The sequence below is a fragment of the Copadichromis virginalis genome, linkage group LG11, assembly GCF_057382275.1.
Source record: "Copadichromis virginalis isolate Kocher_CV1m ecotype Utaka linkage group LG11, C_Virginalis_male_GT1.1, whole genome shotgun sequence".
Lineage (NCBI taxonomy): Eukaryota > Metazoa > Chordata > Actinopteri > Cichliformes > Cichlidae > Copadichromis > Copadichromis virginalis.
The window spans coordinates 5,681,266-5,753,354 of record NC_140628.1 but is presented as its reverse complement, the minus strand read 5'-3'; the positions used below and the strand labels follow the sequence as shown (position 1 = coordinate 5,753,354).

The window sequence follows — 72,089 nt, the reverse complement described above, 5'->3', positions numbered from 1 at the left end:
TCATTCTTAAACCGTTTTGTTCAGAAGAGATGGGGGAATCTTCCAGTGTTAACAATTTATCATTAAAATGTGAATTTTTAGAGATATACGACATGGATGACTTGTTGACTTAGAAGCCACGAATTTCCCAATATGCAAATTTGAATGCCTGAGGCCACATATATGATTGGCTGCCTGGGAAGCCGTGCAGGCCCTGATTTGTGGATTTGAATTCCTCAGCCCTCAGATATGATTGGCTGGCTTAGAAGCCATGAAGGCCCCAATATGCAAATTTGAATGCCTCAGGACACATATATGATTGGCTGGGAAACCGTGCAGGCCCTGATTTGAAAATTTGAATGTCTAAGTCCTCACAGAGGATTGGCTGCCTGGGGACCTGGCAGAAATATATAGAAATACTATGATTAAGCATAAATACTACATTTAGTAGAAATACTATGTTTTAGCACAAATACTATAAAAAGCAGAAATACTATAATTTAGCAGAAATACTATATTAAGCACAAATCCTATAAAAAGCAGAAATAGCATGATTAAGCATAAACACTACATTTAGTAGAAATACTATGTTTGAGCAAAAATCCTATAAAAAGCAGAAATACTATATTAGGCACAAATCCCATAAAAAGCAGAAATAGTATGATTAAGCATAAATACTACATTTAGTAGAAATACTATGTTTTAGCACAAATAGTATAAAAAGCAGAAATACTGTAATTTAGCAGAAATACTATATTAAGCACAAATCCTATAAAAAGCAGAAATACTATATTAAGCACAAATTCTATAAAAAGCAGAAATACTGTATTAAGCACAAATTCTATAAAAAGCAGAAATACTATATTAAGCACAAATCCTATTAAAAGCAGAAATACTATATTAAGCACAAATTCTATAAAAAGCAGAAATACTATATTAAGCACAAATCCTATTAAAAGCAGAAATACTATATTAAGCACAAATCTTATGAAATAGCAGAAACAGTATGATTTAGCACAATAGTAATAAGTTAAACAGAAAAATTGGAAAAGCAAAATGGACAGCTGAAAAAATGCTGAACATGCTGAGGGTCCCTCAAATATACTTGTTAAATGAAAAAATCAGCAAAAAAATGCACAGGGAGAGAGAAGTAAGTTTCTAGGTCAGCCTGGGAGCTGCTGAATTTGAATCCACCAATCAGAGAGCCTGTGTACTTTTTCCCGCCAAAACAGGTGCATCTTTTTACACACGCAGCAGAGAGAGGCACAGGATTATTGCAGCCTATTTCTCATAGTGAGGACTCCCCTCAAACAAATGACCATAATTTCCAAACCGTAGGGGCTAGAGCGGTCATTCTTACACCGTTTTGTTCAGAAGAGATGGGGGAATCTTCCAGTGTTAACAATTTATCATTAAAATGTGAATTTTTAGAGATATACGACATGGATGACTTGTTGACTTAGAAGCCACGAATTCCCCCAATATGCAAATTTGAATGCCTGAGGCCACATATATGATTGGCTGCCTGGGAAGCCGTGCAGGCCCTGATTTGTGGATTTGAATTCCTCAGCCCTCAGATATGATTGGCTGGCTTAGAAGCCATGAAGGCCCCAATATGCAAATTTGAATGCCTCAGGACACATATATGATTGGCTGGGAAACCGTGCAGGCCCTGATTTGAAAATTTGAATGTCTAAGTCCTCACAGAGGATTGGCTGCCTGGGGACATGGCAGAAATATATAGAAATACTATGATTAAGCATAAATACTACATTTAGTAGAAATACTATGTTTTAGCACAAATACTATAAAAAGCAGAAATACTATAATTTAGCAGAAATACTATATTATTAAGCACAAATCCTATAAAAAGCAGAAATACTATATTAGGCACAAATCCTATAAAAAGCAGAAATAGTATGATTAAGCATAAATACTACATTTAGTAGAAATACTATGTTTTAGCACAAATAGTATAAAAAGCAGAAATATTATAATTTAGCACAAATATTATAATTTAGCACAAATAGTATAAAAAGCAGAAATACTACATTTAGTAGAAATACTATGTTTTAGCACAAATAGTATAAAAAGCAGAAATATTATAATTTAGCACAAATAGTATAAAAAGCAGAAATATTATAATTTAGCACAAATAGTATAAAAAGCAGAAATATTATAATTTAGCACAAATAGTATAAAAAGCAGAAATACTACATTTAGTAGAAATACTATGTTTTAGCACAAATAGTATAATAAAGCAGAAACACTATAAATTAGCAGAAATACTGTATTTAGCACAAGTACCGAAAAGTACCAGAAATACTATGATTTAGCAGAATAGCAATAACTTACAAAATTACAAATATGGAGGCATATTGAAACAGAAATGCAGAGAGGGACACACAAACACAGGCTCTAATCCAGTCAATCAGTCTAACTATATTCAATTTAAATCCTACAATGACATGCTGCCAAATAAGGGCAGGGTCCTCTCTCTCCCACTAAACACACACACACACACACACACACACACACACACACACACACACACACACAGACAGACACAGAGGGAGAGAGCTGCCGAATTTAAATCCACCAATCACAGTGGCTGTTTACGTTTTCCCGCCAAAAAAGGTGCATCTTTTTACACACGCAGCAGAGAGAGGCACAGGATTATTGCAGTCTATTTCTCATAGTGACGACTCCCCTCAAACAAATGACCATAATTTCCTAACCGTAGGGGCTAGAACGGTCATTCTTACACCGTTTTGTTCAGAAGACATGGGGGAATCTTCCAGTGTTTACAATTTATCGTTAAAATATGAATTATTAAAGATATTTGACTTCTAATGCACCATAACTGAGTAGAGCGAAGCAAAAACTGCCTTGACTTGCCCTCAAACAACGCTTTGTAACTTGAAATCTATTTGGAGTATCGATATCATTCTTTCACCGTAAGAGACAGCAGGCTTTGGTGAACAATCATGGAAATTTTCAGGTCTCTGTGGAAATCCAACAAAAAGTTATGACGAGAGAAAAAAGTGGTTCATTTCCAGACTTTGAAATCTGAAGAAATCTGAGCGAAGGACGAATTTCCTACCCTCAAACAAGTCCAACTCATTTCAGAACGGTAATAGTTGAGAAAGAAATTCTTGAATTGTGAGCGTCAGGAGTGTCTGAAGATATGCCGGGACAAGCCTCATGTCTTAACTTTGCTTCGTTAAGGAGATATGACGATTCGAATATGCCTCTCATTCCAGAAATGCAGCGGTGATTTTGAACAAACTCTCCATTGACTTTATATGGAGAGTTTTCTGACCTTGTGTTAGTCTGAGGAGATTTGCGAAAGTTCTATGAATACCACAACAATGATAGTGACATTTTCTGAAAGCCAGCAAAAATACCTACGTTTTGATGTATAATTTGTGGAAGTTGAGTGAAAATTGAGCAAGTAGCAAACAGTTGTTCGGACATGAAGAGAAGACTGCAAAACCTTCAGTGACACACTGGAAGCCAAGAGCATAGCAACCATAACAACGCATGTATTTTGTGAAAAATCACAATTTTGCAACTGAAAACTTTAAGAGGCATAAAAGTAAAACAGTAAAAGATTTGAAAAAGCTGAATCATACCTGAATAGCCCAATAATTTGTGAACATTTTAAAATTTGAATGGTTGTTCTAGGTGAAAGTATGAGGAAGTAGTTAAGTTTCAAAAACAAGCAAATTTTAGCAGAATTGCTGAAGTTTCCCATTCATTTCAATGGGACAAATTAAAGGAAAAAAGTGGAATATTTTAAAAAGTATAATAGTTAAAAATAGCAAAAGTCATAGCCGGAAAGAGCAAAAATAGCTGAATAGTTTAAAATTTGAACGGTGAAAATCGGCTGAAAATTGTGGAAGTAGTTCTACGGCGAAAAGTGTACGGAAGTCCTAAGAATAATAATAATAATAATAAAGAATAAAGAGAAACAGGAACTCAATAGTGTGGATGCTTAAAGCATCCACACAATAAAGAATAAAGAGAAACAGGAACTCAATAGTGTGGATGCTTAAAGCATCCACACAATAAAGAATAAAGAGAAACAGGAACTCAATAGTGTGGATGCTTAAAGCATCCACACAATAATAAAGAATAAAGAGAAACAGGAACTCAATAGTGTGGATGCTTAAAGCATCCACACAATAATAAATAATAATAATAAGAAACGGAGCAGATACAATAGGGCCTTCGCACTCTCGGTGCTCGGGCCCTAATTAAAGCTGCAAGCAGCGTTATGAGGGCCCTCGCACCCCCGGCGCGTCGAGCCACGCCCAACACCTAAAACCAGCACGTCCGATCTGATGTCACATTGATGGAATTCATGCATTTAACCACCAGCTAACATTTCAACTCATTCATTCATGATTAGTTAGTCGTTCCACTAGGTGGCGCTCTAACCATTATGTACAAATGGCATAACAAACACTTCCAAGCTCGAGTCTCATCACACCTGAGACGTTTGGGAGAGATTGGACATTGTGTTTTTGAGTGACAGCAGATTACTGCTTTTTGGCGAGTGATTCAAACTCTAAGTGCCGCCATAACCACCCCGTTTCCCTGGACGTAAAAAGCTTCGCAATTTAACATCACAAAGGTCTTTAGATTCCACAAACTGCAGATCGGTCCAATCTGATGAAATCCCTTGGAGGAGTTCGTCAAAGTACGGTGCCTGAAAAGATGGGAAAATGTTGCCAAAATTGCACATTAATTTTAAAATGGCTGACTTCCTGTTGGATTTTGGATATTGCTCCAAGAGACTTTTTTGTACATCTTGATATCTCCTATAAGCTTACCAGGTTTCAGACTCATACATAAAACACAGAGCTGGGGCTGTGGTTTTGAAATTTTGTAGGGGGCGCTGTGGAGCCATTTCGCGCTATTCAATAAAAATGATCACATGACAACAAAGCCTTCATCCATTTGGAGGGGTGTGCTAAATTTAAAGCCTCTATATACTTGCCAAGCCCCTCAAAAGCCACTTCATCTTTCATGGTGAACAGCGTTGCCACCAGGGTGCGCCGTTCAGTTTAAAGTCACAATTTTTGCACTGAAACATCACGAGGGACTGATGTTGATATTCACCGCTTTTGAGGTGGCCACGATGAACCTGTGAAAATCAGTACAACAAAGTGTAAGACATGACATTTCCTGTTCCCACTAGGTGGCGCTCTTCATATTCCTGACAATGGGCACATCAATCTGTTCAGGGCGGGTCTGACATCACGCCTGTAAAGTCTGGTACTGATCAGACTGGATTTCATTGAGTTATACTAATTTGTTTCTTCATGGCGAGACATCAAAGTTCGCCATGCTGCTGGGGTCACACCCTTTCGCGAAAAGTCACAGTTTTCACTGTACCCCAAGACCAACTCCTTAAGGCTTTCCTGGAGAAATTTGAGGCTGCAGATGTCACCCATCACAATACTGTACCCCAAAGTGTAAAACATGACATTTCCTGTTCCCACTAGGTGGCGCTGGCCCTTATGTCAAATATGGCAGTTGAAATATGTTCAGGGGTGGAGCCTTATCATATGTGTACTCTTTGGTCCAGATCGGAAAATGTATGACAGAATGAGAGGCAATAAGATTTTCATGGCGAGTCATCGAAATTCGCCATGGCGCCACGGCCTCATAGTATTGTGAAAACTCAAAAGCTCCGCAATTTAACATGGCACAAGGGTGTAGTTGACACTGTCCAAATTTGAAGCCTATACGCCCAAATTCCAAGGAGGAGTTCGAAAAAGTTCGAGGCATGGAAATGGCAAAATTAGAGCCAAAATGTCACTTTCACTTCTAAATGGCGGACTTCCTGTTGGGTTTGCATCAATGGGCCCACAGACTTTTTTGTTCGTCTTGGAATGATACACATGTGTGCCAAATTTCATACATGTAGCTCAAACTGTGTGGTCGTAGGGCTGCATTTAACAAGGTATAGGTGGCGCTCTAGAGCCATTTCCCAGTGCTCATAAGTAAAACCATTAAAATACAAAATTTTTCACCAAACCTGGCATGTGTGCGAAATTTCATGAGTTTTTGAGCATGTTTAGGCCCTCAAAAAGGCCCTTGTTTGGGGTGAATAATAATAATAATTAAAGCTGCAAGCAGCGTTATGAGGGCCCTCGCACCCCCGGCACGTCGAGCCACTGCCAACACCTCAAACCGGCACGTCCGATGTGATGTCACATTGATGGATTTCATGCTTTTAATCACCAGCTAACATTTCATCTTATTCAACCAGGATTATAGTCATGCCACTAGGTGGCGCTCTAACCATTATTGACAAATAGCATAACAAACATTTCCAAGCTCGAGTCTCATCACACCTGCGACCTTTGGGAGAGATTGGACATTGTGTTTTTTAGTGACAGCAGATTACTGCTTTTTGCGAGTGATTGAAACTCTACGTGCCGCCATGACCACCCCGTTTCCCTGAACGGAAAAAGCTTCGCAATTTAACATCACAAAGGTCTTTAGATTCTACACACTGAAGAATGCTTCAATATGATGAAATCCCTTGGAGGAGTTCGTCAAAGTATGAGGCCTGAAAAGGGGGGAAAATGTCATCAAAATTACACATTAATTTTAAAATGGCTGACTTCCTGTTGGATTTGGGATATTGCTCCAAGAGACTTTTTTGTACATCTTGATATCTTACACAAGCTTACCAAGTGTCAGACTCATAGATGAAACACAGAGCAGGGGCTGATGTTTTGAAATATTGTAGGGGGCGCTGTGGAGCCATTTCGCGCTATTCAATGAAAATGATCACATGCCAACAAAGCGTTCATCCATTTGGAGGTGTGTGCCAAATTTCAAGCCTCTATAAACTTTCCAAGCCCCTCAAAAGCCACTTCATCTTTCATGGTGAACCGCGTTACCACCAGGGTGCGCCGTTCAGTTTAAAGTCACAATTTTTGCACTGAAGCATCACGAGGGACTGATGTTGATATTCACCGCTTTTGAGGTGGCCACGATGAACCTGTGAAAATCAGTACAACAAAATTAAAGCCATGACATTTCCTGTTGCCACTAGGTGGCGCTGTCCGTATTTCCGACAATGGGCACATCAATCTGTTCAGGGCGGGTCTGACATCATGCCTGTAAAGTCTGGTACTGATCAGACTGGATTTCATTGAGTTATACTAATTTGTTTCTTCATGGCGTGACATCAAAGTTCGCCATGCTGCTGGGGTCACACCCTTTCGTGAAAAGTCACAGTTTTCACTGTAACCCAAGACCAACTCCTTAAGGCTTTCCTGGAGAAATTTGAGGCTGCAGATGTCACCCATCACTATACTGTACCCCAAAGTGTAAAACATGACATTTCCTGTTCCCACTAGGTGGCGCTGTCCCTGGTGTCAAATATGGCAGTTGAAATATGTTCAGGGGTGGAGCCTTATCATATGTGTTCACTTTGGTCAAGGTCAGAAAATGTATGACAAAATGAGAGGCAATAAGATTTTCATGGCGAGTCATCGAAATTCGCCATGGCGCCACGGCCTCATAGTATTGTGAAAACTCAAAAGCTCCGCAATTTAACATGGCACAAGGGTGTAGTTGACACTGACCAAATATGAAGGTTATGAAATCAAACCCCAAGGAGGAGTTCGCAAAAGTTCGAGGCATGGAAATGGCAAAATTAGAGCCAAAATGTCACCTTCTCTTCCAAATGGCGGACTTCCTGTTGGGTTTGCGTCAATGGGCCCACAGACTTTTTTGTTCGTCTTGGCATGATACATATGTGTGCCAAATTTCATACATGTAGGTCATACTCATACCGGGGGCTCGCGTTTTTCATTTTTCTAGGTGGCGCTACTGAGCTAATTTTCCCTGGTCATGTCTGAGAACATTAAAATACGTAAATTTTCACCAGACCTGACGCGTGTGCAAAATTTCATGAGTTTTAGAGCATGTTTAGGTCCTCAAAAGGCCGATTCATTTGCCGAAATAATAATAATAATAATAAGAAACAGAGCAATTACAATAGGGCCTTCGCACTCTCAGTGCTCGGGCCCTAATAATAATAATAATAATAAGAAACGGAGCAGATACAATAGGGCCTTCGCACTCTCAGTGCTCGGGCCCTAATAAACAGAGCAATTACAATAGGGCCTTCGCACTGTCAGTGCTCGGGCCCTAATAAGAAACGGAGCAGATACAATAGGGCCTTCGCACAGTCAGTGCTCGGGCCCTAATAATAAGAAACGGAGCAGATACAATAGGGCCTTCGCACTCTCAGTGCTCGGGCCCTAATAATAATAATAATAAGAAACGGAGCAGATACAATAGGGCCTTCGCACTCTCGGTGCTCGGGCCCTAATAATAATAATAATTAAAGCTGCAAGCAGCGTTATGAGGGCCCTCGCACCCTGGCGTGTCGAGCCACGCCCAACACCTAAAACCAGCACGTTCGATGTGATGTCACATTGATGGAATTCATGCATTTAACCACCAGCTAACATTTCATTTGGTTCAACCATGAGTATAGTCGTCCCACTAGGTGGCGCTCTAACCATTATGTACAAATGGCATAACAAACATTTCCGAGCTCGAGTCTCATCCCGCCTATGAGCTTTGGGAGAGATTGGACATTGTGTTTTTGAGTGACAGCAGATTACTGCTTTTTGGCGAGTGATTGAAACTCTACGTGCCGCCATGACCACCCCGTTTCCCTGAACGTAAAAAGCTTCGCAATTTAACATCACAAAGGTCTTTAGATTCCACACACTGGAGAATGGTTCAATATGATGAAATCCCTTGGAGGAGTTCGTCAAAGTATGAAGCCTGAAAAGAGGGGAAAATGTCGCCAAAATTACACATTAATTTTAAAATGGCTGACTTCCTGTTGGATTTGGGATATTGCTCCAAGAGACTTTTTTGTACATCTTGATATCTCCTATAAGCCTACCAGGTTTCAGATTCATACATAAAACACAGAGCTGGGGCTGTGGTTTTGAAATTTTGTAGGGGGCGCTGTGGAGCCATTTCGCGCTATTCAATGAAAATGATCACATGACAACAAAGCCTTCATCCGTTTGGAGGTGTGTGCTAAATTTAAGGCCTCTATATACTTTCCAAGCCCCTCAAAAGCCACTTCATCTTTCATGGTGGACCGCGTTGCCACCAGGGTGCGCCGTTCAGTTTAAAGTCACAATTTTTGCACTGAAACATCACGAGGGACTGATGGTGATATTCACCGCTTTTGAGGTGGCCACGATGAACCTGTGAAAATCAGTACAACAAAGTGTAAGACATGACATTTCCTGTTGCCACTAGGTGGCGCTCTTCATATTCCTGACAATGGGCACATCAATCTGTTCAGGGCGGGTCTGACATCACGCCTGTAAAGTCTGGTACTGATCAGACTGGATTTCATTGAGTTATACTAATTTGTTTCTTCATGGCGAGACATCAAAGTTCGCCATGCTGCTGGGGTCACACCCTTTCGCGAAAACTCACAGTTTTCACTGTACCCCAAGACCAACTCCTTAAGGCTTTCCTGGAGAAATATGAGGCTGCAGATGTCACCCATCACAATACTGTACCCCAAAGTGTAAAACATGACATTTCCTGTTCCCACTAGGTGGCGCTGGCCCTTATGTCAAATATGGCAGTTGAAATATGTTCAGGGGTGGAGCCTTATCATATGTGTTCACTTTGGTCAAGGTCAGAAAATGTATGACAAAATGAGAGGCAATAAGATTTTCATGGCGAGTCATCGAAATTCGCCATGGCGCCACGGCCTCATAGTATTGTGAAAACTCAAAAGCTCCGCAATTTAACATGGCACAAGGGTGTAGTTGACACTGTCCAAATTTGAAGGTTATGAAATGAAACCCCAAGGAGGAGTTCGCAAAAGTTCGAGGCATGGAAATGGCAAAATTAGAGCCAAAATGTCACCTTCTCTTCCAAATGGCGGACTTCCTGTTGGGTTTGCGTCAATGGGCCCACAGACTTTTTTGTTCGTCTTGGCATGATACACATGTGTGCCAAATTTCATACATGTAGCTGAAACGATGTGGTCGTAGGGCTGCATTTAACAAGGCATAGGTGGCGCTGTAGAGCCATTTCCCAGTGCTCATATGTAAAACCATTAAAATACAAAATTTTTCACCAGACCTGGCATGTGTGCAAAATTTCATGAGTTTTTGAGCATGTTTAGGCCCTCAAAAAGGCCCTTGTTTTGCCTGAATAATAATAATAATAATTAAAGCTGCAAGCAGCGTTATGAGGGCCCTCGCACCCCCGGCGTGTCGAGCCACGCCCAACACCTAAAACCAGCACCTCCGATCTGATGTCACATTGATGGAATTCATGCATTTAACCACCAGCTAACATTTCAACTCATTCATTCATGATTAGTTAGTCGTTCCACTAGGTGGCGCTCTAACCATTATGTACAAATGGCATAACAAACATTTCCGAGCTCGAGTCTCATCACGCCTATGAGCTTTGGGAGAGACTGGACATTGTGTCTTTGAGTGACAGCAGATTACTGCTTTTTGGCGAGTGATTGAAACTCTACGTGCCGCCATGACCACCCCGTTTCCCTGAATGTAAAAAGCTTCGCAATTTAACATCACAAAGGTCTTTAGATTCCACACACAGGAGATTGCATCAATCTGATGAAATCCCTTGGAGGAGTTCGTCAAAGTATGGTGCCTGAAAAGATGGGAAAATGTTGCCAAAATTACACATTAACTTTAAAATGGCTGACTTCCTGTTGGATTTGGGATATTGCTCCAAGAGACTTTTTTGTACATCTTATGATCTTCCATAAGCTTACCAGGTTTCAGACTCATAGATAAAACACAGAGCAGGGGCTGATATTTTGGAATTTTGTAGGGGGCGCTGTGGAGCCATTTTGCGCTATTCAAGGAAAATGGTTACATAACAACAAAGCCTTCATCACATTGGAGGCGTGGGCCAAGTTTCAAGCCTCTATAAACTTTCCAAGCCCCTCAAAAGTAACTTCATCTTTCATGTTGAACAGCGTTGCCACCAGGGTGCGCCGTTCAGTTTAAAGTCACATTTTTTACACTGAAGCATTACGAGGGACTGTTGGTGATATTCACCGCTTTTGAGGTGGCCACGATGAACCTGTGAAAATCAGTACAACAAAATTAAAGCCATGACATTTCCTGTTGCCACTAGGTGGCGCTGTCCGTATTTCCGACAATGGGCACATCAATCTGTTCAGGGCGGGTGTGACATCATGCCTGTAAAGTCTGGTACTGATCAGACTGGATTTCATTGAGTTATACTAATTTGTTTCTTCATGGCGTGACATCAAAGTTCGCCATGCCGCTGGGGTCACACCCTTTTGCGAAAAGTCACAGTTTCACTGTAACCCAAGACCAACTCCTTAAGGCTTTCCTGGAGAAATTTGAGGCTGCAGATGTCACCCATCACAATACTGTACCCCAAAGTGTAAAACATGACATTTCCTGTTCCCACTAGGTGGCGCTGTCCTTGATGTCAAATATGGCAGTTGAAATATGTTCAGGGGTGGAGCCTTATCATATGTGTTCACTTTGGTCAAGGTCAGAAAATGTATGACAAAATGAGAGGCAATACGATTTTCATGGCGAGTGATCGAAATTCGCCATGGCGCCACGGCCTCATAGTATTGTGAAAACTCAAAAGCTCCGCAATTTAACATGGCACAAGGGTGTAGTTGACACTGTCCAAATTTGAAGCGTATAGGACCAAATGCCAAGGAGGAGTTCGTTAAAGTTCGAGGCATCGAAACGGTAAAATCAGAGCCAAAATGTCACATTCAATCCAAAATGGCGGACTTCCTGTTGGGTTTAGGACATTGCCATAATAGACTTTTTTGTTCGACTCTGAACGTTATATAGGTGTACCGACTTTCAAACCTTTAGGCCATACCCATACCGGGGGCTCGCGTTTTTCATTTTTCTAGGTGGTGCTACTGAGCTAATTTTCCCTGGCCAAGTCTGAGAACATTAAAATACGTAAATTTTCACCAGACCTGTCGCGTGTGCAAAATTTCATGAGTTTTCGAGCATGTTTAGGCCCTCAAACGGCCAATTCATTTGCCGAAATAATAATAATAATAATAATAATAAACAGAGCAATTACAATAGGGCCTTCGCACTGTCAGTGCTCGGGCCCTAATTAAAGCTGCAAGCAGCGTTATGAGGGCCCTCGCACCCCCGGCACGTCGAGCCACTGCCAACACCTCAAACCGGCACGTCCGATGTGATGTCACATTGATGGATTTCATGCTTTTAATCACCAGCTAACATTTCATCTTATTCAACCAGGATTATAGTCATGCCACTAGGTGGCGCTCTAACCATTATTGACAAATAGCATAACAAACATTTCCAAGCTCGAGTCTCATCACACCTGCGACCTTTGGGAGAGATTGGACATTGTGTTTTTTAGTGACAGCAGATTACTGCTTTTTGCGAGTGATTGAAACTCTACGTGCCGCCATGACCACCCCGTTTCCCTGAACGGAAAAAGCTTCGCAATTTAACATCACAAAGGTCTTTAGATTCTACACACTGAAGAATGCTTCAATATGATGAAATCCCTTGGAGGAGTTCGTCAAAGTATGAAGCCTGAAAAGAGGGGAAAATGTCATCAAAATTACACATTAATTTTAAAATGGCTGACTTCCTGTTGGATTTGGGATATTGCTCCAAGAGACTTTTTTGTACATCTTGATATCTTACACAAGCTTACCAAGTGTCAGACTCATAGATGAAACACAGAGCAGGGGCTGATGTTTTGAAATATTGTAGGGGGCGCTGTGGAGCCATTTTGCGCTATTCAAGGAAAATGGTTACATAACAACAATGCTTTCATCCATTTGAAGGTGTGTGCCAAATTTCAAGCCTCTATAAACTTTCCAAGCCCCTCAAAAGCCACTTCATCTTTCATGATGAACTGCGTTGCCACCAGGGTGCGCCGTTCAGTTTAAAGTCACAATTTTTGCACTGAAGCATCACGAGGGACTGATGGTGATATTCACCGCTTTTGAGGTGGCCACGATCAACCTGTGAAAATCAGTACAACAAAGTTAAAGCCATGACATTTCCTGTTGCCACTAGGTGGCGCTGTCCGTATTTCCGACAATGGGCACATCAATCTGTTCAGGGCGGGTCTGACATCATGCCTGTAAAGTCTGGTACTGATCAGACTGGATTTCATTGAGTTATACTAATTTGTTTCTTCATGGCGTGACATCAAAGTTCGCCATGCTGCTGGGGTCACACCCTTTTGCGAAAAGTCACAGTTTTCACTGTAACCCAAGACCAACTCCTTAAGGCTTTCCTGGAGAAATTTGAGGCTGCAGGTGTCACCCATCACTATACTGTACCCCAAAGTGTAAAACATGACATTTCCTGTTCCCACTAGGTGGCGCTGTCCCTGGTGTCAAATATGGCAGTTGAAATATGTTCAGGGGTGGAGCCTTATCATATGTGTTCACTTTGGTCAAGGTCAGAAAATGTATGACAAAATGAGAGGCAATAAGATTTTCATGGCGAGTCATCGAAATTCGCCATGGCGCCACGGCCTCATAGTATTGTGAAAACTCAAAAGCTCCGCAATTTAACATGGCCCAGGTGTGTAGTTGACACTGACCAAAGATGAAGCTTATACAACCAAATCCCAAGGAGGAGTTCGCAAAAGTTCGAGGCATGGAAATGGCAAAATTAGAGCCAAAATGTCACCTTCTCTTCCAAATGGCGGACTTCCTGTTGGGTTTGCATCAATGGGCCCACAGACTTTTTTGTTCGTCTGGGCATGATACACATGTGTGCCAAATTTCATACATGTAGCTGAAACGATGTGGTCGTAGGGCTGCATTTAACAAGGCATAGGTGGCGCTGTAGAGCCATTTCCCAGTGCTCATATGTAAAACCATTAAAATACAAAATTTTTCACCAGACCTGGCATGTGTGCAAAATTTCATGAGTTTTTGAGCATGTTTAGGCCCTCAAAAAGGCCCTTGTTTGGGGTGAATAATAATAATAATAATAATAATAATAATAATAATAATAATTAAAGCTGCAAGCAGCGTTATGAGGGCCCTCGCACCCCATCGCGTCGAGCCACGCCCAACACCTACAACCAGCATCTCCGATCTGATGTCACATTGATGGAATTCATGCATTTAACCACCAGCTAACATTTCATCTCATTCAATCATCATTATAGTCGTCCCACTAGGTGGCGCTCTAACCATTACTGACAAATGGCATAACAAACATTTCCTAGCTCGAGTCTCATCACGCCTGCGACCTTTGGGAGAGTTTGGACATTTTGATTTTGAGTGACAGCAGATTACTGCTTTTTGGCGAGTGATTGAAACTCCACGTGCCGCCATGACAACCCCGTTTCCCTGAACGTAAAAAGCTTCGCAATTTAACATCACAAAGGTCTTTAGATTCCACACACTGGAGATTGGTTCAATATGATGAAATCCCTTGGAGGAGTTCGTCAAAGAACGATGCCTGAAAAGAGGGGAAAATGTTGCCAAAATTGCACATTAATTTTAAAATGGCTGACTTCCTGTTGTATTTGGGATATTGCTCCAAGAGACCTTTTTGTACATCTTGATATCTCCTATAAGCTTACCAGGTTTCAGACTCATACATAAAACACAGAGCTGGGGCTGTGGTTTTGAAATTTTGTAGGGGGCGCTGTGGAGCCATTTTGGGATATTCAATGAAAATGATCACATAACAACAAAGCCTACATCCATTTGGAGGTGTGTGCCAAATTTCAAGCCTCTATAAACTTTCCAAGCCCCTCAAAAGCCACTTCATCTTTCATGTTGAACCGCGTTGCCACCAGGGTGCGCCGTTCAGTGTAAAGTCACAATTTTTGCACTGAAGCATCACGAGGGACTGATGGTGATATTCACCGCTTTTGAGGTGGCCACGATGAACCTGTGAAAATCAGTACAACAAAGTGTAAGACATGACATGTCCTGTTGCCACTAGGTGGCGCTGTCCGTATTCCCGACAATGGGCACATCAATCTGTTCAGGGCGGGTCTGACATCATGCCTGTAAAGTCTGGTACTGATCAGACTGGATTTCATTGAGTTATACTAATTTGTTTCTTCATGGCGAGACCTCAAAGTTCGCCATGCTGCTGGGGTCACACCCTTTCGCGAAAACTCACAGTTTTCACTGTACCCCAAGACCAACTCCTTAAGGCTTTCCTGGAGAAATATGAGGCTGCAGATGTCACCCATCACAATACTGTACCCCAAAGTGTAAAACATGACATTTCCTGTTCCCACTAGGTGGCGCTGGCCCTTATGTCAAATATGGCAGTTGAAATATGTTCAGGGGTGGAGCCTTATCATATGTGTTCACTTTGGTCAAGGTCAGAAAATGTATGACAAAATGAGAGGCAATAAGATTTTCATGGCGAGTCATCGAAATTCGCCATGGCGCCACGGCCTCATAGTATTGTGAAAACTCAAAAGCTCCGCAATTTAACATGGCACAAGGGTGTAGTTGACACTGTCCAAATTTGAAGCTTATACGCCCAAATCCCAAGGAGGAGTTCGCAAAAGTTCGAGGCATGGAAATGGCAAAATTAGAGCCAAAATGTCACCTTCTCTTCCAAATGGCGGACTTCCTGTTGGGTTTGCGTCAATGGGCCCACAGACTTTTTTGTTCGTCTTGGCATGATACACATGTGTGCCAAATTTCATACATGTAGCTCAAACGATGTGGTCGTAGGGCTGCATTTAACAAGGCATAGGTGGCGCTGTAGAGCCATTTCCCAGTGCTCATATGTAAAACCATTAAAATACAAAATTTTTCACCAGACCTGGCATGTGTGCAAAATTTCATGAGTTTTTGAGCATGTTTAGGCCCTCAAAAAGGCCCTTGTTTCGCCTGAATAATAATAATAATAATAATAATTAAAGCTGCAAGCAGCGTTATGAGGGCCCTCGCACCCCCGGCGCGTCGAGCCACGCCCAACACCTAAAACCAGCACATCCGATCTGATGTCACATTGATGGAATTCATGCATTTAACCACCAGCTAACATTTCAACTCATTCATTCATGATTAGTTAGTCGTTCCACTAGGTGGCGCTCTAACCATTATGTACAAATGGCATAACAAACACTTCCAAGCTCAAGTCTCATCACACCTGCGACCTTTGGGAGAGATTGGACATTGTGTTTTTGAGTGACAGCAGATTACTGCTTTTTGGCGAGTGATTCAAACTCTAAGTGCCGCCATAACCACCCCGTTTCCTTGAACGTAAAAAGCTTCGCAATTTAACATCACAAAGGTCTTTAGATTCCACACACTGGAGAATGGTTCAATATGATGAAATCCCTTGGAGGAGTTCGTCAAAGTATGAAGCCTGAAAAGAGGGGAAAATGTCGCCAAAATTGCACATTCATTTTAAAATGGCTGACTTCCTGTTGGATTTGGGATATTGCTCCAAGAGACTTTTTTGTACATCTTGATATTTTCCATAAGCTTACCAGGTTTCAGACTCATAGATGAAACACAGAGCAGGGGCTGTTGTTTTGAAATTTTGTAGGGGGCGCTGTGGAGCAATTTCGCGCTATTCAATGAAAATGATCACATGACAACAAAGCCTTCAACCATTTGGAGGTGTGGGCCAAATTTCAAGCCTCTATAAACTTGCAAGCCCCTCAAAAGCCACTTCATCTTTCATGTTGAACAGCGTTGCCACCAGGGTGCGCCGTTCAGTTTAAAGTCACAATTTTTGCACTGAAGCATCACGAGGGACTGATGTTGATATTCACCGCTTTTGAGGTGGCCACGATGAACCTGTGAAAATCAGTACAACAAAATTAAAGCCATGACATTTCCTGTTGCCACTAGGTGGCGCTGTACGTATTCCCGACAATGGGCACATCAATCTGTTCAGGGCGGGTCTGACATCATGCCTGTAAAGTCTGGTACTGAACAGACTGGATTTCATTGAGTTATACTAATTTGTTTCTTCATGGCGTGACATCAAAGTTCGCCATGCTGCTGGGGTCACACCCTTTTGCGAAAAGTCACAGTTTTCACTGTAACCCAAGACCAACTCCTTAAGGCTTTCCTGGAGAAATTTGAGGCTGCAGGTGTCACCCATCACTATACTGTACCCCAAAGTGTAAAACATGACATTTCCTGTTGCCACTAGGTGGCGCTGTCCCTGGTGTCAAATATGGCAGTTGAAATATGTTCAGGGGTGGAGCCTTATCATATGTGTTCACTTTGGTCAAGGTCAGAAAATGTATGACAAAATGAGAGGCAATAAGATTTTCATGGCGAGTCATCGAAATTCGCCATGGCGCCACGGCCTCATAGTATTGTGAAAACTCAAAAGCTCCGCAATTTAACATGGCCCAGGTGTGTAGTTGACACTGACCAAAGATGAAGCTTATACAACCAAATGCCAAGGAGGAGTTCGCAAAAGTTCGAGGCATGGAAATGGCAAAATTAGAGCCAAAATGTCACCTTCTCTTCCAAATGGCGGACTTCCTGTTGGGTTTGCATCAATGGGCCCACAGACTTTTTTGTTCGACTCGGCATGATACACATGTGTGCCAAATTTCATACATGTAGCTGAAACGATGTGGTCGTAGGGCTGCATTTAACAAGGCATAGGTGGCGCTGTAGAGCCATTTCCCAGTGCTCATATGTAAAACCATTAAAATACAAAATTTTTCACCAGACCTGGCATGTGTGCAAAATTTCATGAGTTTTTGAGCATGTTTAGGCCCTCAAAAAGGCCCTTGTTTGGGGTGAATAATAATAATAATAATTAAAGCTGCAAGCAGCGTTATGAGGGCCCTCGCACCCCCGGCGCGTCGAGCCACGCCCAACACCTAAAACCAGCACCTCCGATGTGATGTCACATTGATGGATTTCATGCTTTTAATCACCAGCTAACATTTCATCTTATTCGACCAGGATTATAGTCATGCCACTAGGTGGCGCTCTAACCATTATTGACAAATAGCATAACAAACATTTCCAAGCTCGAGTCTCATCACACCTGCGACCTTTGGGAGAGATTGGACATTGTGTTTTTTAGTGACAGCAGATTACTGCTTTTTGCGAGTGATTGAAACTCTACGTGCCGCCATGACCACCCCGTTTCCCTGAACGGAAAAAGCTTCGCAATTTAACATCACAAAGGTCTTTAGATTCTACACACTGAAGAATGCTTCAATATGATGAAATCCCTTGGAGGAGTTCGTCAAAGTATGAGGCCTGAAAAGGGGGGAAAATGTCATCAAAATTACACATTAATTTTAAAATGGCTGACTTCCTGTTGGATTTGGGATATTGCTCCAAGAGACTTTTTTGTACATCTTAATATCTTCCATGAGCTTACCAAGTTTCAGACTCATAGATAAAACACAGAGCAGGGGCTGATATTTTGAATCTTTGTAGGGGGCGCTGTGGAGCAATTTCGCGCTATTCAATGAAAATGATCACATGACAACAAAGCCTTCATACATTTGGGGGTGTGTGCCAAATTTCAAGCCTCTATAAACTTTCCAAGCCCCTCAAAAGCCACTTCATCTTTCATGTTGAACTGCGTTGCCACCAGGGTGCGCCGTTCAGTGTAAAGTCACAATTTTTGCACTGAAGCATCACGAGGGACTGATGGTGATATTCACCGCTTTTGAGGTGGCCACGATGAACCTGTGAAAATCAGTACAACAAAATTAAAGCCATGACATTTCCTGTGGCCACTAGGTGGCGCTGTCCGTATTTCCGACAATGGGCACGTCAATCTGTTCAGGGCGGGTCTGACATCATGCCTGTAAAGTCTGGTACTGATCAGACTGGATTTCATTGAGTTATACTAATTTCTTTCTTCATGGCGTGACATCAAAGTTCGCCATGCTGCTGGGGTCACACCCTTTTGCGAAAAGTCACAGTTTTCACGGTAACCCAAGACCAACTCCTTAAGGCTTTCCTGGAGAAATTTGAGGCTGCAGGTGTCACCCATCACTATACTGTACCCCAAAGTGTAAAACATGACATTTCCTGTTCCCACTAGGTGGCGCTGTCCCTGGTGTCAAATATGGCAGTTGAAATATGTTCAGGGGTGGAGCCTTATCATATGTGTTCACTTTGGTCAAGGTCAGAAAATGTATGACAAAATGAGAGGCAATAAGATTTTCATGGCGAGTCATCGAAATTCGCCATGGCGCCACGGCCTCATAGTATTGTGAAAACTCAAAAGCTCCGCAATTTAACATGGCACAAGGGTGTAGTTGACACTGTCCAAATTTGAAGGTTATGAAATGAAACCCCAAGGAGGAGTTCGCAAAAGTTCGAGGCATGGAAATGGCAAAATTAGAGCCAAAATGTCACCTTCTCTTCCAAATGGCGGACTTCCTGTTGGGTTTGCGTCAATGGGCCCCCAGACTTTTTTGTTCGTCTTGGCATGATACACATGTGTGCCAAATTTCATACATGTAGCTCAAACCATGTGGTCGTAGGGCTGCATTTAACAAGGCATAGGTGGCGCTGTAGAGCCATTTCCCAGTGCTCATATGTAAAACCATTAAAATACAAAATTTTTCACCAGACCTGGCATGTGTGCAAAATTTCATGAGTTTTTGAGCATGTTTAGGCCCTCAAAAAGGCCCTTGTTTCGCCTGAATAATAATAATAATAATAATAATAATAAGAAACGGAGCAGATACAATAGGGCCTTCGCACTCTCAGTGCTCGGGCCCTAATAATTAAAGCTGCAAGCAGCGTTATGAGGGCCCTCGCACCCCCGGCGCGTCGAGCCACGCCCAACACCTAAAACCAGCACCTCCAATCTGATGTCACATTGATGGAATTCATGCATTTAACCACCAGCTAACATTTCAACTCATTCATTCATGATTAGTTAGTCGTTCCACTAGGTGGCACTCTAACCATTATGTACAAATGGCATAACAAACATTTCCGAGCTCGAGTCTCATCACGCCTATGAGCTTTGGGAGAGATTGGACATTTTGATTTTGAGTGACAGCAGATTACTGCTTTTTGGCAAGTGATTGAAACTCCACGTGCCGCCATGACAACCCCGTTTCCCTGAACGTAAAAAGCTTCGCAATTTAACATCACAAAGGTCTTTAGATTCCACACACTGGAGATTGGTTCAATATGATGAAATCCCTTGGAGGAGTTCGTCAAAGAACGGTGCCTGGAAAGAGGGGAAAATGTTGCCAAAATTGCACATTAATTTTAAAATGGCTGACTTCCTGTTAGATTTGGGATATTGCTCCAAGAGACTTTTTTGTACATCTTGATATCTCCTATAAGCTTACCAGGTTTCAAACTCATACATAAAACACAGAGCTGGGGCTGATGTTTTGAAATTTTGTAGGGGGCGCTGTGGAGCCATTTTGCGCTATTCAATGAAAATGATCACATAACAACAAAGCGTTAAGCACAATGGAGGAGTGCGCCAAATTTCAAGCCTCTATAAACTTTCCAAGCCCCTCAAAAGCCACTTCATTTTTCATGGTGAACAGCGTTGCCACCAGGGTGCGCCGTTCAGTTTAAAGTCACAATTTTTGCACTAAAGCATCATCAAGGACTGATGGTGATATTCACCGCTTTTGAGGTGGCCACTATGAACCTGTGAAAATCAGTACAACAAAGTGTAAGACATGACATTTCCTCTTCCCACTAGGTGGCGCTCTTCATATTCCTGACAATGGGCACATCAATCTGTTCAGGGCGGGTCTGACATCATGCCTGTAAAGTCTGGTACTGATCAGACTGGATTTCATTGAGTTATACTAATTTCTTTCTTCATGGCGTGACATCAAAGTTCGCCATGCTGCTGGGGTCACACCCTTTCACGAAAAGTCACAGTTTTCACTGTAACCCAAGACCAACTCCTTAAGGCTTTCCTGGAGAAATTTGAGGCTGCAGATGTCACCCATCACAATACTGTACCCCAAAGTGTAAAACATGACATTTCCTGTTCCCACTAGGTGGCGCTGTCCTTGATGTCAAATATGGCAGTTGAAATATGTTCAGGGGTGGAGCCTTATCATATGTGTTCACTTTGGTCAAGGTCAGAAAATGTATGACAAAATGAGAGGCAATAAGATTTTCATGGCGAGTCATCGAAATTCGCCATGGCGCCACGGCCTCATAGTATTGTGAAAACTCAAAAGCTCCGCAATTTAACATGGCACAAGGGTGTAGTTGACACTGTCCAAATTTGAAGGTTATGAAATGAAACCCCAAGGAGGAGTTCGCAAAAGTTCGAGGCATGGAAATGGCAAAATTAGAGCCAAAATGTCACCTTCTCTTCCAAATGGCGGACTTCCTGTTGGGTTTGCGTCAATGGGCCCACAGACTTTTTTGTTCGTCTTGGCATGATACACATGTGTGCCAAATTTCATACATGTAGCTCAAACGATGTGGTCGTAGGGCTGCATTTAACAAGGCATAGGTGGCGCTGTAGAGCCATTTCCCAGTGCTCATATGTAAAACCATTAAAATACAAAATTTTTCACCAGACCTGGCATGTGTGCAAAATTTCATGAGTTTTTGAGCATGTTTAGGCCCTCAAAAAGGCCCTTGTTTGGGGTGAATAATAATAATAATAATAATTAAAGCTGCAAGCAGCGTTATGAGGGCCCTCGCACCCCCGGCGCGTCGAGCCACGCCCAACACCTAAAACCAGCACCTCCGATCTGATGTCACATTGATGGAATTCATGCATTTAACCACCAGCTAACATTTCAACTCATTCATTTATGATTAGTTAGTCGTCCCACTAGGTGGCGCTCTAACCATTATGTACAAATGGCATAACAAACACTTCCAAGCTCGAGTCTCATCACGCCTATGAGCTTTGGGAGAGATTGGACATTGTGTTTTTGAGTGACAGCAGATTAGTGCTTTTTGGCGAGTGACTGAAACTCTACGTGCCGCCATGACCACCCCGTTTCCCTGAATGTAAAAAGCTTCGCAATTTAACATCACAAAGGTCTTTAGATTCCACACACTGAAGAATAGTGCAATCTGATGAAATCCCTTGGAGGAGTACGTCAAAGCACGGTGCCTGAAAAGAGGGGAAAATGTTGCCAAAATTGCACATTAATTTTAAAATGGCTGACTTCCTGTTGGATTTGGGATATTGCTCCAAGAGACTTTTTTGTACATCTTAATATCTCCTATAAGCCTACCAGGTTTCAGATTCATACATAAAACACAGAGCAGGGGCTGTGGTTTTGAAATATTGTAGGGGGCGCTGTGGAGCCATTTTGGGATATTCAATGAAAATGATCACATGACAACAAAGCCTTCATCACATTGGAGGTGTGTGCCAAATTTCAAGCCTCTATAAACTTGCCAAGACCCTCAAAAGCCACTTCATCTTTCATGGTGAACAGCGTTGCCACCAGGGTGCGCCGTTCAGTTTAAAGTCACAATTTTTGCACTGAAGCATCACGAGGGACTGATGGTGATATTCACCGCTTTTGAGGTGGCCACGATGAACCTGTGAAAATCAGTACAACAAAATTAAAGCCATGACATTTCCTGTTGCCACTAGGTGGCGCTGTCCGTATTTCCGACAATGGGCACATCAATCTGTTCAGGGCGGGTCTGACATCATGCCTGTAAAGTCTGGTACTGATCAGACTGGATTTCATTGAGTTATACTAATTTGTTTCTTCATGGCGTGACATCAAAGTTCGCCATGCTGCTGGGGTCACACCCTTTCGCGAAAACTCACAGTTTTCACTGGAACCCAAGACCAACTCCTTAAGGCTTTCCTGGAGAAATTTGAGGCTGCAGATGTCACCCATCACTATACTGTACCCCAAAGTGTAAAACATGACATTTCCTGTTCCCACTAGGTGGCGCTGTCCTTGATGTCAAATATGGCAGTTGAAATATGTTCAGGGGTGGAGCCTTATCATATGTGTTCACTTTGGTCAAGGTCAGAAAATGTATGACAAAATGAGAGGCAATAAGATTTTCATGGCGAGTCATCGAAATTCGCCATGGCGCCACGGCCTCATAGTATTGTGAAAACTCAAAAGCTCCGCAATTTAACATGGCACAAGGGTGTAGTTGACACTGTCCAAATTTGAAGGTTATGAAATGAAACCCCAAGGAGGAGTTCGCAAAAGTTCGAGGCATGGAAATGGCAAAATTAGAGCCAAAATGTCACCTTCTCTTCCAAATGGCGGACTTCCTGTTGGGTTTGCGTCAATGGGCCCACAGACTTTTTTGTTCGTCTTGGCATGATACACATGTGTGCCAAATTTCATACATGTAGCTCAAACGATGTGGTCGTAGGGCTGCATTTAACAAGGCATAGGTGGCGCTGTAGAGCCATTTCCCAGTGCTCATATGTAAAACCATTAAAATACAAAATTTTTCACCAGACCTGGCATGTGTGCAAAATTTCATGAGTTTTTGAGCATGTTTAGGCCCTCAAAAAGGCCCTTGTTTGGGGTGAATAATAATAATAATAATAATAATAAGAAACGGAGCAGATACAATAGGGCCTTCGCACTCTCGGTGCTCGGGCCCTAATAATAATAATAATAATAATAATAATAATAATAATAATAAGAAACGGAGCAGATACAATAGGGCCTTCGCACTCTCGGTGCTCGGGCCCTAATAAGAAACGGAGCAGATACAATAGGGCCTTCGCACTCTCGGTGCTCGGGCCCTAATAATAATAAGAAACGGAGCAGATACAATAGGGCCTTCGCACTCTCAGTGCTCGGGCCCTAATAAGAAACGGAGCAGATACAATAGGGCCTTCGCACTCTCGGTGCTCGGGCCCTAATAATAATAATAAGAAACGGAGCAGATACAATAGGGCCTTCGCACTCTCAGTGCTCGGGCCCTAATAATAATAATAATAAACAGAGCAATTACAATAGGACCTTCGCACTGTCAGTGCTCGGGCCCTAATAATAATAATAATAATAATAAACAGAGCAATTACAATAGGGCCTTCGCACTATCAGTGCTCGGGCCCTAATAATAAACAGAGCAATTACAATTGGGCCTTCGCACTGTCAGTGCTCGGGCCCTAATAATAAGAAACAGAGCAGATACAATAGGGCCTTCGCACAGTCAGTGCTCGGGCCCTAATAATAATAATAATAATTAAAGCTGCAAGCAGCGTTATGAGGGCCCTCGCACCCCCGGCACGTCGAGCCACTGCCAACACCTCAAACCGGCACGTCCGATGTGATGTCACATTGATGGATTTCATGCTTTTAATCACCAGCTAACATTTCATCTTATTCAACCAGGATTATACTCATGCCACTAGGTGGCGCTCTAACCATTATTGACAAATAGCATAACAAACATTTCCAAGCTCGAGTCTCATCACACCTGCGACCTTTGGGAGAGATTGGACATTGTGTTTTTTAGTGACAGCAGATTACTGCTTTTTGCGAGTGATTGAAACTCTATGTGCCGCCATGACCACCCCGTTTCCCTGAACGGAAAAAGCTTCGCAATTTAACATCACAAAGGTCTTTAGATTCTACACACTGAAGAATGCTTCAATATGATGAAATCCCTTGGAGGAGTTCGTCAAAGTATGAGGCCTGAAAAGGGGGGAAAATGTCATCAAAATTACACATTAATTTTCAAATGGCTGACTTCCTGTTGGATTTGGGATATTGCTCCAAGAGACTTTTTTGTACATCTTGATATCTTACACAAGCTTACCAAGTGTCAGACTCATAGATAAAACACAGAGCAGGGGCTGATGTTTTGAAATATTGTAGGGGGCGCTGTGGAGCCATTTTGCGCTATTCAAGGAAAATGGTTACATGACAACAAAGCCTTCATCCATTTGGAGGTGTGTGCCAAATTTCAAGCCTCTATAAACTTTCCAAGCCCCTCAAAAGCCACTTCATCTTTCATGATGAACCGCGTTGCCACCAGGGTGCGCCGTTCAGTTTAAACTCACAATTTTTGCACTGAAGCATCACGAGGGACTGATGGTGATATTCACCGCTTTTGAGGTGGCCACGATCAACCTGTGAAAATCAGTACAACAAAGTTAAAGCCATGACATTTCCTGTTGCCACTAGGTGGCGCTGTCCGTATTTCCGACAATGGGCACATCAATCTGTTCAGGGCGGGTCTGACATCATGCCTGTAAAGTCTGGTACTGATCAGACTGGATTTCATTGAGTTATACTAATTTGTTTCTTCATGGCGTGACATCAAAGTTCGCCATGCTGCTGGGGTCACACCCTTTCGCGAAAACTCACAGTTTTCACTGTAACCCAAGACCAACTCCTTAAGGCTTTCCTGGAGAAATTTGAGGCTGCAGATGTCACCCATCACTATACTGTACCCCAAAGTGTAAAACATGACATTTCCTGTTCCCACTAGGTGGCGCTGTCCTTGATGTCAAATATGGCAGTTGAAATATGTTCAGGGGTGGAGCCTTATCATATGTGTTCACTTTGGTCAAGGTCAGAAAATGTATGACAAAATGAGAGGCAATAAGATTTTCATGGCGAGTCATCGAAATTCGCCATGGCGCCACGGCCTCATAGTATTGTGAAAACTCAAAAGCTCCGCAATTTAACATGGCACAAGGGTGTAGTTGACACTGTCCAAATTTGAAGCTTATACGACCAAATCCCAAGGAGGAGTTCGTTAAAGTTCGAGGCATGGAAATGGCAAAATTAGAGCCAAAATGTCACCTTCTCTTCCAAATGGCGGACTTCCTGTTGGGTTTGCGTCAATGGGCCCACAGACTTTTTTGTTCGTCTTGGAATGATACACATGTGTGCCAAATTTCATACATGTAGCTGAAACCATGTGGTCGTAGGGCTGCATTTAACAAGGCATAGGTGGCGCTCTAGAGCCATTTCCCAGTGCTCATAAGTAAAACCATTAAAATACAAAATTTTTCACCAGACCTGGCATGTGTGCAAAATTTCATGAGTTTTTGAGCATGTTTAGGCCCTCAAAAAGGCCCTTGTTTGGGGTGAATAATAATAATAATAATAATAATAATAATAATTAAAGCTGCAAGCAGCGTTATGAGGGCCCTCGCACCCCCGGCACGTCGAGCCACGCCCAACACCTAAAACCAGCACCTCCGATGTGATGTCACATTGATGGATTTCATGCTTTTAATCACCAGCTAACATTTCATCTTATTCAACCAGGATTATAGTCATGCCACTAGGTGGCGCTCTAACCATTATTGACAAATAGCATAACAAACATTTCCAAGCTCGAGTCTCATCACACCTGCGACCTTTGGGAGAGATTGGACATTGTGTTTTTTAGTGACAGCAGATTACTGCTTTTTGCGAGTGATTGAAACTCTACGTGCCGCCATGACCACCCCGTTTCCCTGAACGGAAAAAGCTTCGCAATTTAACATCACAAAGGTCTTTAGATTCTACACACTGAAGAATGCTTCAATATGATGAAATCCCTTGGAGGAGTTCGTCAAAGTATGAAGCCTGAAAAGAGGGGAAAATGTCATCAAAATTACACATTAATTTTAAAATGGCTGACTTCCTGTTGGATTTGGGATATTGCTCCAAGAGACTTTTTTGTACATCTTGATATCTTACACAAGCTTACCAAGTGTCAGACTCATAGATGAAACACAGAGCAGGGGCTGATGTTTTGAAATATTGTAGGGGGCGCTGTGGAGCCATTTTGCGCTATTCAAGTAAAATGGTTACATAACAACAATGCTTTCATCCATTTGGAGGTGTGTGCCAAATTTCAAGCCTCTATAAACTTTCCAAGCCCCTCAAAAGCCACTTCATCTTTCATGATGAACTGCGTTGCCACCAGGGTGCGCCGTTCAGTTTAAAGTCACAATTTTTGCACTGAAGCATCACGAGGGACTGATGGTGATATTCACCGCTTTTGAGGTGGCCACGATCAACCTGTGAAAATCAGTACAACAAAGTTAAAGCCATGACATGTCCTGTTGCCACTAGGTGGCGCTGTCCGTATTTCCGACAATGGGCATATCAATTTGTTCAGGGCGGGTCTGACATCATGCCTGTAAAGTCTGGTACTGATCAGACTGGATTTCATTGAGTTATACTAATTTGTTTCTTCATGGCGTGACATCAAAGTTCGCCATGCTGCTGGGGTCACACCCTTTCGTGAAAAGTCACAGTTTTCACTGTAACCCAAGACCAACTCCTTAAGGCTTTCCTGGAGAAATTTGAGGCTGCAGATGTCACCCATCACAATACTGTACCCCAAAGTGTAAAACATGACATTTCCTGTTCCCACTAGGTGGCGCTGTCCCTGGTGTCAAATATGGCAGTTGAAATATGTTCAGGGGTGGAGCCTTATCATATGTGTTCACTTTGGTCAAGGTCAGAAAATGTATGACAAAATGAGAGGCAATAAGATTTTCATGGCGAGTCATCGAAATTCGCCATGGCGCCACGGCCTCACCGTATTGTGAAAACTCAAAAGCTCCGCAATTTAACATGGCACAAGGGTGTAGTTGACACTGACCAAATATGAAGGTTATGAAATCAAACCCCAAGGAGGAGTTCGCAAAAGTTCGAGGCATGGAAATGGCAAAATTAGAGCCAAAATGTCACCTTCTCTTCCAAATGGCGGACTTCCTGTTGGGTTTGCGTCAATGGGCCCACTGACTTTTTTGTTCGTCTTGGCATGATACACATGTGTGCCAAATTTCATACATGTAGCTCAAACGATGTGGTCGTAGGGCTGCATTTAACAAGGCATAGGTGGCGCTCTAGAGCCATTTCCCAGTGCTCATATGTAAAACCATTAAAATACAAAATTTTTCACCAGACCTGGCATGTGTGCAAAATTTCATGAGTTTTTGAGCATGTTTAGGCCCTCAAAAAGGCCCTTGTTTTGCCTGAATAATAATAATAATAATAATAATAATAATAATAATAATTAAAGCTGCAAGCAGCGTTATGAGGGCCCTCGCACCCCATCGCGTCGAGCCACACCCAACACCTACAACCAGCACCTCCGATCTGATGTCACATTGATGGAATTCATGCATTTAACCACCAGCTAACATTTCATCTCATTCAATCATCATTATAGTCGTCCCACTAGGTGGCGCTCTAACCATTACTGACAAATGGCATAACAAACATTTCCTAGCTCGTGTCTCATCACGCCTGCGACCTTTGGGAGAGTTTGGACATTTTGATTTTGAGTGACAGCAGATTACTGCTTTTTGGCGAGTGATTGAAACTCCACGTGCCGCCATGACAACCCCGTTTCCCTGAACGTAAAAAGCTTCGCAATTTAACATCACAAAGGTCTTTAGATTCCACACACTGGAGATTGGTTCAATCTGATGAAATCCCTTGGAGGAGTTCGTCAAAGAACGGTGCCTGGAAAGAGGGGAAAATGTTGCCAAAATTGCACATTAATTTTAAAATGGCTGACTTCCTGTTGTATTTGGGATATTGCTCCAAGAGACTTTTTTGTACATCTTGATATCTCCTATAAGCCTACCAGGTTTCAGACTCATACATAAAACACAGAGCTGGGGCTGTGGTTTTGAAATTTTGTAGGGGGCGCTGTGGAGCCATTTTGGGATATTCAATGAAAATGATCACATAACAACAAAGCCTTAAGCACATTGGAGGTGTGGGCCAAATTTCAAGACTTTTTAAACTTTCCAAGCCCCTCAAAAACCACTTCATTTTTCATGGTGAACAGCGTTGCCACCAGGGTGCACCGTTCAGTATAAAGTCACAATTTTCGCACTGCAGCATCATGAAGGACTGACGGTGACATTCACCGCTTTTGAGGTATCCACAATGAACCTGTGAAAATCAGTACAACAAAGTGTAAGACATGACATTTCCTGTTGCCACTAGGTGGCGCTGTACGTATTCCCGACAATGGGCACATCAATCTGTTCAGGGCGGGTCTGACATCATGCCTGTAATGTCTGGTACTGAACAGACTGGATTTCATTGAGTTATACTAATTTGTTTCTTCATGGCGTGACATCAAAGTTCGCCATGCTGCTGGGGTCACACCCTTTTGCGAAAAGTCACAGTTTTCACTGTAACCCAAGACCAACTCCTTAAGGCTTTCCTGGAGAAATTTGAGGCTGCAGGTGTCACCCATCACTATACTGTACCCCAAAGTGTAAAACATGACATTTCCTGTTCCCACTAGGTGGCGCTGTCCCTGGTGTCAAATATGGCAGTTGAAATATGTTCCGGGGTGGAGCCTTATCATATGTGTTCACTTTGGTCAAGGTCAGAAAATGTATGACAAAATGAGAGGCAATAAGATTTTCATGGCGAGTCATCGAAATTCGCCATGGCACCACGGCCTCATAGTATTGTGAAAACTCAAAAGCTCCGCAATTTAACATGGCACAAGGGTGTAGTTGACACTGTCCAAATTTGAAGGTTATGAAATGAAACCCCAAGGAGGAGTTCGCAAAAGTTCGAGGCATGGAAATGGCAAAATTAGAGCCAAAATGTCACCTTCTCTTCCAAATGGTGGACTTCCTGTTGGGTTTGCGTCAATGGGCCCACAGACTTTTTTGTTCATCTTGGCATGATACACATGTGTGCCAAATTTCATACATGTAGCTCAAACGATGTGGTCGTAGGGCTGCATTTAACAAGGCATAGGTGGCGCTCTAGAGCCATTTCCCAGTGCTCATATGTAAAACCATTAAAATACAAAATTTTTCACCAGACCTGGCATGTGTGCAAAATTTCATGAGTTTTTGAGCATGTTTAGGCCCTCAAAAAGGCCCTTGTTTCGCCTGAATAATAATAATAATAATAATAATAATTAAAGCTGCAAGCAGCGTTATGAGGGCCCTCGCACCCCCGGCACGTCGAGCCACTGCCAACACCTCAAACCGGCACGTCCGATGTGATGTCACATTGATGGATTTCATGCTTTTAATCACCAGCTAACATTTCATCTTATTCAACCAGGATTATAGTCATGCCACTAGGTGGCGCTCTAACCATTATTGACAAATAGCATAACAAACATTTCCAAGCTCGAGTCTCATCACACCTGCGACCTTTGGGAGAGATTGGACATTGTGTTTTTTAGTGACAGCAGATTACTGCTTTTTGCGAGTGATTGAAACTCTACGTGCCGCCATGACCACCCCGTTTCCCTGAACGGAAAAAGCTTCGCAATTTAACATCACAAAGGTCTTTAGATTCTACACACTGAAGAATGCTTCAATATGATGAAATCCCTTGGAGGAGTTCGTCAAAGTATGAGGCCTGAAAAGGGGGGAAAATGTCATCAAAATTACACATTCATTTTAAAATGGCTGACTTCCTGTTGGATTTGGGATATTGCTCCAAGAGACTTTTTTGTACATCTTGATATCTTACACAAGCTTACCAAGTGTCAGACTCATAGATGAAACACAGAGCAGGGGCTGATGTTTTGAAATATTGTAGGGGGCGCTGTGGAGCCATTTTGCGCTATTCAAGGAAAATGGTTACATAACAACAATGCCTTCATCCATTTGGAGGTGTGCGCCAAATTTAAAGCCTCTATAAACTTTCCAAGCCCCTCAAAAGCCACTTCATCTTTCATGATGAACCGCGTTGCCACCAGGGTGCGCCGTTCAGTTTAAAGTCACAATTTTTGCACTGAAGCATCACGAGGGACTGATGGTGATATTCACCGCTTTTGAGGTGGCCACGATCAACCTGTGAAAATCAGTACAACAAAGTTAAAGCCATGACATTTCCTGTTGCCACTAGGTGGCGCTGTCCGTATTTCCGACAATGGGCACATCAATCTGTTCAGGGCGGGTCTGACATCATGCCTGTAAAGTCTGGTACTGATCAGACTGGATTTCATTGAGTTATACTAATTTGTTTCTTCATGGCGTGACATCAAAGTTCGCCATGCTGCTGGGGTCACACCCTTTCGCGAAAACTCACAGTTTTCACTGTAACCCAAGACCAACTCCTTAAGGCTTTCCTGGAGAAATTTGAGGCTGCAGATGTCACCCATCACTATACTGTACCCCAAAGTGTAAAACATGACATTTCCTGTTCCCACTAGGTGGCGCTGTCCTTGATGTCAAATATGGCAGTTGAAATATGTTCAGGGGTGGAGCCTTATCATATGTGTTCACTTTGGTCAAGGTCAGAAAATGTATGACAAAATGAGAGGCAATAAGATTTTCATGGCGAGTCATCGAAATTCGCCATGGCGCCACGGCCTCATAGTATTGTGAAAACTCAAAAGCTCCGCAATTTAACATGGCACAAGGGTGTAGTTGACACTGTCCAAATTTGAAGGTTATGAAATGAAACCCCAAGGAGGAGTTCGCAAAAGTTCGAGGCATGGAAATGGCAAAATTAGAGCCAAAATGTCACCTTCTCTTCCAAATGGCGGACTTCCTGTTGGGTTTGCGTCAATGGGCCCACAGACTTTTTTGTTCGTCTTGGCATGATACACATGTGTGCCAAATTTCATACATGTAGCTCAAACCATGTGGTCGTAGGGCTGCATTTAACAAGGCATAGGTGGCGCTGTAGAGCCATTTCCCAGTGCTCATATGTAAAACCATTAAAATACAAAATTTTTCACCAGACCTGGCATGTGTGCAAAATTTCATGAGTTTTTGAGCATGTTTAGGCCCTCAAAAAGGCCCTTGTTTTGCCTGAATAATAATAATAATAATAAGAAACGGAGCAGATACAATAGGGCCTTCGCACTCTCAGTGCTCGGGCCCTAATAATAAGAAACGGAGCAGATACAATAGGGCCTTCGCACTCTCGGTGCTCGGGCCCTAATAAGAAGAAACGGAGCAGATACAATAGGGCCTTCGCACTCTCGGTGCTCGGGCCCTAATAATAATAATAATAATAATAATAATAAGAAGAAGAAACGGAGCAGATACAATAGGGCCTTCGCACTCTCGGTGCTCGGGCCCTAATAAACAGAGCAGATACAATAGGGCCTTCGCACTATCAGTGCTCGGGCCCTAATAATAAACAGAGCAATTACAATAGGGCCTTCGCACTGTCAGTGCTCGGGCCCTAATAATAAAAAACAGAGCAGATACAATAGGGCCTTTGCACTGTCAGTGCTCGGGCCCTAATAATAATAATAAGAAACAGAGCAGATACAATAGGGCCTTCGCACTGTCAGTGCTCGGGCCCTAATAATAATAATAAGAAACGGAGCAGATACAATAGGGCCTTTGCACTCTCGGTGCTCGGGCCCTAATAATAAGAAACGGAGCAGATACAATAGGGCCTTCGCACTATCAGGGCTCGGGCCCTAATAATAATAATAATAAGAAACGGAGCAGATACAATAGGGCCTTCGCACTCTCGGTGCTCGGGCCCTAAAAAAAAGGGCCTGGGCGATGAGGGGAAGTAACAAAAAGTGTCCAGGTCAGAAAAAGGAGCAATACATTCAGGAACAGAGTTTTTAAAATCTTCCAAAAAGCATTAGCTCACATATCAAACTCAAATAATTAGCCTGACTTGTAGAACACCACCTATCAAAAAGTTTTCTCTTCTCTCTTGCAAAGTCAAGGAAAGATTGACCCCGTGTCAACTCTAATCCTCGAAAATACTTTCATGTACAAGTTCAAAGGCTTTGAGGACAGCACTTAAGCTTTTTATAAACTAAAAAGTCCTCCATAGATATACCAGAACAAACTTCCTGAGCCTTACCTGTCAACTTACATAGCAACATCACACACCACATGTCTTGAGGCCATTGCAGTGCAGTCGCTATGCGTTCAAATGCATTGAAGAAACGATCAACACGCGTCTCACAGAAAACAGGAACAAGGTGAATATTATTGTCTACAAACGAGCTCCTAGACACCTGCTCACCAACAGGTGTAGGCCCAGTACTCATCACCTCCAGCTGATGCAACTTTAACGCCATTTCAGCCTGAAGACAACCGCCACACCCCCTACGCCAACTCTCTCACAGGCTAGCCAACAATTAAACAGATTAATAGTTAATTAAACAACTGGGCTCGAGGCGACTTGAAAGGCAAAGCTTCAGCAACCGGAGCCCTGAATTGCCTACCCCCAACAGGGAACTTATCCCTGCCCAGGATTACTCCAAAAACAAGAAAAGGCAAATAATAAAAGAGTGCACGAAGGAAGAACTTAAAAAGCTCAGGTGGACACTCACCTAACTAAACTGGGAAGGTTTATTTCTACTCTTCTCAAAAGGCAACACGACCGTTACATAAAAGCAGAAAAAAACCAAACACCACTAATATCAAACTCCCTTTTCAGATCCCGGACCAGCACCCACTAGTTATGTTCCCTTAAAAAGGGGTCCAGGCGATGAGGGGAAGTAACAAAAAGTGTTCTGGTCAAAAAAAGGAGACAGAGGCAAAATGGCTAAATTGAAGTTTTATTACAGTTTCTATTAATAACTCAACTAAAACAGACGGCCAAGCCGCTATCACCATTTGAAGAAACAAACCAAAACTCAGACGTTGGTCAGTACTACTGAAAAATAAATCAAAGTAAAGGGTTAGTCACCAAATACTAGTGATGTGACGTTCTGTATCGAGGCTTCGAAGCTTGTGTCCAGTAATGGAGGGGGCGTTTCCGCGATGCGCGTATCGAGGCTTGCTTCATTTATGGGAGGAGCTGAAAATGATGACGTCCGAAGCCTCGCTGCCCGGCTGTACCACGTGACTGGTTCATGAAGTGGGTCGAACTTTGCCGCGAGCTATGACAGTGATATAAAGCCCTCAGACTTCATTCAAAATGTGGGTGTTTGATGGAGAGTTGCAGTTAGTGAGAGTTTGGAGACAGTTTGGAGGTTTAGGAGAGTGAGGAGAGAAAGTCAGGAGAGAATGGAGCCAGCTAAGAAGAGGAGGATGTCCTCCCCTGTGTGGGAACATTTTGATCTTATTCCTCCCAACAAGGTATGTAAATTTCTACAGAAGATGTATTTTCATAATACTGATGGTGCAATACAATTTATGTTAAGCTGTCTTTACTTTTGTACAAGGTGAAGTGTTTGCTATGTGCCAGGGAGCTGGGATATAACAACAACAACACCTCATCCATGCTTAGGCACTACAGAGCTTTGCATGAGAATAAGGGGGACACCGATTGTGGAGCAAGACCAGGTGAGCCATCAAATGCCATGATAATATAGCATGCAGTAATGTTACTAAATGATATAACAATATTATACAACTGTAATAAGTTACGTGTGTGATATTTATATTTGTGCTTTGTTTTTGTTGTCTTTCCTCAGGAGAACAATCTCAAATAGATGAAGACCTGGTTAGCATGGTGATTGAGGACTCCCAGCCATTTAGCATTGTGGAGGACAAAGGATTTAAAAGATTTGTTAAATCGTTAAATCCTAGCTATGTTCTCCCCACTAAAAAGGCCATAAAAGCAGTGAAAATTTAGTTTTTACAGAATAAAATGTGGGCAGGACTGAGGCTCAAAGCCTCAGTGTGTAGCTGTCTATACCTCAACGTTACAAAAGCACAACCACTGTCCACACCCCAACCACACCTCACATCACAGTAAATGATCATTTTCCATACTGCCAGTATAAATATACAGAGTATACTGCCATCACTACAATATACATGTGTTACACACTCCTTTTGTTGTTGACATTTACAGGCTGTGTGCAAAAGGCCACACTCTTCAAATTCATGCCAACTAATATTTTTACGTCCAGTAGGTGTCCTACTAGAGCAAATGAAGCTTCAAGAAGCTTTGCGCTGGGATGAACCAATTGGATGAAAAGCTTCAGTGCTTCATGAAGCTTCATCTACCCATCACTACCAAATACGCTCCTCTCCACCGAGCAGGCACAAACAGTCACAAAACACAGCTCACTAGCGGCAAAGACCAACATGGCTCTCTGGCACCAGAGCTCACCTTTCTCTGACCTTAAATACTTTTAATTGCTGATGGGAGTCAGCTGTAGAAAAGAAAAAGGGTGGCACCTAGGACAGGAGAGATGGTAGGACGCCCTAACCCACACAGGCAACTTCAGGAAGAGGCTCTGCTAGGGCCGTAACAATGGCCAACTTTGTATGTCCTTTGGTGGGACATTGTCTTTTTCAGTGCAGCTACAGAGTAAAACTAAAAAAACACAGATATTACCAGTTTGTGAAAACGTGTTTTTCGCTGTTGAGAATCCATCTGTTGTTATATGAGTAGACTGATGCAGATCACAGTTACATACAAGACACAGATGTAGCTGCAATGTGATTAAAGCTGACAGAAAATATTTTTGACCTGAGGCTACACTTTCAACTTTCCTCGTTTGGTTAATTCCTTTGACTCTAATGAAGGAGAGATTGTCAGCAGGATCATATTGATGAAGAGGGGGGCTACTATTTTCAGCTGTATCTTATTGAATCTGTTGGATGAACACACATGGAAGGCCTGCAAAGGATGCTGTCTAGGGAAAAATATGAATAGGCAGATGTACAGGAAGAAACATAGTGTGAGATGAACATGTACATGTCGGCTCATGCACAATCAGACTAATAACACAGCAGAAGCACACTGAGCTTTAATTTCCATGTAATTGGATATAGGCCTCTCCTGCAGATTAAGTTTACAGTAATTAGTCTTTTCATGTAGAGGGAACACAGCCAGTGTCTCTACATTGCATTATTAAGCCTTAGGCTTATTAACATACACAAAGGCTAGGTGTTATTAGGAAAAATCTGCAGTTTCCTCTCACACCACAGATATGTGGTATGTGTGGGGGGATTAAAATGGCTGTTGTCAAAGAATTAAAAGGTCGACAATAGCAGCTGGTTTTCTTCAGGTCAGAGCTGTTCTCTGTCATTGAAAGTGTTAAGATAAGCTTGTGGCTATTACAGCCCAGGACTGCATCTTGCCTGTCTGACCACCTTATCTCCTTCTGCTATAATAACCCAGCTACACCATCGGGCTCTGGACATGGATAAGAGTGTCAGTATACAAGCATGTGTGTGTGTTAGGATTCAACTGAGACACAACTGAGAATGTGGCTCTTTTTTTCTACTACTAACAAATGTGATTTCGACCATGTCAACCTTGTTTGTAGGGGCAGTTTAACATGCAGAATTTTGGGCATGGGAATCAGACCTCTCTTCAGGTACTGCTCAGAAAAATAACATTTGAACCAAAAATGATCTTATCAACAAAAATAGAGATGCACTGTACAATTTTTAATTACCAGAAGTGTAGAATGACCACTCGGTAGCTTTCTTTATAATGCTGCTTTATTGGACGTGCTCAGCATCAGTTGTAACAACACAACAACATTTACGACAGCTAGGAATAAACTGCCACTAGGCAGGCATCGTCAAGGTGATTCCTAAAATGCTATTATCTTAAAAAAAAAAAAAACCCTCCTGCTTCTCTGCTCTCCAGGAGTTCACTCTGCAGGTGGGGGAGAGCTATAAGAGAGGTGTAGAATGAACTTAACCTGGGTGTCTATTGTGTTTTCTGGGAGTTGATTGGATGATGGGGTGGGCACAGTTTCCTCTGCAGTCTGGTCCGGATGGGCCTGGGCCCCCTGGCCTTGGTGGTTTCCAGAGGGCGGGGGTGCCTACTGGGGTCAGCAGGTGAGCTGGCCCCAACGAGGGGCTAGGAGTAAAAAGTAAAAACGTGGAAGGGCTTGGAGTAAAAACAACCACCAGTGGAAACTGCAGTGCTAATGGCTGAAAATGAAGGAAGAGGATAGGGGCAAGGGATGTTCTCACACAGTGTGAGACAATGAAAGGTAGGAGTGTAGAGGTGAGGGTAGGGAGTACGATCGGTAAAGGGAGACCCCTGGTTGGTATCATAGTATGTTATCATCAGAAGTTGGTCAGGAGAGATGAAGAGAGGAGAAGAGTGTATCAGATGGCACTATATAGGGAGTGCAGAATTATTAGGCAAATGAGTATTTTGTCCACATCATCCTCTTCATGCATGTTGTCTTACTCCAAGCTGTATAGGCTCAAAAGCCTACTACCAATTAAGCATATTAGGTGATGTGCATCTCTGTAATGAGAAGGGGTGTGGTCTAATGACATCAACACCCTATATCAGGTGTGCATAATTATTAGGCAACCTCCTTTCCTTTGGCAAAATGGGTCAAAAGAAGGACTTGACAGGCTCAGATATGTCAAAAATAGTGAGATAGCGATAGGTGAGATAGAGTGAGATAGGTGTTGCAGAGGGATGCAGCAGTCTCAAAATTGCAATGCTTCTGAAGCGTGATCATCGAACAATCAAGCGTTTCATTCAAAATAATCAACAGGGTCGCAAGAAGCATGTGGAAAAACCAAGGCGCAAAATAACTGCCCATGAACTGAGAAAAGTCAAGCGTGCAGCTGCCAAGATGCCACTTGCCACCAGTTTGGCCATATTTCAGAGCTGCAACATCACTGGAGTGCCCAAATGCACAAGGTGTGCAATACTCAGAGACATGGCCAAGGTAAGAAAGGCTGAAAGACGACTACCACTGAACAAGACACACAAGCTGAAACGTCAAGACTGGGCCAAGAAATATCTCAAGACTGGTTTTTCTAAGGTTTTATGGACTGATGAAATGAGAGTGAGTCTTGATGGGCCAGATGGATGGGCCCGTGGCTGGATTGGTAAAGGGCAGAGAGCTCCAGTCAGACTCAGACGCCAGCAAGGTGGAGGTGGAGTACTGGTTTGGGCTGGTATCATCAAAGATGAGCTTGTGGGGCCTTTTCGGGTTGAGGATGGAGTCAAGCTCAACTCCCAGTCCTATTGCCAGTTTCTGGAAGACACCTTCTTCAAGCAGTGGTACAGGAAGAAGTCTGCATCCTTCAAGAAAAACATGATTTTCATGCAGGACACGCATCCAAGTACTCCACAGCGTGGCTGGCAAGAAAGGGTACAAAAGAAGAAAAACTAATGACATGGCCTCCTTGTTCACCTGATCTGAACCCCATTGAGAACCTGTGGTCCATCATCAAATGTGAGATTTACAAGGAGGGAAAACAGTACACCTCTCTGAACAGTGTCTGGGAGGCTGTGGTTGCTGCTGCACGCAATGTTCAATTTCAATTCAATTTATTTATTTGATGGTGAACAGATCAAAACACCGACAGAATCCATGGATGGCAGGCTTTTGAGTGTCCTTGCAAAGAAAGGTGGCTATATTGGTCGCTGATTTGTTTTTGTTTTGTTTTTGAATGTCAGAAATGTATATTTGTGAATGTGGAGATGTTATATTGGTTTCACTGGTAAAAATAAATAATTGAAATGGGTATATATTTGTTTTTTGTTAAGTTGCCTAATAATTATGCACAGTAATAGTCACCTGCAGTCAGATTTACTTTCACTGGAGATCTGCACCGACTCCGTTATGTTTAGTGTGTGGAGAAAAGCTCTCAAACAGCGCCATTATGAATGAAATGCTGGGCCCTGACACGGTTAAAGAAATAGCCAAAGTCCCGCTCTCAGATAACACAATTGCCAGACGTATTGATGACATGTCTGCAGACAACGAAAGTGTGGTTTTGGAGAAGATATGCTTCAGTGGGAAGTTTGCATAGCAACTCGATGAGTCTACGGACATTAGATGACATTCCCCACTCTTGGCCAATGTGCGTTTTGTGGATGGAGACTCCATCAGAGAAAACTTTCTATTTTGCAAGGCACTGCCAGAAAAAAACAACAAGAGAAGAAATTTTTCGGGTTACATCCGAATATCTTGAACAAGGAGGACTTAAGTGGGAAAACTGCACGAGTGTCTGCACTGATGGAGTAGCAGCCATGGTCGGGCGCACCAAAGGTTTCGTTAGCAGAGTGAAAGCGATACACCCAGATGTTATTGTTACGCACTGTTTTCTGCACCCTGAGGCGCTTGTTGCCAAAACTTTACCAGCAGACCTAGCTCCTGTGTTGGATGATGTTGTGCGCATGGTAAAAACATCTGAAAAGAAAACTGAAAACAGAAAGAGATGTTGAGGAAGAGCTTCGTGTATGCCTTTATTCAATTCCTGCCAGAATATCATCTTTGTGTTCATCTAGACAGGCCCAGGTTTCACACTGAGTGAGTATAAACAAACTGAGAGACTAACTTGCCATTATATGTACTGTATTAGGCTACAATGTGTCATTTTGGAGCAAGTTTGGTTGGTGGTGTGCCACAGGATATTTTTAATCTATAAAATGTGCCGCGACTCAAAAAAGGTTGAAAAACACTGCTCTAAACTGTGAGTGAAGTTTTAAGATACCCCATTTTTCTGTCACAAACTATACTTATTGTTTTAGCTGAGAATGTAAGTGGCATAGTCTTCACATGTCTGGTCAGGTTGTCAAAATAGAACATGTTTGCAAAAGTGCTCCGATGTTTTCGGAGATGTCACTAGCTCCGCTAACAGTCAGCTGACAGAGTGCAGCAAGCTCACAGCCCTGGTGTTCCAGGTTAACTGATTGTTTTAGTTTAACAGATTTGATTTCATAGATTTGTTTACACATTCAACTCTGTGTTCCACATGTTGCACCCGCTGATTCTCATTTTCACTGAACTTTCTGTCTCTTTCTGTTAGTGTGTCAGCATGCAGTTTGCTGAGGACCTCAGCAAAAAAGGTCGCCATCCTCTTCGTCTCCTACAAATCCATACAAGCATCAATATTATCTCAAGATGACAATGGAATTATTTTCCTCATGGCACCACCGATCAATTCAAGGGACCCTCAGTTTACTTGCATACATCCTGCTCACCTGTCTGCTGTTTAACACCTGCTGCTGATTCAGGAAACACGCCCACGTGCATCGTTTGCAGTGGTGCTGAAACCCAGGCTTGGGGCACGAGAGACCCGACCAGACTCTTGCACTTTTCAGTACATTTCTTTATTGCAGCTGTCGACTTACATACGCAGCTGCAGCTTTTTGGCTGCAGCCTACACACATCAGCAACAACAACAGGAACTAGTTCATTCTGTTTTAAGGCAGCAAGGCGTGATTGGTTATGCTGCTCAGGTGCGTCTCCCTCCCCCGCAGCCGCGCCGCAGACCACACCCCGCCACAGCTCTGCAGTCAAAAACAAGCTCACTGCAGCCACTAAGAGTGAATAGTATTAAACTCTCACTAGATTATATATTTTTCATCTCTGTTCACAAGTTTCTGGATTTCCTTTTTTTTTCTATATAAGACTAAGACTGAACTTTATTTTTCCATGTTTGAAAATGTTCACATTCTGTTTAACTTGTTGCTTTTTTGAAGAAGTGGTGCAGACTAATGAAGCAGTCTAGTGACAAAAGTTACAAAAATTATACAATATACTTTTTATGTTTGTACAATATACTGTCATGTTAGTACAATATACCTTTCACGTTTGAACAATATAATATTTATATTGTACGAACGTGATAATTATGTATATTGTAATAACGTGATAGTATATTGTACAAACATTAAAAGTATATTGTTAGACCAATATACTTTTCATGTTATAACGTGATATAGCTCTAGTTTTCTTTTGCCTGGGTGGCAGCTCTACGCTTCCGTATCCGAGGCTTTTCAATGTGGCCTCACAAACTTATCACGACTACAACCATGAAAAGAGTTGGATGGACATTGCTGCTCAATCACAGCTGCCTGGTCAATGTTTTTCATTAGTAATTTAGCAAAGTTGATGGTGTGTGTGTGTGTGTCTGTGTGAGTAAAAGACAGAGAGAGGGAAAGCAAGGGACAGATTTTGTATGATAAGCTTCATGTTATGGACGCACAGTTTGAGCACTCAGGTCGCATCAGAGCATCAGGCCCTGCATTGTGACCATTGACTGTAGAAAACATGGACGACGCGACCCCGCCTCCTACCATTGTGCAAAAATGAAGCCAAAATATCCCGCTTGTGGAGGCTGCTATCTTGCAAATTTGGAGCCAGAGTCTGCGCAGTAGTGACTTGAGGTGGAGCGACTGTGTAACGCTCCTGTCCACGCACCCGCTGGACGTGACCGCAAACACGCCCCCCTACACTTTTTATGTAGCCCGGCGACTCGGGTTTTTTTGCTGGTTTACCACGACTGACGACCCGTTTAATTAAGGTAAATACAACCATGTCACTGTTATAAAAAAGACACACAGCTTATCATCTTATAGTTCTAAAATCACTCTGTTGTTAATTCGTTAGTTAGATTAGCCGCTAGCATACGCACTGTGTTGGAGGCTTGTTGCTAGCTAGTTAGCGATGCTACACACCTGCTACTCTTAATAGTCTTCAACACTTATGTTTTTTTATCCATTTTTAGACAGCGATGAGAGCACACTCTACCCAGGCCCAGACTTACTGTTAATATCAAAAAATATAATGCTGTCCTTTGAGATTTAACATAAGACTTTGAGTGTAATGGATCTGAAACTGTTTAAATCTTCAGAGCCCTCTACAGCCTGGTAACATGGAAACTTTAAAAACATCAGCAGAACGTTGCAGTAGCGTAGTCTAATTTGTTCTTTTCATTTAATAATAGAGTCCATATTATATCAACAGCTACATTCACCCTGGAGAGAAACTAGTGAGGGAGACCATCAGGACCAAGCTGGGTTTCCTGGGTCCAGATGTTTGGAGAAACTTCTTCCCTTTCTTTCATCACAGCTGTCCTGTGCCAGAAGTTCTGTTGACCCACTGAGAGAGGCATCATTTACGAAACACCAGGAACACTGAAGCTCATTGCATTGATCAAGCAGGACTCATGATCTTCACCAGCAGCTCCCTCACAGGGAAATCTTCAGCACTCCTCCGTAGGCCCGCCCCAGGAGATGGATAAATGCAGCATTTCATGAACACTGTGATGGAGACCTTTGGTTTGTGTAATGTTATAAATACTCAGATACTCCCCAGAGGCTCTGGACTTTTACATAAAGATATTATATTCAGTCCTGTAGAAAGTTATATATTTAAAAATATGTGATCCTCTCTGGTTACTCTAGTATGAATAACTCTGAATCACTTTATGGTAAATAACACACTATGTGTAAAAAAACTGTGAAAAAATTCCAGATGACAAGTTTGTAGTTCAACATACAAGTGACGACCTTTAACCTTCATCAGGTTTTATTTAATTGTGTCAGAGAAAATCTCACGTGCTCTTCATGCAGCTGAGTACATCAAGTGTTTGAAACGGAAGCTGTGCAGGTCTGAGATACAAACTGAGGTCCTGTTAATGCTGATATATAGTGACACAGTTACATGAGTTAATAATTCTTTTGTTTTTTTGTCTTTAACTTTATCAATAAAGCTGCAGCTTTCACTACAGCACATGTGGTACTTTAACCTTTGTACTGTTTTCATCAGTTCATTTTGCAGTTAACATGTGAACATGTTGGATGATCTGTCTGCTGTCACTCGGTGGGGCTGAGGTCTGAATCTGAGGGCAGCTCCTGTATTCACAAAGACAACAGAACCATCAAACTCAGATATAAATTTTATCCCTCAATATTGAAATAAAGCTGATTCTTCTGTCCTCACACACTCAGGATCTGAAATTCTTCTCTTGCATTTTTTTCAGTATTACAGTACACTACAGTACTTTAATCCATAGTTCCTGATTAATGAGGAGTTACTGAAGTACAAGCTTTTTAAAAAATTGTTACTGTCTTTACAGATGTGGCAAGAGACTGAAAACATGCTGTTGTTTGCACATATTTAATATTCAGCTCTGCACAGGAGCTGCAGCAGGGTGCAGCCTGTTGCTTTTACAGTATATACTTGTAATAAAAGTACAGTAACAGTAACTAGAAAGTGCATTTTCTGAAGAAACTGCAGTGTGAATGCTTGAATCTGAATGTATGCACTGAAATGAATTAATTGCTGAATTTTGAGTTAAAAATATTGAATGAGATTAAAAAAAAACAAAAAAAAAAAAACGAATTTAACCTGAAAACAAAGGTGCTGAACTGCTAAAAGCTGAAGGTTACACAGAAGAAGGAGTTGGAAAAAAACTGAAAATGTTTTAAATGTAAATTAGAAAACCCTAAGAAATGAGAAAAGAACATTTAGAGTCAGAAAACATCTGAATGAATATTAAAAGGTCATATTCTTTGAATCACTGAATGACTCAAATGTGATCCCTCCACTTTGATCCACACAGTTTAAAAAGTTTAAATGCCTGAGCTTTGAAAGATACGGTGTTGGAAAGAGAACAATAATGGCGACAATTTGAGGGTAAAATGATGGCTGTAACACTGTGGACACAGCAGCAGTTGAAAGAGAAGTGCTTAAGATGAATCTTGGTACAGTGGCAGGCAGAGCTCGTTAAGCAGGCAGGTGTGAGCCTGGTTGCTATAGTGACCGCACCCAAAGGCTCCATACACACGTACACAGACATGCGCCTCACTTTTGCTGCTTAAAATGAACAGAAAAGTCAGGCCGAAACAAATCGTTCCCAAATGAAAAGTAAAAGTCGCATTGAAAAAATTCTTTCACCGTGAGCGACAGCAGCTTCTAGTCTACTGAATTCTCAGTTTTCATGCCTGTGGAGTTTATTATATGGACGTGGTGACAGTGGAAAGACACCATGCTCTTCTGATTTTCAAACGAACCTTCTGAGCCATTTTAACATTAGAGTCTATGGAAGAGTTGGAGGGAGGAGGCTGTGCATTGGTGACATTTATGAAAGAACCATAACACCTAGTACAATAGTAAACACATTGGATGAAAGAGGACAGCCATGGCTACGTTTTGAGGGTAAAATCATACCTGTAGAGCAAACGCTGCGGACACAGCAGCAGTTTTAAAAAATATTTTAAGATTAATTTTTTTGCTCCTCTCACTCTAGCAGTTGAGCTGTCTCACTCTAGCCCCAACATTCCGTCCCATACACACCCATTATAAATTTTGAAACGGGTGAAAAAACATCATGAAACTTAAACTGGAACTGAAGAAAAAGTATAATAGATATTGAAAAGATAAATACAAGTTGAATAGTTGAATGTCTTGTCTTCGTTTTAAAGTTTGAATGGTGGCTCTATGTCAATGTATGTGGAAGTAGTAAGAGTTTAAAAATGAGTAAGTTGAATGAGAATTTGAAGGGTCTCCCCATTGAAATACATGGGAAATTTTTGTTGAATAAAGTTGAATAAAATTAAAAATATAAATGTTAAAAATGAGAAAAGTAGAAGCAGTCATGTCCAAAAGAATAGGAATCTAATGATGTTTGAATGGTTTTTCTAAGTTGAACGGTTTTGAAGGAGTTAGATGCCAAAAAACGTACGGAATATATAATAATAAAGATTCGAAGAACAATACTGTGAATGCTTTTCAAGCATTCACACTAATTAGTGACTGAGCAGCCTGGGGCGTTTCTCTTGATTTCTTTAGTAAATTCATTCACCTGCACAGCTAAACGAACCCTGACAGCCGAGTGCTCATTTTAGCTAGCTAGGTCTCAGGAGCTAGCTAAGGACGGTAGTTACGGATTAGCTTGCAAACACGTTTAACTTACCGAAAAAGTGCAGCGGGCCTCGGTCCTTCTGTCAGGTAGTCCAGTTTACTGAAGAACACCTCAGGCTGTCAGGTTAAAACACACGGTCGTGTTTTCGTAGCGCAAACGCTGGCCCTCCTCTCAGAGCCTACGTTCTATCTGCTATTCGCGAACAGAGATGCGCAAGTTTCTCCGTGACTGCAGCTGTCAGTCAAAGCTGTTATGATGACGTTTCACCCCAATTTAACATCACCGCGGTAGGAATTAGAATCAAACTTATGGGAAAGGAGACCCCTTGGACATAAATCAGCGTGATGAGAACTATTGATAACAAAAGAAAGAATTTTGGAAAAAAATTATCTGAGGAGAATGCGACAGACTGGCGACCTGTCCAGGGTGTACCCTGCCTTTCGCCCTATGACAGCTGGGATAGGCTCCAGCACCCCCTGCGACCCTGAAAAGGATAAGCGGAAGCGAATGGATGGAGAATTAATTTATTTTAGTCTGACCCCAGTCCCATCCGCTAACATGGAGGAGGTGGGGTTTATGACCTATACTGCAGCCAGACACCAGGGGCCGATAGAGACGTTTTGGCTTCATTTTTGGGGAGCCTTCGCGTCGTCCATGTTTTCTACAGTCAATGATTGTGACTTATGAACTTCTAACCCCTGAGATTCAATTGTACAGTTTGAGCAGGAGCGGAATAACGTGACTGAAAAAAATCGTATAGTGTTTGCCCAGCTTAATGCAGACTGTTTAAACTAAACAAGCTGCTGTTTCACATAATAAACCCTGTCACCCGCAGTATTGCCTTCTGTTTTAACAGTTAAAGCAGTAGAGATGAGCTGTTTGCATGTGCGTTGAACTCTAGTGTCATTAACCAGGCTAGCTGTTAGCTTATAGCCAGTGTTGGGGAGTAACGGAATACATGTACCGCCGTTACGTATTTAGAATACAAAATATGAGTAACTGTATTCCGTTACAGTTACCGTTTAAAAAGGTGGTATTCAGAATACAGTTACTTTGTTGAAATAAATGGATTACACTGCGGTACTTTCCTGTTTCATTTTGTCGCGGGTCAGGACTGTTTGGGTTTTGTTTGACAGCTACGTTCTTTCGTTCCAGGCGGCAGCGTTACGGTTGCCATGGTTACAGGGCGACGCTCTCTCTCTCTTTCTGCGACTGTGTGTTTCCTGGGTGAGAGAGCGCCTTTTCGTTGTTGTTGTTGTGCTAAGCTAACAGGCAGAATGCTACAAGCATAGCTCTAAAGAATGTAGCATCATGGGCAGTATAGTCCGTGTTGCAGGGAGAATGGACTGCCATACACGTTATGTGTCTGTGAGCGCGAGGAGGGAGAAAAAGGCGAGTGGAAAGGTACGAGTTGTCGTCGAGGAAAAACGGGAGCTGGAAGCATGTAAATATAATAATAACCACTGCAGCCAAGAAGAGTGCCTGACGAGCCCAGTTGTAAGTAAGCTATTAAGACTCGACTGTACACCGTGTTCGTGTTTTCCTCCGAAAACAATAAGTTCCGTTGGAGCAGTCTTTCAACGCCTCTCTCTGTCTCTCGCAAGAAAAATTGACCCACACAACAAAGTAAAGCTATTTTTCGGCTATGAGCCGACAGGGACCCCGCCGTATTAGTCAGAGGTCCCTTTACTACAGTTCGGAGTCGCGGACCTTCAGTAATAGTAATAAATCACACAGCAATAGTACATTCACGTTGTTGTAAAAAGCACGATAATATATTAAGTAATCCAAAGTATTCAGAATACGTTACTCTCATTGAGTAACGTAACGGAATACGTTACAGAATACATTTTGGGGCATGTATTCTGTATTCTGTAACGGAATACATTTTAAAAGTAACCTTCCCAACACTGCTTATAGCTCACGCTAGCTAACCAGCGAGCAGTAAACAGGACAGCTGCACAAAACAAACTTATCTCACTACAACGTAGCGCAAAAATATGACTCGCAGCTCGAGCTCGACACAGCTTCTGTAACATAAGACTGACATCCAGCTAACCACAGCTAAAAAGATATTTAGAGAAAACTTAGCATTTCCTCAGGTTACACGAGTTGAGTTGTTTCACGCTGAAAAGTTGGTTTGTTTTCGCTCTCACTGAAGACACCGACACTGAAGACATAACTGTTCTTTTGTACTGCTTTTAAGCGAAACATTCTTTGTATGTGAGGAAAATGCTGTTCATCCTCTTCAGCTCTAGCGTAGACTCTGCCATGTTTTCATGTTTCTTCTTTCCGTGTGTCCGCTACTTTGAAACGCTTGGGCCGCTCTGCCCGCCCGAGTTTCAAACTGGTCATGTGACTGCATGGCCACATCTCATTGGTAAAAACGTTACCGGAAACTCCACTGGCGGCATGTTACCTAATGTGTTAAACTAATTTTTTTTTTTTTAAAGTAACGAGTCGAATTTTGCAAATGTAGCGGAGTAAAAGTACCGTTTCTTCTTCACAAATGTACTCAAGTAAAAGTAAAAAGTATCGTGCAAAAAAGGTACTTTAAAAGTACATTTTTTTCAAAAACTTACTCAAGTAAATGTAACGGAGTAAATGTAACTCGTTACTACCCACCTCTGCCAATTTCTAAGAAAAAAGATAATGTATACAACTATAGTAACTAGAGAGGGATACATTTAATGAGCCATACCTGTTAGGAGGTGGTGGGTAGGTGTATTGTTGTTGTTTGGTTTTTATTTTCCTTTTTGGCATAGGTAGGCGAGGCGGGGCTTGATGGCATTCCGGCACACCTGCGGCGCATCGGATGTCATCAGTGAGCGCTTTTATGGAGCTGAGTTACGGACGTCTGGTGTCGGAGTATTGTCGCTGTCACAAGTGGTAACGTGTTAGTGCAAGCTGAATCTGCTGATTCCACGCTATTGAGCTGCATGTTTTTAGGATCCATCAGAGAGATACTCCCTACAGCTTATGACAAAATTTGATCCGATTTGATTGATGGCCCTAATCATGACCTTTTGACCTCCCCCCTCCCCCCCGGAAGTGTGTAATTTGATCCCCTAAGCGTGTCGAATTGCATCCTGAGAAGGGAGGGGCAAACCCCCGGTGCATCCGGAGAAGGGAGGGGGGGAAACCCCCGGAAGCGCGCCACCTGTTGCGCCACCTGTTGTTGGAAAAAAAGAAAAAAGTTTTTAGAGGCAGGGAGGGTCTGCGGCAGGGGAGGGGAATAAAAGCAGAGAGGAGGCCGTCACAATTTCTAAGCACAGACACAAGATGGATCCTTTCATTCTGCAGCCCAGCAGCGCTCCTGTGTACTTGGACGGCGAAGAGATCTGCTCTCCCGAGGCCGCGAGCATGGGAGGCAGCAGCTGGGGAGATCAGAGAGGGAGGGAGGGTTCCTGAAGCATAGGGGTGACGCAGCAGTTGACTCTGTGCTGTATAGAGAGACAGAGCGGCAGATAGTTTTCCACAAACTCATAGTTTGAATTCTGTTTCAATATTATGACAATTTTCTCTGTTTTTTTTTTTTTTTACAATAGCGGATGTAATTTTACTTTCATAAGCTGCACCGGCGCTTGTAATGGGAAAAAAATTCTGCTTATGCATTAATGTAATTAATTAACTTATTTATCCTTAAGTAAGGTAATGACTTGAGTTCTAATGCTTTTTGTCTCTTGAGTTAGCTGTCAATGTGGGATTTTTTCCCCTTTTTGTTCAGTTAAAGCTGCCTTTCATTCTTCAACACAGCTTAAACTCTAATAGGTAAGCTTTCTTGTAATTTCTTAGTTCTGCAGGCTTCTTGAAAGACATCCGAGACTCTTCTTTGGATGCTGGCTGCCTTTTGTTTTGTTTTCTGTCAAGATGATCCCACACTGCTTCGATTATCTTGAGGTTCGAACCCTGGAGAGATCAATCCATGACTGATGCGTTGTTTCATCCAGGCATACTTTGACTACATTGGCAGTATGTTTGCGATCATTGTCGTACTGAAAAATGAAGTTGCTGCCAATCAGACACTACGTGGTATTACATGGTCGATCAAAATCTGGTGGAACTTTTCTACATTCATAATTTGATTAATTTGGATAAGAGCTCCAACAACACTGGCTGAAATCCAGCCTCAAAGCACGGTAGAGTATCCACGCTGTGTTAAAGACGGCTATAGACATTCACTGTTGTATCTCTCTTCGGACCTCTTCCATGCATATTTCAAATTTGGATTCATTACTCCATAAGACATATTACAGCTGATTTCTTTTTCCAGTCAATTTCTTGTGTAATTTGGCACACCTCAGCCTTATTTTTCTCTGTTCTCCTTCCTTAAGAATGGCTTATTAACAGCCACCCTTCCAACTCAGATAACTTTTGATGAGGTTTCATGAAATGTTTACAGCACTTGAGTTACTCGCCACGGCCATCCTAAATGCTAAGAACACTAAACTTTAATTCTAAATTACGTAATTAACGTTAACCAGAAAAAACAAGCCAAAGTCGAAATGTTGCTGAGCTGACCTGTGGTATGCTATGTCTTCTAAAGCACGTATAATGTAAACAGAACTGGTCTTTGCACAGAAGCCTGTGGAGCTTCATAATTAACCTCAGTGTGTGAAGAGGACTCTCCATTTAATAATAGCTGTAATAAAATGTTATGGCCGACGGTGTTAAACGCTGCACTTGGGTCTAGCAGGGAAGATTTCAACTTTTCAATATGAATGAAGGCTGAAAACTGATTAGATTAATGTCTGATGATCTTTTCTGTGCTTCTTCAAGTTTGTAACACCAAACATATTAAAGGATGGTGTAAGGTTCACAGGAAGAGTTTAATTAGACACACATTTACTATTTTTCTTTATACTCTTTCTTTCTTGACATGTTTAATATGATTACTATCAGAGGAGAAAATGAACCTTGTGTAGTCTAAAAACTTTTTTATTTAATCAAACTGTAATGTTGTTGAACTCTGACGGACGTGTCTTTTAATCTTGTCAACAAATCCTTAATCACCTAAATGTGCCATTTATCATCTTGTAAAATGTTCCCTCTGCTTCTGTTGCACATCTCCCCGGACACTCTCTGCTTCACCAGCCCTGTGCAGCTGGTCCAACCCCTGCCTGCCTCCTTAAACTGGGGTGTTTAAATCTCTTTACCTCTGTTGTGAACTTCACACAAAGTTTGTGGTAACAAAATCAAACTGACGAGGATCTCGTTTGAAAAACACACACACTCACGAGACAAAATAAAAACAGACTGCTCAAAGCAAAAGCAGAGCCCTCACAGCTGGTAGCACAAAACACAGTGACAACGTGCGTATCAGATACCCTCAGTGCCAAAAGCATAAATATGAAAAAATGTGATCACCAAGAATATCCTAAAAATGGCATTGAGGTGCGTGTTACAGTAAAAAAAAAAAAAAAAAAAAGCAGCCAAATTTTCATCTGAAAATGTTGAATTTTAGTAAAAACAATGCTCTGTAGTTTGATACTGTCGTTACAGACAAAGCAGATGTTTAAAGCCTTCGGACGCTCATTTGAAACGCACACATTCTCCTTATCAGCTGGAAACATTAAAGCCGTAAAATGACTTTTTCAAACGGATAAAAACTATTGAACAGCAGCAATGTTGAGCCTGTTCCAAAATTTGAATGTACATGTTTTGAAGGTGCGGGTCTTGTTGAATTATTAAACATACATTCTTTAATTTTTCGAGCCACAAAAACAACAACTTTTAATTTTCTTCTGCTTGAGTATCGGCCTCGGGTAGCTCTACTTATCATTGCTCAGTCAGTTGTCTGTTTGTGCTACTTTTTTTCAAGGAGCACTGGATTATTGGTAAGGGTGACTTTATGTGTTTAGCTACTTAAGTGGAAGTACTGTGGATAGTTTTACCTTACATACATAGATCTACCAGTACAGCTTCTGAGGTATCTGTTTACAAAATGTTATAATCTATTCAAAGGTTCTTTGCAATTTTACATTGATAAACATTATCCTTAACACATTTGGCCCACATAAAGTACTATGGCCATCACACGGTCATTTAGAATTGTTTAAATAACTCGTGTCTTAAGTCCTTCCATCAAACAGAAAATAAAAAAAAAAAAACATGGTTCACTTTTACATCACAAAATGTTAGAAATATAAGCCGTTCATAACAACCTGAAAGGCTGGGAGTTTAAAATGCAAACCGATGGAAGCAGAAGTAGAAGACTATAATGTCACAGAGCACACGGTGTCTATTATTGTGTAGACATTTATAAATAAGAGCTTAATAAAGATGCTTAATTTCTTAAGAAATAAACAGGTGGAGTGATCTTTATCAAAAGTGGATGTTGCATCTGTGGCTAAACCACTGTACCCAAAAAACTTTAAAAATCTACTGTGTATGAGGCTGTGTAAGTAAAGCTTGCCCTTCACACCCACGTGTAATAAACCATTTGTTGGGGGTTGTGGATTTGACACCTCAGCATTGTGAAAGTGGGGAAACATGTTTCTGACTGTGCATAAGATTTCTGCTTACAACTTAGAATCTCAGTTCTAAATGAAATTCAGATGTTTTTTAAGTATGGCTAATGTATTATTTGACTTCTAAGGCACACACACACACACACACACACACACACACACACACACACACACACACACACACACACACACACACACACAAGAACAACACAGAGAAGAAGAAGAGGGGGTAGTTTTACTACGCATCATAAAAACGCAATCATTCATCTTCCGACTGTATCTTTCTGTTCTGGCTTTAGAATCATAGGTTGTTTACTGAACCGTACTTTGGGAGTCATACTGTTGTGATACTGGGGAGAAAAGGGTAAGGTTTAAACCATTACACACAAAACTTGAAAAACCTAAAGAGTGTGTGAGACTGCTAGCTGTGTTGTTCAGCATTAAACTCATCTACAAATGTGTTAGTAAAGAGCGACTTGTGCTTCTGTCCCATTAAGCAACGGTTTAACAAATTTCACTGCAAACTATAAAAGGAATCTGGATTTAAATAGAACATAGTAGTGCAGGAAACACTAGTATAAGGTGTCTATGGAACAAATCTCCTTCAGCGTTCAAATGACCAAAGTGAGGCCTACAGGCGTTTCTCTCGGTTGGTTGTGTTCAGGGAAAAAGCAGCTAAATACGCTGAGACTGCTCCGCATTGTTAGCGAGTTAACTCTGGATATCTGTAGGTTTGTCAAACTTGGAGTGAACAAAAGCAGAAAAACAGTAAAAGATGCAGACAGTGAAAGTCTGGTTTATTTCATGAACACAATGAAACATTTTACAGTCCACAGAGCAAAGTAGCATACATGATAAATAGATACACATAACATGAGAAGTAAAACTCGTCGTCTTACCACATGTTATATTCAGTAAACTTAAAATAACCACAGAAATTAGAGTTTAGTGTTTTAAGTCATCTATTAAAAAACACGAGTCAACATTACTGAAGTGACGCTTTAACGATGCGTCTTATCACCGTGTTTATGATGATATAACATGTTCTCTCGTTAGTAGATGTCTGCGCTGTCACTTGTCATGAAAATGTCCAGAGCCAGGGTTCCTCTTTAATTACCATTGATCATTAATAGGGTCACAAAAGATTTGTCGCATTATCCCCATAAACAAAATGCTTTTATAGAAATCAATGTGATACAAATATTTCGATTCTTGATTCACAATGTGCACGAACTCAAAATCTTTAGAGGTTCATATTTATAAAGTATCGCAAATAATACATTTATACCATTGTATGAGCTACACTTCTTGTAAAAACTGATTGAAAAAAGCTCCTGTCGTGACCTTCCTTCTGTGAGGACACACACACACACACAGAGAGAGAGAGAGGGGGAGATCATTAGGATTGGAGGCGTTTTTGGATTTTCACTTATTGTTGGCTTTACAGTCACATAAAATTCATTCCAATTTTTTTGCCTTTGCTTCAATTAAGGTGTTTCTTTAAATCTACAGCAGCTTCCTTTTCAAAAAGTTTACTGACATAGTAAGGAAGTAGCTAGGGAACTCAGTAAGTATGAGCAACAACAGCTTAGGGACTGTTTCTACAATAAAGAGGAATTCATCATCATCTGCAGTTCATCAAAAAAAAAAAGTGCCATTAAAAACAATTCAGCAGATCCTCAAAGTATGGATACAATCTGTTTTCAGCTGTAGAGGTACGCTTCACGTACTTATCAACATGCAGTTTAGAGGCTTGCATTAGAGTGCTTTGGTACTTGGGCCTCTTTTATTTAGCACGGTTATACCATGCCGTGTATTTAGCTATATAAATATGCTCAAGAGTCTATTGTATGTTTGTCATGCAATTAAAAATTCAAAAATATAATTTTTAAATCAGTAACTTTGCAAATTTAGAGGAAATGTTTTTGGATAACAAATGTGTCACCTTTTCAACAGGGTTTGAATAATCAGCGTTAACACAGAGACATTTATGCGCTGGGTATAACAGACATCCTTACCTTGGAGCAGAGAAACACGGTGTATTGTTGCTTTTCTCTATTGTATAGCAGCGCCCGACTGTCAGAAACGCTCTGTGCGGGTAGCAAAGTCGGATCCAACGCACATCCAGGAATCCGTGTGAAAGAAAGGTCTCGCTGCAGCTAGGCTCTCAGGATAGTCAGGCTTTTATTTATATTTGCATTCTGGTGCGTTAAAGCAGCCTCTGTGTCCCGCTTGGATCCTCATTCCGAAAATTCAGATATTTAAATAAAATGGCGAATTGGTGAGAATTGATGAGGAGCCACTTAGATCCGTAAAATGAGGTTTGATTAAATTAAACTCTTATGAACAGCTATGAACTCTACCTCTCTGCTGATGTGTTCCAAACAAACAATGTTTTCTACACGTCCAAACTGTGTGCTAACTACCTCACACCACTGTGTCTGGGATCCGAAAAAATAAGAAGTTAAAACGCTATACCTTGCGACAGTTGTGAAGTGCTGAGGAAACTACTGTGTGTCTGATGGGGTGTTTTTATATAGGTGGACTTGGTTTCAGTTGGCCTCTGACATGATAAGATAAAATAAAGGAAACTGATTGTAATGGAACTACAGTGCTGGGATGCTCTTGATAAAGGGAGCCTCTTTTATTGTTTTATGACTTGTTTTGCTGACTGTTGGGGGCCTAACTGTAACCAACGCTGTCTAACTGTTGCAGAGTTAAGAATCTGTAGTTTTTAGAAGTAACACAAGAAAAGTTTATTTCTAAAGGAATACCTGTTGTTTGTGGTGCTCTATTTAAAACTATTAGTGTCATGAACCGAAGTTCAGCGCACAAGCTGGACCCAGAAGCAGAGCCAACACACACAGGAGTACGAGAAAATAAACTTTATTTTAACTGAAGGTGTCCCGGGAGGGTAGAAGGAAAACACGCGTGAAACTCGAGAAACCAAGGGACCGGGAGATGAGTCGCGCAGGAACGCCGAAAACGGGACTGTGGGAGGCTGCAACAGAAAAAGGACAAGAATTATTGGGGCGCGGGGAAATAGCAGCATACGTGGGGGAAGAGTATGAGTCTTACGGTGACAGCGGGGCCGTGGGAGCCGGAGGGAGGGGTCAGGGTCCGCGCTAAATTTGCAAAGTTACTGATTTAAAAATTATATTTTTGAATTTTTAATTGCATGACAAACATACAATAGACTCTTGAGCATATTTATATAGCTAAATACACAATGGTATAACCGTGCTAAATAAAAGAGGTCCAAGTACCAAAGCACTCTAATGCAAGCCTCTAAACTGCATGTTGATAAGTACGTGAAGCGTACCTCTACAGCTGAAAACAGATTGTATCCATACTTTGAGGATCTGCTGAATTGTTTTTAATGGCACTTTTTTTTTTTGATGAACTGCAGATGATGATGAATTCCTCTTTATTGTAGAAACAGTCCCTAAGCTGTTGTTGCTCATACTTACTGAGTTCCCTAGCTACTTCCTTACTATGTCAGTAAACTTTTTGAAAAGGAAGCTGCTGTAGATTTAAAGAAACACCTTAATTGAAGCAAAGGCAAAAAAATTGGAATGAATTTTATGTGACTGTAAAGCCAACAATAAGTGAAAATCCAAAAACGCCTCCAATCCTAATGATCTCCCCCTCTCTCTCTCTCTGTGTGTGTGTGTGTGTCCTCACAGAAGGAAGGTCACGACAGGAGCTTTTTTCAATCAGTTTTTACAAGAAGTGTAGCTCATACAATGGTATAAATGTATTATTTGCGATACTTTATAAATATGAACCTCTAAAGATTTTGAGTTCGTGCACATTGTGAATCAAGAATCGAAATATTTGTATCACATTGATTTCTATAAAAGCATTTTGTTTATGGGGATAATGCGACAAATCTTTTGTGACCCTATTAATGATCAATGGTAATTAAAGAGGAACCCTGGCTCTGGACATTTTCATGACAAGTGACAGCGCAGACATCTACTAACGAGAGAACATGTTATATCATCATAAACACGGTGATAAGACGCATCGTTAAAGCGTCACTTCAGTAATGTTGACTCGTGTTTTTTAATAGATGACTTAAAACACTAAACTCTAATTTCTGTGGTTATTTTAAGTTTACTGAATATAACATGTGGTAAGACGACGAGTTTTACTTCTCATGTTATGTGTATCTATTTATCATGTATGCTACTTTGCTCTGTGGACTGTAAAATGTTTCATTGTGTTCATGAAATAAACCAGACTTTCACTGTCTGCATCTTTTACTGTTTTTCTGCTTTTGTTCACTCCAAGTTTGACAAACCTACAGATATCCAGAGTTAACTCGCTAACAATGCGGAGCAGTCTCAGCGTATTTAGCTGCTTTTTCCCTGAACACAACCAACCGAGAGAAACGCCTGTAGGCCTCACTTTGGTCATTTGAACGCTGAAGGAGATTTGTTCCATAGACACCTTATACTAGTGTTTCCTGCACTACTATGTTCTATTTAAATCCAGATTCCTTTTATAGTTTGCAGTGAAATTTGTTAAACCGTTGCTTAATGGGACAGAAGCACAAGTCGCTCTTTACTAACACATTTGTAGATGAGTTTAATGCTGAACAACACAGCTAGCAGTCTCACACACTCTTTAGGTTTTTCAAGTTTTGTGTGTAATGGTTTAAACCTTACCCTTTTCTCCCCAGTATCACAACAGTATGACTCCCAAAGTACGGTTCAGTAAACAACCTATGATTCTAAAGCCAGAACAGAAAGATACAGTCGGAAGATGAATGATTGCGTTTTTATGATGCGTAGTAAAACTACCCCCTCTTCTTCTTCTCTGTGTTGTTCTTGTGTGTGTGTGTGTGTGTGTGTGTGTGTGTGTGTGTGTGTGTGTGTGTGTGTGTGTGTGTGTGCCTTAGAAGTCAAATAATACATTAGCCATACTTAAAAAACATCTGAATTTCATTTAGAACTGAGATTCTAAGTTGTAAGCAGAAATCTTATGCACAGTCAGAAACATGTTTCCCCACTTTCACAATGCTGAGGTGTCAAATCCACAACCCCCAACAAATGGTTTATTACACGTGGGTGTGAAGGGCAAGCTTTACTTACACAGCCTCACACACAGTAGATTTTTAAAGTTTTTTGGGTACAGTGGTTTAGCCACAGATGCAACATCCACTTTTGATAAAGATCACTCCACCTGTTTATTTCTTAAGAAATTAAGCATCTTTATTAAGCTCTTATTTATAAATGTCTACACAATAATAGACACCGTGTGCTCTGTGACATTATAGTCTTCTACTTCTGCTTCCATCGGTTTGCATTTTAAACTCCCAGCCTTTCAGGTTGTTATGAACGGCTTATATTTCTAACATTTTGTGATGTAAAAGTGAACCATGTTTTTTTTTTTTTATTTTCTGTTTGATGGAAGGACTTAAGACACGAGTTATTTAAACAATTCTAAATGACCGTGTGATGGCCATAGTACTTTATGTGGGCCAAATGTGTTAAGGATAATGTTTATCAATGTAAAATTGCAAAGAACCTTTGAATAGATTATAACATTTTGTAAACAGATACCTCAGAAGCTGTACTGGTAGATCTATGTATGTAAGGTAAAACTATCCACAGTACTTCCACTTAAGTAGCTAAACACATAAAGTCACCCTTACCAATAATCCAGTGCTCCTTGAAAAAAAGTAGCACAAACAGACAACTGACTGAGCAATGATAAGTAGAGCTACCCGAGGCCGATACTCAAGCAGAAGAAAATTAAAAGTTGTTGTTTTTGTGGCTCGAAAAATTAAAGAATGTAATTCAACAAGACCCGCACCTTCAAAACATGTACATTCAAATTTTGGAACAGGCTCAACATTGCTGCTGTTCAATAGTTTTTATCCGTTTGAAAAAGTCATTTTACGGCTTTAATGTTTCCAGCTGATAAGGAGAATGTGTGCGTTTCAAATGAGCGTCCGAAGGCTTTAAACATCTGCTTTGTCTGTAACGACAGTATCAAACTACAGAGCATTGTTTTTACTAAAATTCAACATTTTCAGATGAAAATTTGGCTGCTTTTTTTTTTTTTTTTTTTTACTGTAACACGCACCTCAATGCCATTTTTAGGATATTCTTGGTGATCACATTTTTTCATATTTATGCTTTTGGCACTGAGGGTATCTGATACGCACGTTGTCACTGTGTTTTGTGCTACCAGCTGTGAGGGCTCTGCTTTTGCTTTGAGCAGTCTGTTTTTATTTTGTCTCGTGAGTGTGTGTGTTTTTCAAACGAGATCCTCGTCAGTTTGATTTTGTTACCACAAACTTTGTGTGAAGTTCACAACAGAGGTAAAGAGATTTAAACACCCCAGTTTAAGGAGGCAGGCAGGGGTTGGACCAGCTGCACAGGGCTGGTGAAGCAGAGAGTGTCCGGGGAGATGTGCAACAGAAGCAGAGGGAACATTTTACAAGATGATAAATGGCACATTTAGGTGATTAAGGATTTGTTGACAAGATTAAAAGACACGTCCGTCAGAGTTCAACAACATTACAGTTTGATTAAATAAAAAAGTTTTTAGACTACACAAGGTTCATTTTCTCCTCTGATAGTAATCATATTAAACATGTCAAGAAAGAAAGAGTATAAAGAAAAATAGTAAATGTGTGTCTAATTAAACTCTTCCTGTGAACCTTACACCATCCTTTAATATGTTTGGTGTTACAAACTTGAAGAAGCACAGAAAAGATCATCAGACATTAATCTAATCAGTTTTCAGCCTTCATTCATATTGAAAAGTTGAAATCTTCCCTGCTAGACCCAAGTGCAGCGTTTAACACCGTCGGCCATAACATTTTATTACAGCTATTATTAAATGGAGAGTCCTCTTCACACACTGAGGTTAATTATGAAGCTCCACAGGCTTCTGTGCAAAGACCAGTTCTGTTTACATTATACGTGCTTTAGAAGACATAGCATACCACAGGTCAGCTCAGCAACATTTCGACTTTGGCTTGTTTTTTCTGGTTAACGTTAATTACGTAATTTAGAATTAAAGTTTAGTGTTCTTAGCATTTAGGATGGCCGTGGCGAGTAACTCAAGTGCTGTAAACATTTCATGAAACCTCATCAAAAGTTATCTGAGTTGGAAGGGTGGCTGTTAATAAGCCATTCTTAAGGAAGGAGAACAGAGAAAAATAAGGCTGAGGTGTGCCAAATTACACAAGAAATTGACTGGAAAAAGAAATCAGCTGTAATATGTCTTATGGAGTAATGAATCCAAATTTGAAATATGCATGGAAGAGGTCCGAAGAGAGATACAACAGTGAATGTCTATAGCCGTCTTTAACACAGCGTGGATACTCTACCGTGCTTTGAGGCTGGATTTCAGCCAGTGTTGTTGGAGCTCTTATCCAAATTAATCAAATTATGAATGTAGAAAAGTTCCACCAGATTTTGATCGACCATGTAATACCACGTAGTGTCTGATTGGCAGCAACTTCATTTTTCAGTACGACAATGATCGCAAACATACTGCCAATGTAGTCAAAGTATGCCTGGATGAAACAACGCATCAGTCATGGATTGATCTCTCCAGGGTTCGAACCTCAAGATAATCGAAGCAGTGTGGGATCATCTTGACAGAAAACAAAACAAAAGGCAGCCAGCATCCAAAGAAGAGTCTCGGATGTCTTTCAAGAAGCCTGCAGAACTAAGAAATTACAAGAAAGCTTACCTATTAGAGTTTAAGCTGTGTTGAAGAATGAAAGGCAGCTTTAACTGAACAAAAAGGGGAAAAAATCCCACATTGACAGCTAACTCAAGAGACAAAAAGCATTAGAACTCAAGTCATTACCTTACTTAAGGATAAATAAGTTAATTAATTACATTAATGCATAAGCAGAATTTTTTTCCCATTACAAGCGCCGGTGCAGCTTATGAAAGTAAAATTACATCCGCTATTGTAAAAAAAAAAAAAAACAGAGAAAATTGTCATAATATTGAAACAGAATTCAAACTATGAGTTTGTGGAAAACTATCTGCCGCTCTGTCTCTCTATACAGCACAGAGTCAACTGCTGCGTCACCCCTATGCTTCAGGAACCCTCCCTCCCTCTCTGATCTCCCCAGCTGCTGCCTCCCATGCTCGCGGCCTCGGGAGAGCAGATCTCTTCGCCGTCCAAGTACACAGGAGCGCTGCTGGGCTGCAGAATGAAAGGATCCATCTTGTGTCTGTGCTTAGAAATTGTGACGGCCTCCTCTCTGCTTTTATTCCCCTCCCCTGCCGCAGACCCTCCCTGCCTCTAAAAACTTTTTTCTTTTTTTCCAACAACAGGTGGCGCAACAGGTGGCGCGCTTCCGGGGGTTTCCCCCCCTCCCTTCTCCGGATGCACCGGGGGTTTGCCCCTCCCTTCTCAGGATGCAATTCGACACGCTTAGGGGATCAAATTACACACTTCCGGGGGGGAGGGGGGAGGTCAAAAGGTCATGATTAGGGCCATCAATCAAATCGGATCAAATTTTGTCATAAGCTGTAGGGAGTATCTCTCTTCCATCTTCTGCCTGCTTCTCCTTTGTTTTAGCCTGTTCCGCTGCCTGCTCGCCTGCCTAGTTTCTTTGTGTTGGCTACTGTGGATCCCTGACGGAGAGCTACGTCACACCAGTCTGTGATCACTGCTACAGCTGTAGTTTTGTGTTTCAAGTAAGCTCTCCAACTCTCCCCGTCCACTTTAGTTTAACTCTCGGCTGTCGACGTTACCCCGTAAACTCTGTTTGTCCCTCGTTTTCAGGTAGCTCCGGTGCGTCATCTGCCCACCCACATACCTCGGCTCTGTCTCATCTCTTCGGCTTTGCTCTCCTTGCACATTTTACCTGTCACTGTATATAGCCCCCTCCCTTGTAAATATTCCCCATCATTGTATATAAACTTGCATCACAACTATCTTGTGCCCGTGTGTGTTTCTGCCACTAAATCCATCCATGTAGTTTTCCTAACAATACCGTGGGGATATGGAGAGGAGTTGATGAAGCTAGGTTAAGAGAGGTGATGATCAGTGAGCAACAGCATGGCTTCATGCAGCAAAAGAGCACTACAGATGCAATGTTTGCTTTAAGAGTGTTGATGGAGAAGTACAGAAAAAGTCAAAATGAACGTATATGCTGATGAGCTAAAGAAATATGGTACTGCATGAGGAAATCAGGAGTGGTATAGAATAATACTGATAACAGTAACAATGACAGTAAAAGAAATTATGAGTTTAAAAAATTGTTTTGAAAAACAGGGACAAAGTTATAAGTTATGACTGAATAACTTTTTGTAATTTTATCTCTACACTATCACAGTGGATTTTAAATTAAACAATCAAGTTCAGAATTTTAACTTTATTTCAAGGCTTTAACAAAACTATTGCTTTATAGACATTTTTTTTCTTTCCCCCCCCCTTCCCTTCCCCTCCCCTCTTTTTCCCCTTCCCTTCCTTCCTCTCCCCATCCTTTTTACATAAAATATAATTATCATTATATAAACAATCATATCTATGTCTATACATACATATTTATTATCCTAAATAAGTATATTCAAAGGAGGGAGAGAGGGAAAAAAAAACGAAAAAAATGAAAAAAACTAAAAAAAAACCAAACGAACCCCCCCCCCCTCTCAAAAAAAAAACAAACAAAAAAAAAAAAAACACAACACCTGCGTAGACCCATATATATAATCTTGGGGCAGATATGAGAGGAGGCCAAACCTCTCAGTTTTACTTATTAAAGTAATCTATAAAGGGTTGCCAAATTAGGTAAAACTGTTTAACATTATCTCAATGAAAATTTAATTTTCTCCAGCTGTAAATGATACATTGTGTCTCTTAATAAAGCAGAATGAGTTGGGGGGGCTTTATTTTTCCAATTTAGAAGTATAAGGCGTCTTGCAAGCAATGTTATAAAACTCAGAGCACGAATTTGTTTATTATTTAAGTTTTTAACTGTAGCTACACCAAATAGTGCCATTACTGGGTCTGGGGGGAGCTGTTTTTTAAAAATATCAGACAAAGTTTTAAATATTTTAGACCAGTAGGTAGCGATATTAGGACATGTCCAAAACATATGTGACAATGAGGCAGAATTCTGGCCACATCGATCACATCTTGAATCGGCCCCTGGAAACATCCTTGAAACCTTCAATTTAGACAGATGGAGCCTATGCAAGACCTTAAATTGTAGCAGTCCGTGCCTGCAACAGACAGAAGTGGAGTGAACCAGTTCTTGTGCCTTAGTCCATTGATCTTTAGTGATGTTAGTAGCCAGTTCTTCACTCCAAGCATTTCTCAAGTGGTCCAATGTAGTTGTACTGTCTATTTGCAAAAGTTGGTTGTAGATCCTAGAAATAGCTCCTTTCTTTAGCGGGTTCATTAAGAATAGATCATCTGAAACTAGCTTTTGTGGTTCATTGGGAAAGGATGGAAACGTTTCTTTAATAAAATGACGTATTTGTAAATACTTGAAAAAATCTCTGTTCTCCGCGGCTGCTGAGTGAGCCCTCATCTGGGACTCTCCTCAGCTCTTTCCGGGACAGTGGCGCAGCTGCCCCTCTGGTGGTCTTCCTTGGTCTCTTGTGTTCTGGGGGCCTCTGGATGTCTGGAGTTTTGATCTCCTCCACACCTGCTTCATGCCCTGGAGGACGGGGCTGTGGCCCCCCCACACCCTCTAGCAGATTATTACATGAAGGAACCTTTTAAAAAACAAAAAACAAACGCGTCCATGCTCACAGGTGTACACACGGGTGATCACACCCACAAACTACACCCTTTTTGGCTCCTACCTCAAAGCACACTGTGTTCTGTTGATCTTATGTGCTGCACAATAATGTTTAACATTTAGTATTTACTGTTATATTCCCATATATCATTGTGATGTTGTTTATTCTATTACTCTTGTTCTCTTCTGCTTGCTTTCTTTTTTCTTTCTCAGCAGGTGATCCAGGTGATTGATATATGCATTTTTTTTTCTCTGCCCGTTCTGTTGGTTTTTGTCTTTTGCCCTTCTCCCCCGTCCCTCTTCTCAGCTGTTTCTCTTTCCCTCTTTCTTTCTCCCCTTCTTTCCCCCAGTCAAGTCTGTCCCGTATTCAGTAAGTGAAAATAAAATAAACAATAAAAGGTGAATCAAATGGACCATTACGGCAAGGCTGGGATGGTCAGTTTGGTAAAGTAAATCCGTTGGGCATCTTTCTTTGCCTTTAGATAACAATTCTGATGGCAAAAGAGCCAAACGGGACAGGCCAAAAGAAAAAAAAAAAAAAATCTCTGTTTTCTATGGAAAATTTTTGTTGAAGTTGTGGAAACGAAGGAAAAAGATTATCAATAAACAGATCCTTGATTGTATGTATCCCTTTGGAAGTCCATAGCTGGAATGTTGATCCTGAGAGCAATGTGTATGCTTGATTATGAATTAATGGTGTAAAGATTGAACATTGACGCCAATGAAAATGCTTTCTAATTTGAGACCAAATTTTTAGTGAGCCAGACACTACCGGATTTTTACATTTATGCTTACCCAGATCTGAGTTTGAATGAACCAAAGATTTAAGAGTATTGGAGAAAAAAGTCAAACTTTCCATCCGTTCCCAATCAGGTCTATGTTCCCCGCCCCAGAATGACATACAACGTATATTACAGGCCCAATAATAAAATTGAAAACAAGGCAACCCCATTCCTCCTGTAATCTTGGCTCTTTGGAGAAATATCTTTTTTATTCTGGGTGTCTTTTTGTTCCAGATAAACTGAGAAATTAACTGGTCTATTTTCTTAAAAAAAGTTTTTGTGATCAATATTGGGATACATTGAAATAAAAATAAAAATTTGGGAAAAGTGCTCATCCTAATGATATTTACTCGGCCAGCAAGGGAGATGGGCAGTTTAGACAGTTTTTCCAAATTCTGTTCAGTTAGATGGTATAAATTAATAAAATTATATTTAAAAAGGCCAGAGAATTCACAGGTTACAGTTATTCCAAGATATTTGAAGGTATTTGAGCTTGTAAAAGGAAACGAGATCAATGTGGCGCTATCTAATTTTTCTAAAGAACTAATTGGAAACAATATACTTTTTGTTAAATTGATTTTGTATCCAGAAATTTTCCCAAATTCAGTTAAAACTGTCATAATTTTTGGCAATGATTTAGTAGCGTCAGTGATATATAACAACAAATCATCTGCATAGAGAGACACCTTATGTTCTACACCAAATCTCCTTATTCCTTTATAATCTTTTGTAGAGCGTAATTGAATGGCAAGAGGTTCTATCACAAGTGCAAATAGCAATGGGGACAAAGGGCACCCTTGTCTTGTAGAGCGGTGGAGGAGGAAAGGACTAGAAGATATATTATTTGTATTAACCGAGGCCTTAGGTTTTGTGTAAAGCAGCTTAACAAAGGAGATATAATTAGGGCCTATGCCATACTTTGACAGGGTCGAGAAGAGGAAATCCCACTCAACCCTGTCAAAGGCCTTCTCTGCATCTAATGAGAGTAGTATTTCGGATTGATCAGAAGTATTATGTGTATATATAATATTGAATAGCCTTCTAATATTAAAAGATAACTGTCTATTTTTTACAAATCCCGTTTGGTCCTCCGACACAACTGTTGGGAGAACTATCTCTAACCGCATAGCCAGAATTTTTGCCAATATTTTGTTATCTACGTTCAATAGGCTTATTGGTCTGTACGAACCAGGTTCCAAAGGATCCTTACCAGGCTTGTGGATTAGAGAGATAGTGCTATCATACATGGTTGAAGGTAAGCATCCTTTAGTTAAAGCTTCATTATATACCTCCAAAAGAACGGGTGAAATTTGTTCACTAAAGGTCTTATAGAATTCAGCACTATACCCATCCGGACCGGGACTTTTTGAGCACTGCATACTTTGAATAGCCTGATTTATCTCCGTTAATGTTATTGGTTGTTCTAACAATCGTTTGTGTTCTATATTGATAGATGGAACTTGAATAGAATCGAAAAAACTTTCGATTATGTTTGGATCTTTTTTTAAGTCTGAAGAGTAAAGTGCTTTATAATATTCTCGGAATACATCATTAATTCTCTTTGGGTCAGTTGTTAATTGCCCTGCACTAGTTCTTATTTCTGTAATCAGTCTTGAAGCTGCAACTTCTTTAATTTGCCTTGCTAGTATACTACCTGTTTTTTCCCCGTGTTCATAGTACTTATGTCGAAGCTGTGTAAGTAATCTTATCGTGTCATTTGTAATTTAAGTTCTGTCTGCAATGAGATCTTCTTTTTATAAAGTTTAGATGAAGGAGAGATAGCATATTCCTTGTCATATAGACATTTTTTATACATAACTCATACGTATACAGGTGCTGGTCGTATAATTAGAATATCATCAAAAAATTTATTTATTTCACTAATTCCATTCAAAAAGTGAAAGTTGTATAATGTATACATTTATTCCACACAGACTGATACATTTCAAGTGTTTATTTTGATGATTGTAACTGACAACTAATGAAAACTCCACAGTCAGTAACTCAGAAAATGAGATTATTACTTAAGACCAATACAAAGAAAGGATTTTCAGAAATCTTGGCCAACTGAAAAGTATGAGCATGTACAGCACTCAATACTTAGTTGGGGCTCCTTTTGCCTGAATTACTGCAGCAATGCAGTGTGGCATGGATTCAATCAGTCTGTGGCACTGCTCAGGTGTTATGAGAGCCCAGGATACCCTGATAGTGGACTTCAGCTCTTCTGCATTGTTGGGTCTGGCATATCACATCTTCCTCTTCACAATACCCCATGGATTTTCTATGGGGTTAAGGTCAGGCGAGTTTGCTGGCCAATTAAGAACAGGGATACCATGGTCCTTAAACCAGGTACTGGTAGCTTTGGCACTGTGTGCAGGTGCCAAGTCCTGTTGGAAAATGAAATCTGCATCTCCATAAAGTTGGTCAGCAGCAGGAAGCATGAAGTGCTCTAATACGTCCTGGTATACAGCTGTGTTGACCTTGGACCTCAGAAAACAAAGCAGAGCAACACCAGCAGATGACATGGCACCCCAAACCATCACTGACTGTGGATACTTTACACTCTCTCTTTCTCCAGACTCTGGGACCCTAATTTCCAAAGGAAATGCAGAATTTACTTTCATCAGAAAACACAACTTTGGACCACTCAGCGACCACTCAGCAGCAGTCCAGTCCTTTTTGTCTTTAGCCCAGGCGAGAAGCTTCTGACGCTGTCTGTTGTTCAAGAATGCCTTGACACAAGGAATGTGACAGCTGAAACCTTTCATACGCCTTTGCATAGTGGTTCTTGAAGCACTAACTCCAGCTGCAGTCCACCCTTTGTGAATCGACCCCACATTTTTGAATGGGTTTTTTTCACAATCCTCTCCAGAGTGCAGTTATCCTTATTGCTTGTACACTTTTTTCTACCACATCTTTTCCTTCCCTTTGCCTCTCTATTAATATGCTTGGACACAGAGCTCTATGAACAGCCCGCCTCTTTTGCAATGAACTTTTGTGTCTTGCCCTCCTTGTGCAAGGTGTCAGTGGTCATCTTTTGGACAACTGTCAAGTCAGCAGTCTTCTCCGAGCCTACAGAACTAGACTGAGAGACCATTTAAAGGCCTTTGCAGGTGAGTTAATCAGTTGATTCAATATTGAACCTTTTCACAATATTCAAACTTTCTGAGACACTGAATTTGGGGTTTTCATTAGTTGCCAGTTATAATCATCAAAATTAAAAGAAAAACTATTGTATGCATTATACAACTTTCACTTTTTGAATGGAATTAGCGAAATAAATTAACTTTTTGATGATATTCTAATTATATGACCAGCACCTGTACAATTGACTGGCAATCTGTCCCATGATCAGATAAGGCATGTTTCCTCATTATTCCATGAAAAATTCAGCAAATAAAAGCTTAGTAGCTGATTAAAAAGGGTGATCTTGTATTTGGTAGCTGTTACATAGAACAGATATTTAATATCTTTGATATAAAATATCAAATGATATTAAATAATATGATCGTGGCTCAAGAGTTGGGAGTTCGCCTTGTAATCGGAAGATTGCCGGTTCGAGCCCCAGCTTGGACAGTCTTGGTCGTTGTGTCCTTGGGCAAGACACTTCACCCGTTGCCTACTGGAGGTGGTCAGAGGGCCCGTTGGCGCCAGTGTCCGGCAGCCTCGCCTCTGTCAGTGCGCCCCAGGGTGGCTGTGGCTACAATGTAGCTTGCCATCACCAGTGTGTGAATGTGTGTGTGAATGGGTGGATGACTGGATGTGTAAAGTGCTTTGGGGTCCTTAGGGCTATTAAAAATATGGTAAATGGACAAATACAGTCCATTTACCATATTTTTAATAGCCAAGTCCTGATCAGCCCAACAGGCCATGCTGTTCACTTATTAGACACAAAGCTGAAAACTGAAATAAATTTTATGAATTAAACTTTATAAATAATGACCTCAACAGCATTTTCTGTAGCAGTAGTAGTAGTGGTGGTAGTAGTAGTAGTAGTGGCCATGTCCACACTAATACGTTTGAAAACGCATCTTCTCTCCGTTTTGGCCTTCCGTCCACACTGAGACGGCGTTTTCAGTCAAGGAAAACGGAGCGTTTTGAAAACTCTCTCCAAAGCGGATACATTTGAAAAGGCCGTTTTCGCGTCGCAGTGTGGACAGCGAACTCGGAGCCTTTTCGAAAACGATGACACATTTTAGTCATGTGATGCAGTCATGTGACCAATTAAACTAAGATAGCGGAGGGCATTATACAGCAGTTGTTTTGTTTGCTCTCAATTTCAACAGCCCTATTAAAGATTATTATCAGTTTTTACGTGCTCCAGATAACTTTTCTTCAAGTTCTTTAATTCTTACTTGCTTTTGCAACTTTGTACTTTTGTGTTACTCGCAGCAACAACTCCACCTCGTTGTTAGTCCATTTAAAAAACTCAATGCTTTTCCTCAACATTTTGTCGCAATGTTTCAAAGAGCCGGAAAGTAAATAAACGACAGACAGAAATGAGGCAGGCCAAATCGCCTTGCGTTTCACGCATGCGCAGTACTGGAACATAAGCGTTTTCAGACATTTCAATGTGGACGCACAACTCTGTGAAAACAACTGAAAACGATAGTATGAACGCAGCGTTTTCAAATTTATCCGGGCTAGTGTAGCCTTTGGGGATAAGTAGTACTGGTAAGACCTTGAACAACTGCAAAAGAGGGTTATTTTAATAGGCTATTGAAGGCTGAGGCCTCTAGGGAGTACTAGTTGGGCTGTAACTTTTAGTTTTGCAAATGAGAGTAAGAGGACAGCATATGCCAGCATGTGTCTGTGTTTTGCTGTAGTGTTTGTGCAAAGTTTTCCTCTGCTTGAATTTCCATTAGAAGTCCCGTCTAATCGGTTTGCAGCTGGCGTTGCTCATAACTGCAGAACATGGGGCTTATAAAGTGGAAGCTGCAAAAACAGATGTCCTCATGAATTAGTGAGGCACCCATAAAAAATTAACAGACGACCTAGGACATAAAGCCAGGGGGCTTATGCTCATTTAATTCTCCCTTCAACATGCAATATGCTGCCTCCAGTCATTGTTTTCACTCTGTCCACGTCCAGCTGCAGCAGGCCTGTTTTTAGATGTGATAAATTAATAATGACGGAAACATGTCTGTCAAATAAATAACAACATCGACTCTGGAATAACAGCCTCTATCAAGCTCACTGCTGAAAAGTGGTTTTGCTAGTACATATGGCATACACTGCAGTATCGCAATACATGATTTTGTAAGTTTGCCCACTAACAAACTAATGATCAGTCTATAATTTTACTGCTCGGTTTATTTGAACAGTGAGAAACAGATCAATAACCAAAAAATGCATTTCAAAAAAGGTTATCAATTATTCACATTTTCATGAATGAAATAAGCAAGATTTCTGGCTCCCAGGGGTATTTTGTACAGTTATCGAGCTGACATTGGGAGCCTCCTCAACTCGTTACCTGTTCTATGGACAGTTACCTGTTGTCCATAGAAGTAATCAATCTATCCAGATGCCAAACTCAAGATTTATAGACTCTATTAATCCCACACTGGGGAATGTCATTTGTTACAGCAGCAAAAGGATCTAAAAGAAAAAATAAATTCGAAGTATATTAGAAAAATAGATAAAGAACACAGTGGCTCTAACAATCTACCACTCAAGGAGCTGCTCAAGGCCTCCACAGTCTCACGGAGGGGCTGAGAGGTGTTGTTCATAATGGACATCCTTAAAATCCTCCTCTACCCACCCTCTTTATCAGTAAATTAAGCTGTTTCTATCCCGCTCCAGCAGACAACTGCATAAAAGATTGCAAAAGTCATCACCATGTCAAAAAAGGTCCTCTGTAATGTCCTGCACACCCCCAAAGACCTCAGCATGCCCAGCGGATGAAGATGACTTTGGCCCTTCTTCTACAGAGCATGAGTGTTTTCTGACCAGTCCAGTTTACTGTTAAGGTAAATAACCAGGAATTTGTACCTATCCATGACTTTGGACAGGTACAGTGTGATGGGTATTCATCACACTGTAACTGTACCCCTGTGTGATGGGTATTCACTTTCTCCAGACGTCAACCACCATCTCCCACTTCTTACTGTTGTTGACGTGCAGGTTGACTTCACACCAGAAGAGGAAGCCAGTGATGATTTTCCTATACTTTAAATCTTTCCCCTCAGATACTCAGATACACCAACAATGGCTGTATCATCAGAGAACTTCTGGAGGTGATAGTGAGGTTGAATCGGGAGTCTGATGTTTGTAAAGAGGAAGGTAAAGAAGAAGGGAGAGAGCCCCTGTTTACACCATCAGACTTCTGGCTTTCCAACACACTTTTAGTCTGGCTGCAGGAATTCTCTCTAATTCAGTGATGCTACTGGTTAAAAAGCTCTAGATTGAAGTCAACCTACCATGTCACCATTAGGGTGCTGAATGTACTCTGAGTTTGTGTTTTTCAACACAAAACTGAACAAAGCACTTATTAAAGGTTAAAGGTTTGACAAACTCTAAATGAACTTGATCCACACCAAATTTACGGAGTCTGCCGCTCCCATCCTTCACTTAAAGGATTAAAGCTATTCACAAGAATCAGGCTTTATTCATGGTTCTTTGTAACAAGGATTTGAACATTTTTTAATTTTAATTACTTTTAAGGGACACCAGAGGCGGAGCCAGACATTTGAAACACCCAGGGCTTAGCCCTAAAGGGTAGTATGCATGTGGGATTTTTTTTTTTTTTTTTTGGGGGGGGGGGGGGGTGGGGGGTAGTAGAAATGACTGAAAGATTAATTGTCTCTGTTTTGAGTTTTGTTCAAAAAAGAATGACTTCATATAGGGAAAAATATATATCACATATGCAGGACACCTTAAACTAGTTTTTTAATTAAGCAGCAAGGCAGAACAAAGTCAGGGCTGCATCAAGACACAGGGACTGAACCCCAATTCAACCAGACCCAGAACTGATCCAGAATTAAAACAGGACTACAACAGTTCAAAATCAGGACTACTGAGGACTTAACCAAGACAGAACCAGAATCAGAACTAGATGATACTAGCACTAAAATCATCATAGACCTGCACTACACTTATTTTTTGATTCTACCAAAGTCCACTATTTAGACTGAGAAAAGTTTATATAATTATTTAGCCTTGTTGTGCAAACAAGCCTGCATAACTTAATAAATGTAGAATTTGAAAAATAGCAAACCTAAAAAGAAACACCTGGTACGAGATACATGAGGACCTATGATACGGTGATACTTTTGGTAAACAACCATTTGACTAACATGTGTGTTTCACCTGCTCTTGTTCCATCTCTGTTCTGTCCTCATTCTCCATCTCCCTCTCTGTTCCTCTCTCTCCCTCTTTGTGCTGACAATCATCAAATATACAGTTGAAACCAGATATTTACTCTTCAGATCAAAACACAAAAACTTTTTTCATTGTAACATCAAATCAGACTAAATGTTTATTTTTTTAGATCGATAAATACACTCAACAAAAATATAAACGCAACACTTTTGTTTTTGCTCCCATTCCCCATGGGATGGACGTAGAGACCTAAAATTCATTCCAGATACACAATATAACCATCCCTCCCAAACAGTGGTCACAAATCAGTCCAAATGTGTGGTAGTGGGCACATCTGCTATATTGAGATGATCCATCCCACCTCACAGGTGTGCCACATCAGGATGCTGATCTGACATCATGAGTAGTGCACAGGTGTACCTCAGACTGCCCACAACAAAAGGCCACCCTGGAATGTGCAGTTTTTTGCGCTATTGGGGGTCTGGGGACCCAGAACCGGTCAGTATCTGGTGTGACCACCATTTGCCTCATGCAGTGCAACACATCGTCGCATGGAGTCTATCAGATTGTCAATTGTGGCCTGTGGAATGTTGGTCCACTCCACTTCAATGGCTGTGCGAGGTTGTTGGATATTCGTGGGAACTGGTACACGCTGTCGTATACGCCGGTCAAGCACATCCCGAACATGCTCAATGGGTGACATGTCCGGTGAGTATGCTGGCCATGCAAGAACTGGGACATTCTCAGCTGCCATCTGCCCTGAACAATGTGAACCATGATTCATCCGTGAAGCGCACACCTCTCCAACGTGCCAGACGCCATCGAATGTGAGCATTTGCCCACACAAGTCTGTTACGGCGACGAGCTGGAGTCAGGTCAAGACCCCGATGAGGACGACGGGCATGCAGTTGAGCGTCCCTGAGACGGTTTCTGACAGTTTGTGCAGAAATTGTTTGGTTGTGCAAACCAATTGTTCCAGCAGCTGTCTGGGTGGCTGGTCTCAGACGATCTTGGAGGTGAACCTGCTGGATGTGGAGGTCCTGGGCTGGTGTGGTTACACGAGGTCTGCGGTTGTGAGGCCGGTTGGATGCGCTGCCATATTCTCTGAAACGCCTGTGGAGACGGCTTATGGTTGAGAAATGAACATTCAATGCACGGGCGACAGATCTGGTTGACATTCCTGCTGTCAGCATGCCAATTGCACGCTCCCTCATTGCTTGTGGCATCTGTGGCATTTTGCTGTGAGACAAAACTGCACATTCCAGGGTGGCCTTTTGTTGTGGGCAGTCTGAGGTACACCTGTGCACTACTCATGTTGTCAGATCAGCATCCTGATGTGGCACACCTGTGAGGTGGGATGGATTATCTCAATATAGCAGATGTGCCCACTACCACACATTTGGACTGATTTGTGACCACTGTTTGGGAGGGATGGTTATATTGTGTATCTGGAATGAATTTTAGGTCTCTACGTCCATCCCATGGGGAATGGGAGCAGTAACAAAGGTGTTGCGTTTATATTTTTGTTGAGTGTATAAAAAACATATTTGTTAACTTTAAGAGTAAAGAGAGAAACTATCTGTATTTCTTAATTGTAAATGTCACCAAATTGTATTCAAACTTGAGCCACACTTATGGAGCTCCACGATTCTTTTTCTGGTGTTTTGGTTGACATCTCTTGATTTTCCCATGTCACAGAAACAGGCTCTGTGTTTTTGCCTTATATGCATCCACAGCTGTGCCACCAATTTACTCACATGGACTCTACTAACCTATCAGAAGCGTCTTCAGCTCAGGATGGAATCCTCTGGAGTTTTCTTATTAATTAACAATAAACTTAGTGTATATGTACTCCTAAATTTGATGAATGTGATAAAAAAAAATAGACAGCTCTGTCTCTCTTTATTCTGACATTTAACTAATTCAAAAGATATTTCAATATTTATTTATCCAAAACAAAACAAGTTTACTCTAAATTGAAGTTGTACAGTAAAAAAAAGTTCTTGTGTTTTCCATAGAGTGTATGTAAATATCTGGTTTCAACTGTGAATATACTGCTGTGTGTTGAAATTCCTCTTGTTTTGCATAGAAGTATACTGAACAACATACAAAGCATAATATATAAAATACTACCAGATTTTTTTCTTTGAAAGAAGCCCCTTATGTCCGTTCTTGTATATCAGTGCATTACTGAAACCGATTTGTTTAGCCGTGGAGGGAAACAACAGAAAATATGAAATAAACACACATGTAAGCTAAGACCCTCTAAAGAAACAGCATTGTTGTTGTTCGGCTTTTCATTTCGCCATTTGTTGATTCACTTGAAGAGAAGTAATGTAATATGGGTCAAGTGATCACTTTGATATCAATC

The 72,089-nt window shown here is 41.3% G+C and overlaps 1 long non-coding RNA gene across 1 annotated transcript; it reads left to right on the top strand.

Moving 5' to 3' along the window:
- The first annotated feature begins 45,361 nt into the window (after window positions 1–45,361).
- On the top strand, window positions 45,362–59,796 carry LOC146697959 (uncharacterized). The gene is made up of 3 exons (XR_014922874.1): window positions 45,362–45,908; window positions 58,929–59,565; window positions 59,654–59,796. It is a non-coding gene; the product is annotated as an uncharacterized LOC146697959 (long non-coding RNA).
- Window positions 59,797–72,089: the final 12,293 nt, after the last annotated feature.